This window comes from Oncorhynchus tshawytscha, linkage group LG22 (genome assembly GCF_018296145.1).
Source record: "Oncorhynchus tshawytscha isolate Ot180627B linkage group LG22, Otsh_v2.0, whole genome shotgun sequence".
Taxonomy (NCBI): domain Eukaryota; kingdom Metazoa; phylum Chordata; class Actinopteri; order Salmoniformes; family Salmonidae; genus Oncorhynchus; species Oncorhynchus tshawytscha.
In genome coordinates this window covers 32744604-32816692 of record NC_056450.1, presented here as the reverse complement: position 1 = coordinate 32816692, position 72089 = coordinate 32744604, and the positions used below count along the sequence as shown (strand labels likewise).

Genomic DNA, 72089 nt, shown 5'->3' with positions numbered 1-72089 from the left:
ATGTGTGTGTGTGTGAGTGAGATAAAGATAAAGAAAGAGAGAGAGAGAAAGACAGACTGACAGTGAGAGAACTACAGACATCATGGATCACACTTATGTACTGTCATGGTAACAACTGATCTGCGTGGCTATGGGGGTGGACTAAGGACAGTGTGCGTGTGTCCTTCGTGGCATCTCCCTGTAATAGAACGGATGTGGGCACATCCTGGAAAAGCTTTGTACAGAGCCGCAGGGTTTGGGTCTGTCAGTCAGAAAGCAAACACTTATTATTCTCTCTATAGAAAATATTGTTTTTTTTTTCGTGCTTTGATTATTGGTTATTGCTAATCCATATTTGCCACTGCATTTAGCTCAGCATAAAACATGTTGTTTTGCACTCATATCACTGAGGAGAAAAGTAGTACCATTATTTAAACAGGTAAGTCAATTGAGAACCAATTTTGCCTCAGTAAAGTGGTGTATTTTTTCTACCATTTAATTCTTTGTTGCAGACCCGTGTGTTGCTCTACTGTGATGTACAAACAGACACAGAGGATGACATTGACAGAGAACATCTGTTCAGATGAAGACTTTATATTATCTATTCACCTGTTGATCCACTTACTCCTTTATTCACTTCCTCATTTATCCTACAATATCTTCTAACATGGAGGACTTGGAAACCATGGAAACCTTCAACCATAATTGTTCTAGGTTCGCAACAGATTTCGGTCAGGTTCTCAACATCTCCTTTATGTTACTTCTGTCCGTTGCAATAACGTTGTGTAACGCGGTCAGTCTTACCATCTTCCTGGGCTCCCACCGTTTCCGGACCCCCCAGGGGTACCTGTAGGCCTCTCGGGCTACAGAGGACCTAGCAGTGGGGGTACTGCTCATCCCCTACTCCATCCACACAGAGATACAGGCCCCACTGATGGGAAGAGAAGGTGTGTAGGTCTACTAACATTCTGATTCAGGTCATATCATGTTCTAATGTTCTGATATACTATTGGTCCAACATGCCGATGTTCTATTAACCAGTCTGATGTTCTTTTCTTCATTTGTTCTATCATTCTGTGATCCCCGGCTGGTTCCCGTCCACAGAACCACAGCCACAGGGGTTTGGTCCCTGTTACCTGATAGGACCCATATTCGCTGGGTGTACATTAGTTTCAGTGACCACCATCTTCCTGCTGTCAGTGGAGAGGGGTATAACGGTGCTGAAACCCCTGCATAGGAACCTGGTGGTGACCAGAGAGAGGACTCTGTGGCTGATCGCCCTCTTCTGGCTGTTCTGCTTCCTTCTGCCTGTCTCCCCTCTGATAATATCAGTCTGGAGTACAACCTCTGCAGCAAGATGTGTAACTACGCCCTCTCACCAGGAGGGAGGCAATGTTATCAAGAACATAAGGTTAGTACAGGAGGCTGAGTTGGATTTGTCTTCTGTTTGTTTGTCTGTTTGCTCTCTCTCTTTCTATCTCCCCCTCTCTCCCTCCCTCCAATTCAATTCAATTCAAGGGGCTTTATAGGCATGGGAAACATATGTTAACATTGCCAAAGCAATAAATAATACAAATGAACAGCAAACATAACACTCCAAAAGAATAAAGACATTACAAATGTCATATTATGTCTATATACAGTGTTGTAACGATGTGCAAATGGTTCAAGTACAAAAGGGAAAATGAATCAACATAAATATGGGTTGTATTTACAATGGTGTTTGTCCTTCGCTGGTTACCCTTAACTTGTGGCAACAGGTCACAAATCTTGCTGCTGTGATGGCACACTGTGGTATTTCACCCAGTAGACATGGGAGTTTATCAAAATTGGGTTTGTTTTTCAAATTCTTTGTGGATCTTTGTAATCTGAGGGAAATCTCTAATATGGTCATACATTTGGCAGGAGATTAGGAAGTGCAGCTCAGTTTCCACCTCATTTTGTGGGCAGTGAGCACATAGCCTGTCTTCTCTTGAAAGCCAGGTCTGCCTCCAGTTGCTATGCTCACTGAGTCTGTACATGGTCAAAGCTTTCCTTAAGTTTGGGTCAGTCACACTGGTCAGGTATTCTGCTACTGTGTACTGTCTGTTTAGGGCCAAATAGCATTCTAGTTTGCTCATTTTTTTGGTCATTCTTTCCAATGTGTCAAGTAATTATCTTTTTGTTTGGGTCTAATTGTTTGGGTCTAATTGTGTTGCTGTCCTGTGGCTCTGTGGGGTATGTTTGTGAACAGAGACCCAGGACCAGCTTGCTTAGGGGACTCTTCTCCAGGTTCAACTCTCTGTAGGTGATGGCTTTGTTATGGAAGGTTTGGGAATCGCTGCCTTTTAGGTGGTTGTAGAATTTAACGGCTCTTTTCTGGATTTTGGTCGTTAGCGGGTATCGGCCTAATTATGCTCTGCATTAATTATTTGGTGTTTTACGTTGCACACAGAGGATATTTTTGCATAATTCTGCATGCAGTGTCTCAATTTGGTGTTTGTCCCATTTTGTGAATTCTTGTTTGGTGAGCGGACCCCAGACCTCACAACCATATAGGGCAATGGGTTCTACAGAGACGCTACCTCTGGTAAGACAAGGGAAGGGGGTGTGTGTCTATTTGTCAATAACAGCTGGTGCGCGATGTCTAATATTAAAGAAGGCTCGAGGTATTGCTCACCTGAGGTAGAGTACCTTATGATAAGCTGTAGACTACACTATCTACCAAGAGAGTTCTGATCTATATTATTCATAGCGTCTATTTACCACCACAGACCGATGCTGGCACTAAGACCGCACTCAACGATCACTCAACCATCTCTATAAGGCCATACGCAAAGAAGAAAATGCTCACCCAGATGCTGCACTCCTAGTGGCCGGGGACTTTAATGCAGGCAAACTTAAATCAGTTTTACCAAATTTTTACCAGCATGTCACATGTGCAACCAGAGAAACAAAATCCTAGATCATCTTTACTCCACAAACAGAGATGCATACACAGCTCTCCACGCCCTCCATTTGGCAAAGCTGACCATAATTCTATCCTCCCGATTCCTGATTACAAGCAAAAGCTAAAGCTGAAAATACCAGTAACTCGCTCAATACGGAAGTGGTCAGATGACGCAGATGCTAAACTACAGGACTGTTTTGCTAGCACAGACTGGAATATGTTGCGGGATTCATCCAATGGCTTTGAGTACACCACCTCAGTCATCGGCTTCATCAATAAGTGCATCGACAACGTCATCCCCACAGTGTATGTACATATCCCAACCAGAAGCCATGGAAGACAGGCAACAACCCCATCAAGCTAAAGGCTAGAGTTACCGCTTTTAAGGAGTGGGAGACTAATCCAGACGCTAAAAAGAAGTCCCGCTATGCCCTCAGACGAACCATCAAACAAGCAAAGCGTCAATACAGGATTAAGATTGAATCCTACTACACCGGCTCTGACGCTCGTCGGATGTGGCAGGGCTTGAAAACTATAACAGACTACAAAGGGAAACCCAGACGTGAGCTGCCCAGTGAAGCGAGCCTACCAGATGAGCTAAATGCCTTTTGTGCTCGCTCCGAGGCAAGCAACACTGAAGTATGCACGAGAGCACCAGCTGTTCTGGATGACTGTGTGATAACGCTCTCATTAGCCGATGTGAACAAAACCTTCAAAACAGGTCAACATTCACAACGCTGGGCCAGACAGATTACCAGGACGTGTACTCAAAGCATGCACGGACCAACGTCAAGTGTCTTCACTGATATTTTCAACCTTTCAACGGGGCTGTAGTGGAGCGGGTCGAGAGTTTCAAGTTCCTTGGTGCCTACATCACCAACAAACTATCATGGTTCAAACATACCAAGACAGTCGTGAAGAGGGCACGACAAAACCTTTTCCTCCTCAGGAGACTGAAAAGATTTGGCATGTGTCCCCAGATCCTCACAAGGCTCAACAACTGCACCATCGAGAGCATCCTGACCGGTTGAATCACCGCCTGGTATGGCAACTGTTCAGCATCTGACCGTAAGGTGCTACAGAGGGTAGTGCAAACGGCCCAGTACATCACTGGGCCAAGCTCCCTGCCATCCAGGGCCTATACAATAGGCGGTGTCAGAGGAAAGCCCATAAAATTGTCAGAAACTCCAGTCACCAAGTTATAGATTGTTTTCTCTGCTCCCGCCCGGTACCCGAGCGTCAAGTCTAAGACCAAAAGGCTCCTCAACAGCTTCTACCCCCAGGCCATAAGACTGCTGAACAATTCCTAAAAATCTCCATGGCTTTAGAAGCTTCTGTTAGGCTAATTAACATCATTTGAGTCAACTGGAGGTGTACCTGTGGATGTATTTCAAGGCCTACCTTCAAACTCAGTACCTCTTTGCTTGACATTATGGGAAAATCAAAAGAAATCAGCCAAGTTCTCAGAAAACATTTGTAGACCTCCATAAGTCTGGGTCATCCATGGGAGAAATTTCCAAACGCCTGAAGGTACCACGTTCATCTGTACAAACAATAGTATGCAAGTATAAACACCATGGGACCACGCAGCCGTCATACCGCTCAGGAAGGAGACACGTTCTGTCTCCTAGAGATGAACGTACTTTGGTGCGAAAAGTGCAAATCAATCCCAGAACAACAGCAAATGACCTTGTGAAGATGCTGGAGGAAACAGGTACAAAAGTATCTATATCTACAGTAAAATGAGTTCTATATTGACATAACCTGAAAGGCCACCCAGCAGGAAGAAGCCACTGCTCCAAAACTGCCATAAAAAAGCCAGACTACGATTTGCAACTGCACATGGGGACAAAGATCGTACTTTTTGGAGAAATGTCCTCTGGTCTGATGAAAGAAAAATAGAACTGTTTGGACATAATGACCATCGTTATGTTTGGAGGGAAAGGGGGATGCTTGCAAGCCGAAGAACACCATCCCAACCGTGAAGCATGGGGGTGGCAGCATCATGTTATGGGGGTGCTTTGCTGCAGGAGGGATTTCACAAAATAGATTGCATCATGAGGAGAGGAAATCTATGTGGATATATTGAAGAAAAATCTCAAGAAGTTAAAGCTGGGTTGTAGTAAATGGGTCTTCCAAATGGACAGTGACCCCAAGCATACTTCCAAAGTTGTGTCAAAACGGCTTAAGGACAACAAAGTCAAGGTATTGGAATGGCCATCACAAAGCCCTGACCTCAATCCTCTACAAAATTTGTGGGCAGAACTGAAAAAAGCATGTGTGAGCAAGGAGGTCTACAAACCTGACTCAGTTACACCAGCTCTGTGAGGAGGAATGGACCAAATTCACCCAACTTATTCTGGGGAGCTTGTGGAAGGCTACCCAAAACATTTGACCCAAGTTAAACAATTTAAAGGCAATGCTACCAAATACTCATTGAGTGTATGTAAACTTCTGACCCACTGGGAATGTGATGAAAGAAATAAAAGCTGAAATAAATCCTTCTTTCTGACATTTCACATTCTTAAAATAAAGTGTTGATCCTAACTGACCTAAGACAGGGAATTTTTACTATGATTAAATGTCAGTAATTGTGAAAAACTGAGTTTAAATGTATTTGGCTAAGGTGTATGTAAACTTCCGACTTCAACTGTATGTATAGTTTTTTATTTGCTCCTGTGCAATGGTGTCTAAATGGAATTTGTATTTGTAGTCCTGTCGACTGGGGCTTATTTTGGAACTTACTGAGATTTACTGTCAGGGTTCAGGTCTGGCAGAATCTATGTGGAAGATCTAGATGCTGCTGTAGGCCCACCTTGGTTGGTGACAGAAGCACCAGATCATCAGCAAACAGTAGACGTTTGACTTCAGCTTCTAGTAGGGTGAGGCCGGGTGCTGCAGACTTTTCTAGTACCCTCACCAATCGTTGACATATATGTTGAAGAGGGTGGGGCTTAAGCTGCATCCCTGTCGCACTCCACGGCCCTGTGGGAAGAAATGCGTGTGTCTTTTGCCTATATTAACCGCACACTTGTTCTTTGTGTACATGGATTTTATAATGTCATATGTTTTTCCCCCAACACCACTTTCCATCAATTTGTATAGCAGACCCTCATGCCAAATTGAAGCAAATGCTTTTTTGAAATTGACAAAGCATGAGAAAACTTTGCCTTTGTTTTGGTTTGTTTGTCAATTAGGGTGTGCAGGATGAATACATGGTCTGTCGTATGATAATTTGGTAAAAAGCCAATTTGACATTTGCTCAGTACATTTTTTCCACTGAGGAAATATACGAGTCTGCTGTTAATGATAATGCAGAGGATTTTCCCAAGGTTGCTGTTGACGTATATCCCATGGTAGGTATTGGGGTCAAATTTTTCTCCACTTTTATGGATTGGGGTGATCAGTCCTTGTTTCCAAATATTAGGGAAGATGCCAGAGCTAAGGATGATGTTAAAGAGTTTTAGTGTAGCCAATGGAATTTGTTGTCTGTATATTTTATAATTTCATTGAGGATACCATCAACACCACAGGCCTTTTTGGGTTGGAGGGTTTTTATTTTGTCCTGTAGCTCATTCAAGGTAATTGGAGAATCCAGTGGGTTCTGGGAGTCTTCAATAGTTGATTCTAAGATTTGTATTTGATCATGTATATGTTTTTGCTGTTTTTCTTTATTGGAGAAGTGGTTTACCCATACATTTCCATTTTGGATAGATAATTCTTTGTGTTTTTTTGTGTGTGTTTTCCAATTTTCCTAGAAGTGGTTAGAGTCTATGGATTCTTAAATTACATTGAGCTGATTTCTGACAAGCTGTTCCTTCTTTTTCCATAGTGTATTTCTGTATTGTTTTAGTGATTCACCATAGTGAAGGCGTAGACTCAGGTTTTCTTTTGGTTGGACAGGTTTCTCAAATCCTTTTAGGTTTTTGCATTCTTCATCAAACCATGTCATTGTTGTTAATTTTCTTCGGGTTTCTGTTTGACATTTTTAGATTTGATAGGGAAGCTGAGAGGTTAAATACTGTTAAAATGTTCTGCTGCCACGTTTACACCTTGACTATTACAGTGGAAAGTTTGTCCAGGAAGTTGTCTAAAAGGGATTGAATTTGTTGTTGCCTAATTGTTTTTTGGTAGATTTCCACACTACATTCCTTCCACCTATAGCATTTCTTAATATTACTCAGTTCATAGCACACAGGTGGAATATTTCTCTGTTAAAATCATTTCCTTTTGAATTTCTAGCCAAGTGTTAAATATTCCTGTTTTGATTAATTTAATGGAGTGAGTTAGGTCTGCTCTATACCAAATTATCATACCACTTGAGTTCCTTCCCTGTTTCACACCTGGTAGTCTCTCTCTCTCTCTGTCTCTCAGTGAAATGACTGGGGAGATGATGAGAAACAAACTGATGCCAGCTGGTCCTGTCTATTTTAATTAAACCTCTTCCAGTCAAGTCTAATATACTGTGAAAGACTTCATGTAACAGGTGCTTCAGATTCACTGCTTTTCTCTCTCTCTCTTTATGTCTCTCTCACACACACACTCTCTCTTTTTTATATAAAAATGTATTATCCTAACTTTGCAGAGCAGTCTTGCCTCGTATATTAATATGTATTTTAGTATCTCACCCTGTCTCTCTCCCTTTTCTGCTCCAGAGCACCACTGGGGGAGGGTGGAGTGTGATGCTTCTCTTCCCTGCTTTCAATATCTCTCTCCTGAGGGCCACCTCAGTCACCAACCTGGTCACCTTCTCGGCTGTCCGCAGCTTCTGCCACGCCAGGAAGCAAGTGCTTACTAAAGCTCAACACACACACACACGGGTCCTCTACAGTGCACGGGACCACCGGTTCCGTCAGAGGGTGCAGGAGCTTTTCCTGGGGAAAGTGGGCAGCAGGATGCGGGTACAGGGGGGTGCAGAGCCGGGTCGGACCCCTGCAGTGGCTCACTGGGGTCGAGGCAGGTCGGGAAGCTGTGTGGGAATCATCAGCAATGTCTTGACCCCTGACTTTACACGGACATAAATACGCACCCCCGAGATCACCATCAGACATGAGGTGACCACGGTCACCAGTCTTAGGAGGACAGAAGACAGGTCACCTATATGTTCTAAAAAATAGATATAATTTAAAAAGTAGAGAAGTCGCCATAGCAGTTGGATAGCCAACCGACGTGCAGTGAAAGTCCAAATAAGAAGAAGAAATATGAGGTATAAAATATCTAAAATATTTAAGGCAGATGAATGTCCAAAATAAGGTTGGGCGCTGTATGATAGTGATCAGGGATGTTTTGTGCTTAGAAACTCAACGTTTTGGCTCTAGTGCAATTACACAAAAAAGGTCCTATCTAGAACCTAAAATTGGTCTTACGGCTGTCCCCATAGGAGAACCCTTTGAAGAACCCTTTTAGTTCCAACTAGAACCTTTTCGGATTCCATGTAGGGTTCCCAAAAGGTTTAGAGCTGGAACCAAAAAAATGACTCGTTTATATAGTGTTAAAATACACACACAGGTGTCTGTAATCATGACCGGGTGTGGCCTGATGTCATTGGTTAATTCTCATATATTAAAATAGCATACAACAAAACATAAATGGATAGCATCTGATCATAGATACATCTGGCTACATAAGCCCACAAACATTTACAATGGCAAAATCACAATAATCACAAGAAAGGCTTCAGATCAAAGTATACGTTCAGACCAAAGGGAGCAAGGGTCTTTAAATGTAGGTCATTTGTACATGTAGGTAGGGGTGAAGTGACTATACATAGATAATAAACAGATGGTAGCAGCAGTGGGAAAACAAAGAGGAGTCAATGCAAGTAGTCCAGGTGGCCATTTTATTAATTGTTCAGCAGTCTTATGGCTTGGGGGTAGAAGCTGTTGAGGAGCCTTTTGGACCTCTGTGGTAGCAGAGAAAACAATCTTTGACTTGGGTGACTGGAGTCTTTTCCTATTTTTTTTAGCCTTCCTCTGACACCGCCTAGTATATAGGTCATGGATGGCAAGAAGCTTGGCCCCAGTGATGTAGTGGGCTGTACGCATTACCCTCTGTAGCGCCTTACGATCGGATGCCGAGCGGTTGCCATACCAGGCGGTGATGCAACTGGGCTGGATGTTCTCAATGGTGCAATTGTAACACTTTCTGAGGATCTGGGGACGCATGCCAAATCTTTTGCAAAAAATCTTTTGAAATCTTTCGCATGCCAGTCTCCTGAGGGGGAATAGGCTTTGTCGTGCCCTCTTCACGACTGTCTTGGTGTGCTTGGACCATGATAGTTTGTTGGTGATGTGGACACCAAGGAACTTGAAGCTCTCGACCTGCTTCATACAGATGAGATAGAACTGAATTCTAACTTGATGCTTTCACAAAGCCATGTAAACTCAATGAACTGCTATTTCAATCTCTGTCTCTCTCTCTCTCTCTCTCTCTCTCTCTCTCTCTCTCTCTCTCTGTCTCGCTCTCTCTCTCTCTCTCTCTGTCTCGCTCTCTCTCTCTCTCTCTCTCTCTCTCTCTCTCTGTCTCTCTCTCTGTCTCTCTCTCTCTGTCTCTCTTTCTCTGTCTCTGTCTCTCACTCTCTCTCTGTCTCTGTCTCTCTCTCTCTCTCTCTCTTCTTTCTCTGTCTCTGTCTCTGTCTCTCTCTCTCTCTCTCTGTCTCGCTCTCTCTCTCTCTCACTCTCTCTCTCACTCTCTCTCTGTCTCTGTCTCTGTCTCTCTCTCTCTGTCTCTCTTTCTCTGTCTCTGTCTCTCACTCTCTGTCTCTGTCTCTGTCTCTCTCTCTCTTTCTCTCTCTGTCTCTGTCTCTCTCTCTCTCTCTCTCTCTCTTTCTCTCTCTCTGTCTCCGTCTCTCCCTCTCTCTCTCTCTTTCTCTGTCTCTGTCTCTCTGTCTCTTAATTTTTGCTGCACCCCAGGAAGAGTAGCAGCTGCCTTGGCAGAACCTAATGGGGATCCATAATAAATACAAATACAAAATGAAAGGGATTTATTGGCATTGGAAACATGGTTACATTGCTAAAGTAAGTGAAATAGGTAATACATACAAGTGAAATAAACAATCAGAAATGAACAGTAAATATTACACTCATAAAAGTTTCAAAATAATAGAGACATGTCAAATGTAATATTATGGCTCTGTACAGTGTTGTGAAAATGTGGAGACTTTCTCTCTCTGTCTCTCTCTCTCTTGCTGTCTTACAATCACTCTCTTTCTCCTATTTTTCTCTTTATTTCTTCAAAAAGCATAATTACTTTGGCTTTGCTGAACAGCTTTGACTAGTACCTAGTGTGTGTGTGTGAGCATGTGCGCGTGTGCGAGCATGTGTCTCCTATACATGTGTCCATTCCAGGTTTTGCTTTGGTTATTGCTCCAGGGTAAAGCTCCCGCTATAACACATAGATTTAACTAAATCAAAATGTATTCTAGCATTTCAATAGGATTGCGGACAAGGCCTCATGCTTCAGCAGCTTGTTACAGCTTGATGAGGATTCATTGATTGTTTTGATGCCAAAGAAAAACACCGCTCAAGGAGGAAAGGAGATACACCCTCTAAGGTCTTTGTCCAGTTCTTCTGGCAAAAGAGACTATCTCAACAAGACTTCTGAAGAATCACAGCACCCCATGACGAGCCTGGTTAACACTCGACCCACGTAACTGCACAGCGAGCTGAAGACTTGGAGAGCTGGTGTCAGACAGAATACCCCATGGCAACTTATTTGACAAATATTGTATTACATAACATGCCTATGGATGTTGCTAAAGACAAAGATAAATACATCATTTTCCATGTCTTATGTCCAGTGTTGTTTAGTTCAGAGGTCACCCGACCTGACCTGGTCTCACATGGGTTGTCACACCCTGATCTGTTTCACCTGATCTGTTTCATTGTCTCCACCCCCTCCAGGTGTTGCTTATTTTCCCCAGTGTATTTATCCCTGTGTTTCCTGTCTCTCTGTGCCAGTTTGTCTTGTATGTTTCCAAGTCAACCAGCGGTTTTCCCCGTTCTCCTGCTTTTTGCAGTCTCCTTTTTCTAGTCTTCCCGGGTTTTACCTCTTGCCTGTTTCTGGACTTTGTACCCGCCTGCCTGACCATTCTGCTGCCTTGACCACGAGCCTGTCTGCCTTGACCACGAGCCTGTCTGCCTTGACCATGAGCCTGTCTGCCACTCTGTACCTCCTGGACTCTGATCTGGTTTTGACCTTTATGTCTGTCCACGACCATTCTCTTGCCTACCCCTTTGGATTAATGAACATTGTAAGACTCCAAACATCTGCCCCCTGTGTCTGCATGTGGGTCTTGCCTTGTGCCTTGATATGGGTAGGTTATACAGCCCAAACACATTAACTTCTGCTTTCTGGAGATCTACAGTAACTGAAGATAAGAGAAATGATTACTAAGGGCCATATTCCTAATGGGGGTGAAGTGATATCCATCTGAGGCTGGAGGTTATCTTGACAAGAAGACCACTAACTCCACTTCAAAGTATCTTGATCCATATCTGGGATGCTGTGATGCTGGGAGTGCATGCAGGACATATGCAGCAGGATGTAATGCCGTGTAATGGGGTTCGACAGCAACACAGCAACACAGCAACAGAGAAACAGCAACACAGCAACAGAGAAACAGAGAAACAGAGAAACAGAGAAACAGAGAAACAGAGAAACAGAGAAACAGAGAAACAGAGAAACACAGCAACACAGCAACAGAGAAACACAGCAACACAGCAACAGAGAAACAGAGAAACACAGCAACACAGCAACAGAGAAACAGAGAAACAGCAACACAGCAACAGAGAAACAGAGAAACAGAGAAACAGAGAAACAGAGAAACAGAGAAACAGAGAAACAGAGCAACAGAGAAACAGAGAAACAGAGAAACACCAACAGAGAAACAGCAACAGAGCAACAGAGAAACAGAGAAACAGCAACACAGCAAAGAGCAACAGAGAAACAGAGAAACAGCAACACAGCAACAGAGAAACATAGCAAACAGAACAGAAAACAGCAACAGAGAAACAGAGAAACAGCAACAGCAACAGAGAAACAGAGAAACAAACAGAGAAGAGCAACAGAGAAACAGAGAAACAGCAACACAGCAACAGAGAAACATAGCAACAGAGAAACAGCAACAAAGCAACAGAGAAACATAGCAACAGAGAAACAGCAACAGAGAAACAGAGAAACATAGCAACAGAGAAACAGCAACAGAGCAACAGAGAAACACAGCAACACAGCAACAGAGAAACAGAGAAACAGAGCAACACAGCAACACAGCAACAGAGAAACAGAGAAACAGCAACACAGCAACAGAGAAACAGAGAAACAGCAACACAGCAACAGAGAAACAGAGAAACAGAGAAACAGCAACACAGCAACAGAGAAACAGAGAAACAGCAACACAGCAAAAGAGCAACAGAGAAACAGAGAAACAGCAACACAGCAACAGAGAAACATAGCAACAGAGAAACAGCAACAAAGAAACAGAGAAACATAGCAACAGAGAAACAGCAACAGAGAAACAGAGAAACATAGCAACAGAGAAACAGCAACAGAGCAACACAGCAACAGAGAAACAGCAACAGAGAAACAGAGAAACATAGCAACAGAGAAACAGCAACACAGCAACACAGCAACAGAGAAACATAGCAACAGAGAAACAGCAACAGAGCAACACAGCAACAGAGAAACAGCAACAGAGCAACACAGCAACAGAGAAACATAGCAACATAGCAACAGAGAAACATAGCAACAGAGAAACATAGCAACAGAGAAACAGAGAAACATAGCAACAGAGAAACAGCAACAGAGAAACAGCAACAGAGAAACAGCAACACAGCAACACAGCAACAGAGAAACATAGCAACACAGCAACAGAGAAACATAGCAACACAGCAACAGAGAAACATAGCAACAGAGAAACAGCAACAGAGAAACAGAGAAACATAGCAACAGAGAAACAGCAACAGAGCAACACAGCAACAGAGAAACAGCAACAGAGAAACAGAGAAACATAGCAACAGAGAAACAGCAACACAGCAACAGAGAAACATAGCAACAGAGAAACAGCAACAGAGCAACACAGCAACAGAGAAACAGCAACAGAGCAACACAGCAACAGAGAAACATAGCAACACAGCAACAGAGAAACATAGCAACAGAGAAACAGCAACAGAGAAACAGAGAAACATAGCAACAGAGAAACAGCAACAGAGAAACAGCAACAGAGAAACAGAGAAACATAGCAACAGAGAAACAGCAACACAGCAACACAGCAACAGAGAAACATAGCAACAGAGAAACAGCAACAGAGCAACACAGCAACAGAGAAACATAGCAACAGAGAAACAGAGAAACATAGCAACAGAGAAACAGCAACAGAGCAACACAGCAACAGAGAAACATAGCAACACAGCAACAGAGAAACAGAGAAACAGCAACAGAGCAACAGAGAAACATAGCAACAGAGAAACAGCAACAGAGCAACAGAGAAACATAGCAACAGAGAAACAGCAACAGAGCAACACAGCAACACAGCAACACAGCAACAGAGAAACAGAGAAACAGAGAAACAGAGAAACAGAGAAACATAGCAACAGAGAAACAGAGAAACATAGCAACAGAGAAACAGCAACAGAGAAACAGCAACAGAGAAACAGCAACACAGCAACACAGCAACAGAGAAACATAGCAACACAGCAACAGAGAAACAGAGAAACAGAGAAACAGAGAAACAGCAACACAGCAACAGAGAAACAGAGAAACAGAGAAACAGAGAAACAGCAACAGAGCAACACAGCAACAGAGAAACATAGCAACACAGCAACAGAGAAACAGAGAAACAGCAACAGAGCAACAGAGAAACATAGCAACAGAGAAACAGCAACACAGCAACAGAGAAACAGCAACAGAGCAACACAGCAACAGAGAAACATAGCAACAGAGAAACAGAGAAACATAGCAACAGAGAAACAGCAACAGAGCAACACAGCAACAGAGAAACATAGCAACACAGCAACAGAGAAACAGAGAAACAGCAACAGAGCAACAGAGAAACATAGCAACAGAGAAACAGCAACACAGCAACAGAGAAACAGCAACACAGCAACACAGCAACAGAGAAACATAGCAACACAGCAACAGAGCAACAGAGAAACAGAGAAACAGAGAAACAGCAACACAGCAACAGAGAAACAGAGAAACAGAGAAACAGAGAAACAGCAACACAGCAACAGAGAAACATAGCAACACAGCAACAGAGAAACAGCAACACAGCAACACAGCAACAGAGAAACATAGCAACACAGCAACAGAGAAACAGCAACAGAGCAACACAGCAACAGAGAAACAGCAACAGAGCAACAGAGCAACACAGCACCAAATAAACACAGCAAAAGAGCAACACGGCAACACAGAAACAGAGAAAAATCATCATATCATATTTGTTTTAAGTTCTTGGAAGTGGAAATGACATAGATTAATATGCATCATCATTATTCAGCTTCGCAGAATTTATGAATGTCTAAGAGGGTTAGAATTCTGGTTGCCTGTGTTTCATCATCAATCATTTTAAAGTCTAATTACAGAGAGAACAGGGAGAAAGGAGAGGCCACTTCACATTATTTAGAGATACACTATTGCCCAGAATATAGAGCTCTGTAAAGGGTCTCCATCTATTGGCCAATTGTGTAACTGAATTGAAGTGGGCGTTTTCTGCCATTGAACCACAAGAGGGCGATAGAAGGCTAGTTATGTGACGTCTCAGGCCAGCGGTTGGCCAGGAACATAATCAATCACAAATTAAAATTAAATTAATGAATTCAAACCGAGTATAACACAGATTCATAGTATAGTATAAATCTAAATAATTGTATTAAGTTGATCTGATTCCTTTAACTTGGTGAGTGTTTATTACCTGAGACCTTTCTAGACAACCCAGACAACATACAGGGAGCGGCCTTCCTACAATGGCTCATGATACCACACACACACACACACACACACACACACACACACACACACACACACACACACACACACACACACACACACACACACACACACACACACACACACACACACACACACACACACACACACACACACACACACACACACACACACACACACACACACACACACACACACACACAGGCAAGCACAGTCACACACAGAAAGTACTGAATGCGAATGATGAGGCACTGTGGAATGTGTATGTTGTGCCTTGCCCTAACTTTAAAAGATCAACATTGTGCAATGCTGACCAACAGACTTCAAACAGCAGACAGACTGAATGTTATGACCCTTCCCCTGACGACAGTAGACCTACACCTATCTCTCCTGACGACAGTAGGCCTTCCACACCTATCTCCCCTCACAACATTTTGTTGTGTTACAGCCTGAATTCAAAATTATTTAAAAAAAACTCTCACCCATCTAGCCTGAATGACAAAGTGAAAACATGTCTTTAGAAATGTTTGAAAATGATCAAAAATGTAATACAGAAATATGTCATTTATAACTGAGGGACCTTACAGATAATTGTAACACAACAAAATGTGGAAAAAGTCAATGTGACCATATGAATACTTTGTAAAGGCACTGTACGTCTTCATGTTTGTGTTGGACATTATGTTGGAACCTGCTAGTAGGCTACATGTTGTTTGTATTGCTTTTATCCTGTCTTATAAACGCATCTAGCAGGCATAACTTTGCATTGTAAATGGGTAGTTATTTGATGAAACATTTAATTTAGCCTTTACTACCATAGCCCATAGAAATGCATTGAATAGCACGTGTACAAAACAGACAGTTCAAAATAAATGGTAAGGAATAAGGTTGTGAAGTGTCTGTCCCATATCTGAGAGATGTAAGACAACTTTATCCATGTAATTGGCTGATTGAGCTCTGCTCTGCCTGCTATGTGTCCTCTTCGATATTTATATAAGTCAACAGTCCCCTCTATGTCCCCTCGCTCTTTCTGTTGAATCAGACTGTTGAATCACCCATTCCCACAATGGTCAATTAACCACACACAGAGACAAGAGTAAAGCCCCCCTCCCTCCCTCCCTCCCTCCCCCTCCCTCCCTCCCTCCCTCCCCCTCCCTCCCTCCCTCCCTCCCTCCCTCCCTCCCTCCCTCCCTCCCTCCCTCCCTCCCTCCCTCCCTCCCTCCCTCCCTCCCTCCCTCCCTCCCTCCCTCCCTCCCTCCCTCCCTCCCTCCCCTCCCTCCCTCCCTCCCTCCCCCTCCCTCCCTCCCTCCCTCCCTCCCTCCCTCCCTCCCTCCCTCCCTCCCTCCCTCCCTCCCTCTCCCTCCCTCCCTCCCTCCCTCTCTCTCTCTCTCTCTCTCTCTCTCTCTCTCTCTCTCTGAATTCACAGTAAAAATAGAATAGATACTCATTTACATCTGCATAATTTTCTGTCATGCCTCTGGTGTTCGTTGTCAGAGGATAGAGAGAATCATATGCCCACATCAATCGTCTATATTCTAGAATGGCATTACATTCTACCTACATCTATAACCCAGGGTAGCCTGGGTAGCGGCAGGGTAGCCTAGTGGTTAGTGTGTTGGACTAGTAACAGAAAGGTTGCAAGATTGAATCCCTGAGCTGACAAGGTAAAAACCTGTTGTTCTGCTCCTGAACAAGGAAGTTAACGCACTGTTCTTAGGCTGTCATTGAAAATAACAATTTGTTCATAACTGATTTACCTCGTTAAAAAAACAAGAATGTTATTACAATGTCCCTACAGCTTGAACCCCAAACTGCTGGCAAGTGTCTCTATGTTGACAAGATAACCCCCCTTTGGGTGCTACAATACTGTCTTCATCAATTCCCCACAATCATTACACATTCTGAATGTGAGTATTCCCTTTGTAACACAGCAGATTGCGGCCCGGTTGAGGCTTCATGTTGAAAGCTACGACCTGGTCGAAAGCTTCAAGTGACTTTAAGTGACCAAATGTACTTGGCAAAGTGGGTCAGTCAGTCACAGGAAGGACAGTACGATGATCCCCCAGCATACTCCAGTTCCATGGAGGATAGGATGTCCTGTCCAACTGTCCACACTAAAGCTGGGACACTGATCTACGGTCAGTTGAGCTTTCATCTCTCTAACAGTGAAACTTGGGATTTGGAGAGGGTAAACTGATCCTAAATCTGGGTAAATTCTACCCAGAGCCCAAAAGAACATTGTGTCCTTTTCACAAATGTTTTGCTTGTTTATGTCTCTTCTTCCTGTTCCTTGTTGGGTTGTTGTGTCCTTGTTGAGTTGTTGTGTCCTTGTTGGGTTGTTGTGTCCTTGTTGTGTTGTTGTGTCCTCGTTGGGTAATTGTGTCCTTGTTGGGTTGTCGTGTCCTTGTTGGGTTGTCGTGTCCTTGTTGGGTTGTCGTGTCCTTGTTGGGTTGTCGTGTCCTTGTTGGGTAATTGTGTCCTTGTTGGGTTGTCGTGTCCTTGTTGGGTTGTCGTGTCCTTGTTGGGTTGTCGTGTCCTTGTTGGGTAATTGTGTCCTTGTTGGGTTGTCGTGTCCTTGTTGGGTAATTGTGTCCTTGTTGTGTTGTCGTGTCCTTGTTGGGTAATTGTGTCCTTGTTGGGTTGTCGTGTCCTTGTTGGGTTGTCGTGTCCATGTTGGGTAATTGTGTCCTTGTTGGGTTGTCGTGTCCTTGCTAGGTTGTTGTGGCAGCAGAGCCAGAGGTTGGTGGGTTGTTAGGTTTATCTGATGGTTCCGTGGTTATTGTGGTCATTCCAAAGGAGGGACAGAGAGCATTCAGTTGTAAATTGTCTGGTCACCAAACAAGGAATGCACTGAACGGCATCCCCAAATTGAAAATAAGAGCCAATCATTATTTATTTATTTATATATGAGGATTTAAAAATCTTGCTGAATAAAGGCACTGTTTGATGATGTAATGTATAAAATTAGTTGGGAAAAGTAATACCCTTGTTACTGTTCACATTTCTTTTAAAAATCTTTATCCAATTCCTCCCGTCACAGTCAATTTGAAGATTTGGCTGCAGAGATGATCTTCTCCTTTCATTTAGACAAAAGAAATCCTGGAGATGCCGGGGATTGAACCCGGGGCCTCATACATGCAAAGCATGCGCTCTACCACTGAGCTACATCCCCTCCCATACATGAACTTATGCAACAGGCTTTATGTGCTTTCCCTGCAGGCAGGTGTCAGTCCTTATTGGTCCTGTGAAAGAGGAGCCAATAGACAGCCAGGATATTTCTGTTTGACTGTTATGCAATATGATTTGAGGTGCCCAGTCTTAACCCTTGACCTGTGTGTGTGTGTGTGTGTGTGTGTGTGTGTGTGTGTGTGTGTGTGTGTGTGTGTGTGTGTGTGTGTGTGTGTGTGTGTGTGTGTGTGTGTGTGTGTGTGTGTGTGTGTGTGTGCGTGCGCAATTTGATTGTGTGTGTGTCATGTGGATGTGTGTGTAGTAATTGGCTTTGTATATTTTTTTAATATATTTTTTTGTCATGAATATATTTTACATTAATATTCACTTTGGTTTCTATTTTTGAGGAGACATATACCACAAAGTACATTCCTTTCTTCCATTCATGTTTTCTTCTGTTCTCTTCATAAAAAAATGCACAATAAATGAAAAACAAACATACAGATTATTTATAGATACACATTTCTTTTTGATACAATCCAGGCTATATTTTGGTTCACTGTAATGGGATTGGGGAAACAGCCGATCTTCCCACAGCGCAAATACAGACCCTGGTGTGTGTGTGTGTGTGTGTGTGTGTGAGAGAGAGAGAGAGAGAGAGAGAGTGTATAAATGCATGTGTGCCTCCGTGCCTGCATTCATAATCGGGTGGAGACCAGCATTTTCTCATCAGCTCATCATGATATTCTAATCCAGTGGGAGATTAAAATAGCCCTGTTTCCTAATATCCTCCAGAGGGCCGTGGAAAGGACCATGGCCTCTCCCTAGCTAGCACAGCTTGTTCCCCAGCCACACTCTCCACCCAGAGCCCTGCCAAGGACACCCACCTGCAGCCCTACTTGTCTTAGCCATGTAGGGACAGACCCACAGCATCGGACGCATGGAGTGAGGATTTTAGTAGAGTTAAGGAGAGGAGGAGTGGAAAAGGGGGGAAGGGAAAGAGAGGAGGAGGAGGTTGACTCTCTCCCCCATATCTCTCTTTCTCTCTCTCAATTTCAATTTCAATTTCAATTTAAGGGTTTTTTATTGGCATGGGAAATATATGGAATGGTGCCGGAGGGGATTGGCTGCTGTTTCACAGGCTCCTTATCAACTGTGCTATTTTGTGTGTTTTTCACATTATTTGTAACTTATTTTGTACATAATGTTGGTGCTACTGTCTCGAAAGGTGCTTCTGGATGTCAGAACAGCGATTATTCACATCGAACTGGACAAAGATCTTTTCTTTAATGCGTCCGACGTGAAGGATATACCGTTTCTTCGAGACCAGGCCCAAATCCCCGTCATTCGCGTAAAGAATACATGTAGGTACAGCGGGCGTAGATCGGGGTGCCTTGTGAGAATTCGCCAGGGAGAGGGTAACCCGCCTCTACTATCCGTTCTTGGCCAATGAGCAATCACTGGAGAATAAACTAGATGAGCTCCGTTCGAGACTATCCTACCAACCGGACATTAAAACCTGTACTATCTTATGTTTCACAAGTCGTGGCTGAACGACGACACATATAATATACAGTTGGCTGGGTTTTCCATGCATCGGCAGGACAGAACAGCTACGTCTGGCAAGACGAGGGGTGGTGGTGTGTGTCTGTATGTCAACAGCTGGTGTGCGATGTCTAACATTAAGGAAGTATCGAGGTATTGCTCGCCTGAGATAGAGTATCTCATGATAAGCTGTAGACCACACCATCTATCAAGAGAATTTTCATCTACATTTTTTGGAGCTGTCTATTTATCACAACAAACCGATGCTGGCACTAAGACAGCACTTAACGAGATGTATAAGGCCATAAGCAAATAAGAAAATGTTAATCCAGAAGCGGCGCTCCTAGTGTCCGGAGACTTTAATGCAGGCCAACTTAAATCCATTTTACCTAATTTCTACCAGCATGTGCAACCAGAGAAAAAAAAACCTCTAGAACATCTTTACTCCACACACAGAGACACAAACAAAGCTCTCCCTCGCCCTCCATTTAGCAAATCTGACTGTAATTCTATTCTCCTGATTCCTGCTTACAAGCAAAAACTAAAGCAGGAAGTACCAGTGACTCGCTCAATACGGAAGTGGTCAGATGACATGGATGCTAAGCTACAGGCCTGGTTTGCTAGCACAGACTGGAATATGTTCAAGGATTCATCCAATGGCATTGAGGAGTACACCACATCAGTAACCGGCTTCATCAATAAGTGCATTGACAACGTCATCCCCACAGTGACCGTACGTACAAATCACAACCAGATGCCATGGATTACAGGCAACATCCACACCGAGCTAAAGGCTGTAGCTGCCGCTTTCAAGGAGTGGGAGACTATTCCGGATGCTTATAAGAAATTCCGTTAGGCCCTCAGCCAAACCATCAAACAGGCAAAGCGTCAATACAGGACTAAGATTGAATCCTACTACAACGGCTCTGACACTCGTCGGATGTGCAAACTATTGTGGACCACAAAGGGAAACCCAGCAGCGAGTTGCCCAGTGACACGAGTCTACCAGACGGGCTAAATTCCTTTTATGCCTTCTTCGAGGCAAGCAAAACTGAAGCATGCATGAGAGCACCAGCTGTTCAGGAAGACTGTGTAATCACGCTGTCCGTAGCAGATGTGAGCGAGACCTTTAAACAGGTCAACATTCACAAGGCCGCAGGGCCAGACAGATTACCAGGACATGTTCTTAGAGCAGGCATGGACCAACTGGCAAGTGTCTCACTGACATTTTCAACCTCTCCCTGACCGAGTGTGTAATACCTACATGTTTCAAGCAGCCAACCATAGTCCCTGTGGCTGTCACGCCCTGACCTTAGTTATCTTTGTTTTCTTTATTATTTTGGTTAGGTCAGGGTGTGACGAGGGTGGTATGTGTGTTTTTGTGGTTTTTGTACATCTATGGGGTTTTGGATTTGTCTAGGTAAATGTACGTCTATGGTGGCCTGAATTGGTTCCCAATCAAAGGCAGCTGTTTATCGTTGTCTCTGATTGGGGATCCTATTTAGGTTGGCATTTTCCATTTTGGTTTTGTGGGTTATTGTCTATGTGTAGTTGCCTGTCAGCACTCGGTTTATATAGCTTCACGTTCATTTTGTTAGTTTGTTTAGTGTTCAATCGTTATTAAAATAAGTATGTATTCATATCACGCTTCGCCTTGGTCTCATCAATACAACGAACGTGACAGTGGCCAAAAAACTGAAGGTAGCCTGCCTAAATGACTACTGCCCAGTAGCACTCAATTCGGTAGCCATGAAGTGCTTTGAAAGGCTGGTCATTGCTCACATCAACACCACCATCCCGGAAACGTTAGACTCACTCCAATTGGCATTCCGCCCCAACATAACGCCCCTCGGGAGTGCGTGCTTAGTCACCTCCTGTACTCCCTGTTCACCCATGACTGCATGGCCAGGCACAACTCCAACACCATCATTAAGTTTGCTGATGACACAGCGGTGGTAGGCCTGAAACCTGAGTCCAGACACCTGGCCGTGTGGTGCCTGGACAACAAACTCTCCATCAACATGAGCAAGACAAAGGAGATGACCGTGGACTACAGGAAAAGGAGGGCCGAACATGCCCCCATCGACCGGGCTGTAGTGGAGCGGGTCAAGAGTTTAAAGTTCCTTGGTGTCCACATCACCAACAAACTATCATGGTCCCAACACACCAAGAAAGTCATTCAGAGGGCATGACAATGCCTTTTCCCCCTCAGGAGACTGAAAAGATTTGTCATGGATCCCCAGATCCTCAAAAAGTTCTACAGCTGCACCATCGAGAGCTTCCTGACCGTTTGCATCACCTCCTGTTATGATAACAGCTAGGCATCCGACTGTAAGGTGCTACAGAGAGTGGTGAGTACGGCCCAGTACATCACTGGTGCCAAACTTCCTGCCATCCAGGACCTATATACTAGGCAGTGTCAGAGGAAGGGACAAAAAATTGTCAAAGACTCCAGTCATCCAAGTCATAGACTGTTCTCGCTGCTACCACATGGAAAGCGTTACCGGAGAACCAAGTCTATGTTCAAAAGGCTCCTTAATAGCTTCTACCCCAAAGCCATAACGGTAATGCTTGCCGTCTGGGGAAGTAGAGGAGGACCAAGGTGCAGCGTGGTAAGTGTTCATATTATTTAATGAAATATGCAACACTAGACAAAACAACAAACACGACAAACAAACAGTCCTGAAAGGTGAAACAAAAACACTAAACAGGAAACAACCACCCACAAAACACAATGGAAAACAGGCTACCTAAATATGGTTCACAATCAGGGACAATGATTGACAGCTGCCTCTGATTGAGAACCATACCAGGCCAAACACAGAAATAGAGAATCATAGACAAACTAACATAGACAACCCACCCAACTCACGCCCTGACCATACTAAAACAAAAGACAAAACAAAGGAAATAAGGTCAGAGCGCGACAGTACCCCCAAAGGTGCGGACTCCAGCCGCAAAACCTGAACCTATAGGGGAGGGTCTGGGTGGATGTTTGTCCGCGGTGGCGGCTCTGGCGCGGGACGTGGACTCCACTCCACCATAGTCTTTCTCCGCCTCCTTAACCGCCTCCACGGCCTCTTCAGAGCGGCGACCCTCACCGCCGACCTCAGACTGGGGACCCTAGCCACGGGTCCGGAATGGATGGGAGATTTTGCCAGTGCCGGAGTGAAGGATGACTCCGGCAGCGCCGGACAGGCGGGAGACTCTGGCAGCGCCGGACAGGCGGGAGACTCCGACAGCTCCGGAGTGAAGGGCGATTCCGGCATCGCCGGCGTGACAGACGGCTCTGGCAGCTCCTGGCTGACTGACGTCTCTGGCAGCTCCTGGCTGACTGGGGGCTCAGGACAGATTGGCGGCTCTGGCAGCTCAGGACAGACTGGCGGCTCTGGCGGCTCAGGACAAACTGGCGGCTCTGGCAGCTCAGGACAAACTGCCGGCTCTGGCAGCTCAGGACAGACGGGAGACTCTGGCAGTTCAGCACAGACGGGAGACTCTGGCAGCTCAGGACAGACGGGAGACTCTGGCAGCGCTGGGCAGGAGGAAGGTTCTGGCAGAGCTGGACAGGCGGAAGCACCTGTAGGGAGAAGACGGAGAGACAGCCTGGTGCGGGGGGCTGCCACCGGAGGGCTGGTGCATGGAGGTGGCACCGGATAGACCGGACCGTGAAGGCACACAGGAGCTCTTGAGCACCGAGCCTGCCCAACCTTACCTGGTTGAATGCTCCCCGTAGCCAGGCCAGTGTGGCGAGGTGGAATAGCCCGCACTGGGCTGTGCTGGCGAACCGGGGACACCATGCGTAAGGCTGGTGCCATGTACACCGGCCCGAGGAGACGCACTGTAGACCAGATGCGCTGAGCCGGCTTCATGGCACCTGGCTCGATGCCCACTCTAGCCCGGCCGATACGAGGCACTGCAATGTACCGCACCGGGCTATGCACACGCACCGGGGACACCTTGCGCCTCACGGCATAACACGGTGCCTGCCCGGTACCACTCGCTCTCCGGTAAGCACGGGGAGTTGGCTCAGGTCTCCTACCTGACTTAGCCACACTCCCCGTGTGCACCCGCCCAAGAAAGTTTTGGGGCTGCCTCCTCATATCGCCGCCTCTCAGCTTTCGCTGCCTCCAGCTCTGCCTTGGGGCGGCGATATTCCCCAGCCTGTGCCCAGGGTCCTTTGCCGTCCAGGATCTCCTCCCATGTCCAGGAGTCCTGAGATTGCTGCTGCTGCTGCTGCCCGTTACCAGGCTGCTTGGTCCTTGTTGGTGGGTGGTTCTGTAACGGCTGTTGTCGGGAGAAAGAGAGGACCAAGGTGCAGCATGGTAAGTGTTCATATTATTTAATGAAATATGCAACACTAGACAAAACAACAAACACGACAAACAAACAGTCCTGAAAGGTGAAACAAAAACACTAAACAGGAAACAACCACCCACAAAACACAATGGAAAACAGGCTACCTAAATATGGTTCACAATCAGGGACAACGATTGACAGCTGCCTCTGATTGAGAACCATACCAGGCCAAACACAGAAATAGAGAATCATAGACAAACTAACATAGACAACCCACCCAACTCACGCCCTGACCATACTAAAACAAAAGACAAAACAAAGGAACTAAGGTCAGAACGTGACAATAACACTGCTGAACAATTGATCAAATGGCCACCTGGACTAAATAGTCCCTCACCTTTGTTTTTACACTGCTGCTCGCTGTTTATTATCTATGCATAGTCACTTTACCCCTACCTACATGTACAAATTACATCAACTAACCTGTACCCCTCCACATTGACTCGGTAACGGTACCTCCTGTATATAGCCTCATCACTGTTATTTTATTAACTTTTTATTTGATTTTTTACTTCAGGTTATTTAGTAAATATTTTCTTAACTCTATTTCTTGAACTGCATTGTTGGTTAAGGGCTTGTAAGAAAGCATTTCACGGTAAGGTCTACACCTGTGGTATTCGGCGGATGTGACAAATAGATAATAAACAAAAGTGAAATAAACAATAAAATGAACAGTAAACATTACACTCACAAAAGTTCCCACAATGTTGTAACGATGTGCAAATAGTTAAAGAACAAAATAGAAAATAAATCAACATAAATAAGGGTTGTATTTACAATGTTGTTTGTTCTTTACTGGTTGCCATTTTCTCGTGGCAACAGGTCACAAATCTTGGTATTTCACCCAATAGATATGGGAGTTTATCAAAATTGGGTTTGTTTTCGAATTATTTGTGGGTCTTTGTAATCTCAGGGAAATATGTGTCTCTAATATGGTCATACATTTGGCAGGAGGTTAGGAAGTGCAGCTCAGGTTCCACCTCATTTTGTGGGCAGTGCGCACATAGCCTGTCTTCTCTTGAGAGCCAGGTCTGCCTACGGTGGCCTTTCTCAATAGCAAGGCTATGCTCACTGAGTCTGTACAAAGTCAAAGCTTTCCTTAATTGTAGGTCAGTCACAGTGGTCAGGTATTCTGTTTGCTCTGTTTTTTTGTTAATTCTTTCCAATGTGTCAAGTAATTATCTTTTTGTTTTCTCATGGTTTGGTTGGGTCTAATTGTGTTGCTGTCCTGGAGGTCTAATTGTGTTGCTGTCCTGGAAATCTGTGGGGTATGTTTGTGTTTGTGAAAAGAGCCCCAGGACCAGCTTGCTTAGGGTCTCTTCTCCAGGTTCAACTCTCTGTAGGTGATGGCTTTGTTATGGAAGGTTTGGGAATCGCTGCCTTTTAGGTGGTTGTAGAATTTAACGGCTCTTTTCTGGATTTTGATAGTTAGCGGGTATCAGCCTAATTCTGCTCCGCATGCATTATTTGGTGTTTTACGTTGTACACAGAGGATATTTTTTGTACAGTTCTGCATGCACAGTCTCAATTTGGTGTTTGTCCCATTATGTGAATTCTTGTTTGGTGAGCAGACCCCAGACCTCACAACCATATAGGGCAATGGGTTCTATAACTGATTCAATTTGATGTTCCTTTTGATGTCATTGAATGCCCTTCCTGCCTTGTTTCTCAGATCGTTCACAGCTTTGTGAACGATCTGAACTTACTCTAAAGAACTTCTCCTCTGCAGCAGAGATAACTCTGGGTCTTCCTTTCCTGTGGCGGTCCTCAAGAGAGACAGTTTCAACATAGCGCTTGATGGTTTTCACGACTGCACTTAAAAATAAATTTTGAGTCATTAAAATTTTCCGGATTGACTGACCTTCATGTCTTCAAGTAATGATGGACTGTCATTTCTCTTTGCTTATTTCAGCTGTTCTTGCCATAATATGGAGAATGCCAAGAGTGTGCAGAGCCGCCATCAAGGCAAAGTGCCGCTGATATTTAGCCAAAGGTATATATAGTTTTTTGTGTGCTCTAGGGCAACGGTGTCTAGAATGGAATTTGTATTTGTTGTCCTGACCTTTTTGGAACACCATTATTTTTGTCTTACTGAGGTTTACTGTCAGGGCCTTGGTTGGGGACAGAAGAACCAGGTCATCAGTAGACATTTGACTTCAGATTCTATTTGGGTGAGGCCGGATGCTGCAGACTGTTCTTGTGCCCTCGCCAATTCGTTGATATATATTTTGAAGAGGGTGGGGCTTAAGCTGCATCCTTGTCTCACCCCACGACCCTGTGGAAAGAAATGTGTGTGTTTTTTGCCCATTTTAACCACACACATTTTGTTTGTGTACATGGATTTTATAATGTGGTATGTTTTTCACCCAACACCACTGTCCATCAGTTTGTATAGCAGACACTCATGCCAAATTGCATCAAAAGCTTTTTTGAAATCGACAAAGCATGATGCTCTCGATGGCTAAAGAGAAATGTTCCTGCACGTGTTCAAAGGGGCCCATGTCTTTGTCTCCCTGCTGTGAAAACTGTTATGTGACTTCCTTGGAGTCCAAAGGTATGAACACTGAGCATTATGATGGAAGCCTATCCAGTCGAGGAAGGGAATCTATATTTTGGAGAGGCAGCAGGGTGCACTGCAACTGTCTACACTGTCCCCTGGTTCCTGGTTATTTTCCTTCCTAACAGGCAGAGGATTGGGGCCTCAGAGGCATTGGACACAGCTGAGTAGACTGGACAGGAAACAGTCGGCCTTACAAGGGATTGATCAAGTCAGCCCAGAGAGAGAACACACACATGCACATACACACACACCGCAGACTATGATTAAAAACCAGTTGTTCCTGATCCAATAAGCCAGGCTGAAAGAGAACTCTAATTAAACATAGGTGGCATGGCAACGCTACACATGTTGGGTTGTGTTATGCCCTATGACGAGCCATGAACTATGAACTGTTCTGTATGTTTTGTTGCTGTAATGAATACCACTGCAAGGCCTGTGTGTTAGTGCTGTGTTACTGCTGTGTGTTCATTTGCCTGAATTTGTTTCTAGTCGGCCTATAAACAGGCCATGGCCACTGGCATGTCTCTGGTGATACTGATAGAAAGAGTTATCCTGACCTCTCTGCTGTGGCTGTACACTTATCATGAGCCAGGACACTCACACTGAGGAGAGGGTAGAGAGGGAGATAAGGGAGAGAGAAGGGGGGGTGAGTCTGAGAGGGGGCAGGGCAGAGAGGGAGAGAGATACATGGTGGAGAGGGAGAGAGATACATGGTAGACAGGGAGGGTGAGACATGGTAGACAGGGAGGGTGAGACAGCAACATGGTAGAGAGGGAGAGAGAGACATGGTAGAGAGGGAGAGAGAGAGACATGGTAGAGAAGGAGAGAGAGACATGGTAGAGAAGGAGAGAGAGACATGGTAGAGAGGGAGAGAGAGACATGGTATAGAGGGAGAGAGAGACATGGTATAGAGGGAGAGAGAGACATGGTAGAGAGGGAGAGAGAGACATGGTGGACAGGGAGAGAGAGACATGGTGGAGAGGGAGAGAGAGACATGGTGGAGAGGGAGAGAGAGACATGGTGGAGAGGGAGAGAGAGACATGGTGGAGAGGGAGAGAGAGACATGGTATAGAGGGAGAGAGAGACATGGTAGAGAGGGAGAGAGAGACATGGTAGAGAGGGAGAGAGAGACATGGTAGAGAGGTAGAGAGAGACATGGTAGAGAGGGAGAGAGAGACATGGTAGAGAGGGAGAGAGAGACATGGTAGAGAGGGAGAGAGAGACATGGTAGAGAGGGAGAGAGAGACATGGTAGAGAGGGAGAGAGAGACATGGTAGAGAGGTAGAGAGAGACATGGTAGAGGTAGGGAGGTAGAGAGAGAGACATGGTAGAGAGGGAGAGAGAGACATGGTGGACAGGGAGAGAGAGACATGGTAGAGAGGGAGAGAGAGAGAGACATGGTAGAGAGGGAGAGAGAGACATGGTGGACAGGGAGAGAGAGACATGGTATAGAGGGAGAGAGAGAGAGACATGGTATAGAGGGAGAGAGAGACATGGTGGACAGGGAGAGAGAGACATGGTGGACAGGGAGAGAGAGACATGGTGGAGAGGGAGAGAGAGACATGGTGGACAGGGAGAGAGAGACATGGTAGAGAAGGAGAGAGAGAGACATGGTAGAGAGGGAGAGAGAGACATGGTGGACAGGGAAAGAGAGACATGGTGGACAGGGAGAGAGAGACATGGTGGACAGGGAGAGAGAGACATGGTAGAGAGGGAGAGAGAGACATGGTGGACAGGGAAAGAGAGACATGGTGGACAGGGAAAGAGAGACATGGTGGACAGGGAGAGAGAGACATGGTGGACAGGGAGAGAGAGACATGGTGGACAGGGAGAGAGAGACATGGTAGATAGGGAGAGAGAGACATGGTAGAGAGGGAGAGAGAGACATGGGAGAGAGAGACATGGTGGACAGGGAGAGAGAGGGGCTGACAGGAGAGAGAGAGAGACATGGTGGAGAGGGAGAGAGAGACATGGTGGAGAGGGAGAGAGAGACATGGTGGACAGGGAGAGAGAGACATGGTAGAGAGGGAGAGAGAGACATGGTAGAGAGGGAGAGAGAGACATGGTGGACAGGGAGAGAGAGACATTGTGGACAGGGAGAGAGAGACATGGTGGACAGGGAGAGAGAGACATGGTAGAGAGGGAGAGAGAGACATGGTAGAGAGGGAGAGAGAGACATGGTAGAGAGGGAGAGAGAGACATGGTAGAGAGGGAGAGAGAGAGACATGGTGGAGAGGTCTGACAAGAGGGAGAAGGGCTCAGAGGGCTGAGACTGGGGCAGGGTTAGCGAGGGGGAGTTACTTAGACTAGGTAGGGTTGTCACATTCCAGTGTAAATATGGAATAGGTGAAAAGAGAGGTCGTCCTAAAAGTAATCTGAGAAGAGACTGAGGTTCAGTGAACTGCAGGTCATACATTAAATAATGGGCTATATTTACTCAATGATTTCACCAGCACACATACTGCAAACATAAACACTTGGTAAATGTATAGATAAACACTTGGTAAATGTATAGATAAACACTTGGTAAATGTATAGATAAACATAATGCTACAACATGAATCTGCACATTATGAATTCCTTTTCTTGTCCTTAAACCCTCCTCCAACTCCGCCTCCTCCCCTCCCTGTACCATAGACTCCTCCCCCTTCCTCCTCCTCCACCCATCACATGAGAGTGTGTTATGTCATCAGGTTTCCCCTGTTTGTGCTTCCCTCCGTATAGGCAACCCTGCAGATCCATCTCTCTATCCATCACTCCATCCATCTCTATCTATCTTTCTATCTACCTCCCACCTTACCTTATGACAAATACCTCTGTTCCTCAGGCATATTCTTCTGCAGGGTGCTTTGTCTGACCTGTTAGGGCTTGGCTTGAACAAAAGCCTGAACACTGCGGCCCTGGAGGACCAGAGTTGCCCATATATGTCTTAAAAGGTCAAATGTGGGCAAAACCTCCACAGACACAATGAGGGACACTGAGCCTTTGAGTTTTGCTCTGTCGGCTGTTCTATTTCTCGTTCCTGTGAGTCCATCTCTTATCAAAAGCACACATAGCTCTGTGATCCCTCTTGTTCCTAAAGCTGAGTACAGAAAACAGGTCTTGGGTGATATAGTATAGCAATAAGGTCAGAGGGGGTGTGGTATATGGCCAATATACCACGACGAAGGTACCTGGATACAGCCCTTAGCCGTGGTATATTGTCCACATAAAACAAACCCCAGAGATGCCTTACCGCTATTATAAACAGGTTCCGAATGTAATTAGAACAGTACAAATAAATGTTTTGTCATATATGGTCTCATATACCACGGCTTTCAGCCAATCAGCATTCAGGGCTGGAACCACCCAATTTATAATGAAGCATAGTAGGCAGATGTATGTGAGCATAACCTCAGTCTCATCAGTAGCTGTGTGCTCCCTTTGTACCTTCTAACAAATGTTTAATGCAATAAGTAAACAGTACACATATATAACATACGCCCCCTTTTCTGCATTGTTTTCCTTGCTGAATAAATATACTACCTATCCACTAACACACCCAACCTATCGCTTACAAACTTAAGTTTGTCCTCATGTGCCATTGCGGGGTAAGGAAGGGTAGGGTCAGGCGTGATAGCAAAGAGCAACTGTGCTAACTGTGCACACAACACACACACACACACACACACACACACACACACACACACACAGCAGCCCAGTGACCTTTCCCCTACTTCCTCTACCAGCCCCTAGGTGCTTACTGGGAGAAGTGTAGGAATCCAGTCAGTATTCTGTAAAAACAGTAATTGTAGTTCAGAAGGAGAGGAGGGAACGAGTGAGGAAGTCTATCACTTCTCTGTGTTCTTGATGACAGTTTTGAAGTCCAGCTGACAACATAAGACTCTCTGGTCTGGGTTATTGTGAGAACATTTATGAATCACATTTCACAAGATGTTATTTTGGGGTTTCAGTCCCAAGAACCCAGCTTTTCATTCAGGGATGGATTTAATTTTCTATAATGGGTACCTGGAGGAAAATGGGGGAGGGTCATGCTTTCTCCAATTCAGTCAAGGGAGGGTTTAGTATCTTTTAAATCTAGTCTAGGGGAGGGTCATTTTAATTTGGAATTGATGACATTTCTATATTTCTCAGTGTTTTAGAATTAGTTGCTTATTAGGCTATATATGGATGTGTGCCTGATGCCCCCCCTGATCTCTGATTGTCTGCTGGGTGTGAAATATCAAGTGCACCTATAGCCTATTAGGTGTCGTCTCAATCACATGATCCATAGCATATAAGCTATGAAGTGCATGCACGGAGAAGCACATGGCACAGTTCTGTTTCTAAGATAGCTGTTGGGATGGTGTAAATTAAAACAAGGCTGTTCAACACACTCCACACAGTTGTCACTGACTAGTTGGATACTAGTTGGATGTTCCAACCCTGAGCCCCCGGCATGCTCTGCTCTTGCTGATCAAAAACAAAGTAATGGCTGTACTGTTTGCTCAGTGATAAATTAGTATCCAACTAGTCAGTGACAACTGTGTGGAGTTTGATACAGCAACTATGTGAGCTTATTACAATATTATAGAAACTATGTCCTGGGATTTCCTGTGATCTATGTAGAAGAACCCCTTACCTTCTAGCGACTCTTGTTTAGAGCAAACCGTGTGTGTGTTCGTGAGAGTCTCAGCTTTTCATGGATATATTTGAATAGTTTATAGCTCAAACCCTTTAGGACTCTACAGACGTTTTTGTAAAAATACCCGACCCTGTGCCCCTTCAGGATCCACCCTCGTCTCACAAACACCGCTCTAGGTCAGCCCCCCATAATCACAGACTAATCACACAGGTTTCAATGGATGCAGAAGAAATCTATTGAATCCAATGGTGCTGTCACACCCTGATCTGTTTCCCCTGTCTTGTGATTGTCTCCACCCCCTCCAGGTGTCGCTTATTATTCCTGGTGGATATATCCCTGTGTTTCCTGTCTCTCTGTGCCAGTTCGTCTTGTATGCTTTTCAAGTCAACCAGCGTTTTTCCCCGTACTCCTGCTTCTATTCTCTTTTGCCTGTCCTCCCGGTTCTTGACCCTTGCCTGTTTTCAGGACTCTGTACCCGCCTGCCTGACCATTCTGTCTGCCCTGACCTCGAGGCTGCCTGACCATTCTGTCTGCCCTGACCTCGAGGCTGCCTGACCATTCTCTTGCCTACCCTTTTGGATTGTTTAATAAATATCAAGACTCAAACCATCTGCCTCCCGTGTCTGCATCTGGGTCTCGCCTTGTGCCCTTATAGGTACAACCCAAATATACAATGCTTTAAAGGGACTAGAAGTCCAAAACATGCTGGGACTGTAGGAGTTAAGAGGACTGAAATAAAATAATTTGATTATGTTTGGAATAGCTTTTGTCTCAGGCTGGTAATCAATAGGGCTTATACAGTAACTGAGCTGTAACAAACACCAGGGTCAAAGATAGCAGACAGACAGTCTATCTGCTCCATGTTTGTGTACATGGTGTTATCACAGTGCAGGTATCAGGGAGAGGTGATGTGTGTGTGTGTGTGTGTGTGTGTGTGTGTGTGTGTGTGTGTGTGTGTGTGTGTGTGTGTGTGTGTGTGTGTGTGTGTGTGTGTGTGTGTGTGTGTGTGTGCGTGCGTGCGTGCGTGTGCGTGCGTGCGTGTGCGTGTGTGCGTGCCGTTGTATACCTGTGAAAGAGTGTTGCTTAGCACTTGGTAACTGTACAGGCCTGTAGCCTTATCATCTTGCCTTTAGTTTAGTCCACTAAAGCTCACATTGCCATGGGGCTGGTCTCTCCTGTCATCCTTCAGTTTAGTCCACTAAAGCTTACATTGCCATGGGGCTGGTCTCTCCTGTCATCCTTCAGTTTAGTCCACTAAAGCTCACATAGCCATGGGGCTGGTCTCTCCTATCATCCTTCAGTTTAGACCACTAACGCTCACATTGCCATGGGGCTGGTCTCTCCTATCATCCTTCAGTTTAGACCACTAACGCTCACATTGCCATGGGGCTGGTCTCTCCTATCATCCTTCAGTTTAGACCACTAACGCTCACATTGCCATGGGGCTGGTCTCTCCTATCATCCTTCAGTTTAGACCACTAACGCTCACATTGCCATGGGGCTGGTCTCTCCTATCATCCTTCAGTTTAGACCACTAACGCTCACATTGCCATGGGGCTGGTCTCTCCTATCATCCTTCAGTTTAGACCACTAACGCTCACATTGCCATGGGGCTGGTCTCTCCTATCATCCTTCAGTTTAGACCACTAACGCTCACATTGCCATGGGGCTGGTCTCTCCTGTAGTCCTTCAGTGGTACAGTCAGAGAGAGCGAGGCTTACTGGAGAGCATGTAGCCTACAGGACACTGACACAACCTGTTCTGTTAGCTTTGATCTGGGTCTGTGTTCAAAACACACACACACACACACACACACACACACTGTCTCCCCTGCCCACGTCTGTACTCACAGTACAGTATGCACACTAGTCAGTATGTACACTACTCAGTATGCACACTAGTCAGTATGTACACTAGCCAGTATGCACACTAGTCAGTATGTACACTACTCAGTATGCACACTTGTCAGTACGTACACTAGTCAGTGTTTCTCTCTCCCTCACTCTCTCTGCCTCGCTCTCTCTCTCTCTCACTATCTCTCTCTCTATTTCAATACCTCCCTTTTGCTCTCTCTCTCTCGCTCTCCCTCCCTCCCTCACTCTCTCTTTCTCAATTTCAATTCAATTCAATTTAAGGGCTTTATTGGCATGGAAAACATGTTTACATTCTCAAAACAGGTGAAATAGATCATAAACAAAATGGAAAATTAATAAACATAGGTTGTAATTTACAATGGTGTTTGTTCTTCACTGGTTGCCCTTTTCTAGTGGCAGCAGGTCACAAATCTTGCTGCTGTTATGGCACACTATGGTATTTCAACCAGTAGATATGGGAGTTTATCGAAATTGGGTTGGTTTTCAAATTCTTTGTGGGTCTGTGTAATCTGAGGGAAATATGTGTCTCTAATATGGTCATACATTTGGCAGGAGGTTAGGAAGTGCAGCTTAGTTTCTCGCTCTCTCTCACTCTCTTGGTCTCACTCTCTCTCTCCCTCTCTCTCTCTCTCTCTGTCTCTCTCCCTATGTCTCTCTACACTAACTCACATTTGTATCATAGTGATTCAGTTCAGAGTCTCTGTGGAGGACATTGAGTCCTGTCTGACCTGTCCTGTCTGATCTAGAAGAATGTGAATATCTGCTCATAACCCAGATTGACTACTGACCATTACACCCATGCTTAACAATAAACCTTTGTCTCAGATTCTGTAAGAGATACTGGCTAATCCTGTGGGCACTGAGTAACACTAACATGTAGGCCTGCTGTTAAGCCTTTGCTATAGCAACCAAAAAACCTTACTGAAAGGTTCCTGATGGTCCAAACTTCAATGTATTAATTTCTTGGTCAGGTAAATATGACCTCTGGTCCTCACAGCAAGCCAATAAGACAGTGTATCTCAACACTGACAAGCCCAACCCCATTGGGGTTGTGTGGATGTTTGTGTGAGGTATGTGTATGTGCGTGTATGTATGTGTGTGTGTGTGTGTTTGAGTGTGTGTGTGTGTGAACAGGATTTCAGACCCTCGGGAACCTTGGCCTGCTTCCAATATGGAGGGTAATGTTATGGTGTTAGGTGTCATCTGTGAAAGGCATCCTCCCTGACATAACAACAAACTTTCGCTCCATGTTGCAACAAGCAACAAAACACAGCACGCAGGGCATACACACATTGAAGTGTAGATTCAGGAAAACTAGCACAAGACATAGCTTAAACAAACAGACAGTTCAGTTCTTCACAAAACATAGCCGTAGGTCTGTACATTAGCACAAATGTACTGGACATTCAAGACAAGTGCACACATCATTAAACACCTGTTGAAGTCACATACGGTATGCAAAACACCAGTCTCAACATCACCGGTGAAGAGGTGACTCCGGGATGATGGCCTTCAAGGCAGATTTCCTCTGTCCAGTGTCTGTGTTCTTTTGCCCATCTTAATCTTTTCTTTTTATTGGCCAGTCTGAGATATGGCTTTTTCTTTGCAAGTCTGCCGAGAAGGCCAAAAACCCGGAGTCTCCTCTTCACTGTTGACGGTGAGACTGGTGTTTTGCGGGTACTATTTAATGAAGCTGCCAGTTGAGGACTTGTGAGGTGTCTGTTTCTCAAACTAGACACTCTAATGTACTTGTCCTCTTGCGCAGTTGTGCACTGGGGCCTCACACTCCTCTTTCTATTCTGGTTAGAGACAGTTTGCGCTGTTCTGTGAAGGGAGTAGTACACAGCGTTGTACGAGATCTTTAGTTTCTTGGCAATTTCTCGCATGGAATAGCCATCATTTCTCAGAACAAGAATAGACTGATGAGTTTTAGAAGAAAGTTCTTTGTTTCTGGCCATTTTGAGCCTGTAATCGAACAGGCTCAATGTTAGTGTACACCTGTTGTTTACCAAGCATGGGACAAATAATATCTGATTGATTTGATTTACAGTGCATTCGGAAAGTATTCAGACCCCTTGACTTATTCCACATTTTGTTACATTTTAGAATAAGGCTGTAATGTATTAAAAATGTTGTGTTTTTTCCCCGCTCATCAATCTACACACAAATACCCCATAATGACAAAGCAAAAGCAGGTTTTTACATTATTTTTTGGAGAGAAAAAAATAAAATAACTGAAAGATCACATTTGCATAAGTATTCAGACCCTTTACTCAGTGCTTTGATAAAAAGCACCTTTGGCAGTGGTTACAGCCCCAATGGTATGGCTTTACAAGCTTGGCACCTGTATTTAGGGAGTTTCTCCCATTCTTCTCTGCAGATCTTCTCAAGCTCTGTCAGGTTGGATGGGAAGCGTCGCTGCACAGCTATTTCCAGGTCTCTCCAGAGACGTTTGATAGGGTTCAAGTCCGGGCTCTGGCTGGGCCACTCTAGGACATTCAAAGACTTGTCCTGAAGCCACACCTGCATTGTCTTGGCTGTGTGCTTAGGGTCATTGTCCTGTTGGAAGGGGAACCTTCGCCCCAGTCTGAGGTCCAGAGTCCTCTAGAGCTTGGTTTTCATCAAGGATCTCTGTGTACTTTGCTCCATTCATTTTTGCCTCGATCCTGACTAGTCTCCCAGTCCCTGCTGCTGAAAAACACTCCCTCAGCATATTGCTGCCACCACCATGCTTCACCGTAGGGATGGTGCCAGGTTTCCTCCAGACGTGACAATTGGCATTCTGGCCAAATAGTTATTAGTTTCAACAGACCAGAGAATCTTGTTTCTCATGTTCTGAGATTCTTTAGGTGCCTTTTGGCAAACTTCAAGCTGTCATGTGCCTTTTACTGAGGAGTGGCCACTCTACCATAAAGGCCTGATTGGTGGAGAGCTGCAAAGATGGTTGTCCTTCTGAAAGGTTCTCCCATCTCCACAGAGGCACTCTAGAGCTCTGTCAGAGTGACCATCGGGTTTTTTGTCACCTCTCTGACCAAGGCCCTTCTCCCCCGATTGCTCAGTTTGGCCAGGCTGCCAGCTCTAGGAAGAGTCTTGGTGGTTCCAAACTTCTTTCATTTAAGTATGATGGAGGCCTTTGTGTTCTTGGAGACCTTCAATGCTGCAGAATTGTTTTGGTACCCTTCCCCAGATCTGTGCCTCGACACAATCCTGTCTCTGAGCTTTACGGACATTCCCTCGACCTCATGGCTTGGTTTTTGCTCTGACATGCACTTTCGACTGTGGGACCTTATATAGACAGGTGTGTGCCTTTCCAAATCATGTCCAATCAATTGAATTTACCTCAGGTGGACTCCAATCAAGTTGTAGAAACATCTCAAGGATGATCAATGGAAACAGAATGCACCTGAGCTCAATTTTGAGTCTCATAGCGAAGGGTCTGAATACTATATATCTGTTTTTAATTTTTAATACATTTGCAAAAAAAAATTAAAAATGATTTGCTTTATCATTATGGAGTATTTTGTGTAGATTGCAGAGGGTAAAAAATAAATTTAGAATAAGGTTATAGGGTAACAAAATGATAAGTCAAGGGGTCTGAATAATTTCCGAAGGCACTGTACATGTAGGCTACGCACAAATGTATAAACTCAACACACTCATAGTGTTCACATAATTAAAGCCTGGTACAACATATACTGTACATAGGCAAACACACACACATAAAACAAACACTCAGTCAAGGGCCATGGTCACCAGCTTGCATAACTTGTCAGGAGTGGGAGCAAGGGTAGAGGAGGGGAGTGCAGTGGGCGCTGACAGAGATTACTTGTCCCTGGCACAGATCACTGAGTCTGGAGTCACTAGCTGAGGCTTTCAAAAACATTCACTGCCCATTGGCTGCTCAAATGCTGCATTCAGACTGAACCCATTTGATTGGCCAGTTTGGGTCGAGTGGCGTTCAAAGCCACTCCCACTGAAGGAAGAATGAATAAAATATAGGGAGGGGGAGGGGAGAGTGGGGGACTATGACATTTAAAGTGACAGTACTCTTAATGATGTGATGGAATATTACCAATGGACAATCAAGTTATTACTGTTGTGTCATTAAACATATATAACATTTATTTTGTGTACGTTCCTTATTCATGTGTTATTCAATTAATATAGGCCTCGAGAGGAAGGCAGATTGAAAACTTTTAGGGTTAAGATTATATTTTGTTTTAACTGTTTCATCGCTGGACTGAAGCTTGCTGGTTGACATTTAGGCCGACTGTAAAGAATTTTTCACACATGAGAGATTGATCAAGAATTTAGTTGCAATTCAATGTTTTAAATGCAAAAATGTTGGTATCTTCAGGGGGAAGAAGAAGAGTCAAAACAATTTTCTCAGATTTTTTATATAACCAGAGAGATATTTTATTTGTCCTGCTATCTCTTAGTAATTAGTAATGATGACAGTGGATTTCCTGTTATGCTGTCAAACAGCTTTCATCACATTATTGGTCTCACCCATCCTTACACACAGTCACTCTATAGGCCATTCATAGTTCTAGGACCAGTTTTTCCTCCCTGCCACGGGCGCCACCAGTCGTAAACAGTTGGAGGGGAAACAAAACACTGACCTTAGATCAGCTTCTAAGGGCAACTTTATTCTACTCCACCAGAGCATGTTGACAGCTTTGAGTCGGACTACCCAAAAACCATACCCAACCCCCACTGTGTTACCAAGAGGCCCGGCTTGGATCTTGTGTAATATTCCGATTGGCCGTCGGTTCTTGAGGGCGTGGTAATGGGCGTCACTGGAAGTATTGTGATATCACAATCAGCTGTTTTGTACGTTCTACATTCTGATCCGAGGATCAGCTGGAGGAAGCAATAACAGAGGGAAAATCTGCAGGGGAAAAAATCGAGCAAGAGGGAAAAAACTGCAGATGTTATACTCTGAACATCAGGTGTAAATTCAAGTTTTACACGAAGCCCCTTCTTCTACGAAGAAAGCCTTTTTTTTATTTTGTATTATGGTGTTTTAACTACCTCACTTAAAAGGCAACCTAAAGCTATGCTTTAAGAATTATTGTCGTTTCTACTTTGTGTGAGATCATCACGTTTACAATTTGAAATATATTGCTAATACAGGTAAGCTATTAAATCTACTTTGCTGTTGTTTTTTGTGCTTTCTGAAAGGCAAACTGTGTAAGCTTGCAGGGTATCAGGCTACCTCTGCCACTGACGCCTGTATAGCTATCTCTGATGATGCATAGCCTATCTCATAACAGCAGATGAAGAAAATGCGAATTAGGTTGTGTTATAAACAGAATCATTCTGAAACAAAACAATCTACATTACGACGGAATTAATCCATTGTAGTAGTGGCTGTCACCGAGGAAAATACATTAGTTCTGCGTGAAATTAATTATCGACTGTTATGCATCCTAGACATCCGTTTATAGGTCATGGACGTTTTGATGGCTTCCATAAATTGATGCTTTTACGGAAACCTCGACGTCCGGTTTATGATCTCTCAGAATATGAAAATTATGTTTACATAAAACCTGTCCTTGTTTTTCACCAAACGCTGGGGTGTTGTGTCGAATGAAGACGATGGGGGGTATTTTTGAACTGTGCCTTTCTCTCTTCCTCAGTGCTTATGTAGGCCTATGTATGGATTTTAAACGACCTCGATATTATAATTGATTCCTTCGCATCAGTCCTATACTGGTGAGCCTATCTGTCATTGCCATGACCCTTCAGCTATATCCATAGCCGTGTCACAGACTCGGAGCTTACACGGATAATTCATGTTTAACCTGACCGCTATCGACAATGACTTATTCTGGGCCCTATTTTTCTCGTCGTCGGTGACATTGGGAAGGTTTTTGTAATCCAAATTAATTTATATCTGGCTTTAAATCAAATGTACACTGCTTGCTGTCGGACCCATAAAAGAATAAAACAAACGTTTTTCTTTCTTTTTCTCTCTCTCTCATCGGCATCTGTCAATGTGGTTGTTTAACTCGAAACAAAGCAGTTAAGGATGTTGAATCATTCCTTTATTTATTAACAATGCTTGGGGTTTATTCTTTCTTTTGCATCCGAACAATTGCAGTTGAAATACATAAATAAATACATAAATAATTATTTGATGGCACCAGAATTGTTCCTTTTCCTCGACTGAAGTCGGCTGAACCAGCAGCATCAGTGACGTAAGAGTCCTTCGTCATGCAAGCGCATAGGAGGTATTTATGTTGTTTTCGCGAAGCCACGCCCATCTCCCTCAGCTCCTCCCTCTGGTTAAACGGCCTTCTGACTGCCATGAGCAGAGAAATTATGAGCGCATCTGGGAATAGCAGAGCAACAGAGCGCTTTTGTTTTGTAGAATTAGGAAGAAAAAATGAAATATATAATTGTCTATATCTGGTCTTTACCTATTTGCTATGAGCTTACCAGTTTATAACCAGTGGATCAGGGTGAAAAACACAAAAAGCATAAAAGTAATATGCATTTGTACACTGTTTTAACACGTATTATTATATCAAATCAAAGTTTATTTGTCACGTGCGCCGAATACAACAGACCTTACAGTGAAATGCTTACTTACAGGCTCTAACCAATAGTGCAGAGAAGGGGGGGAGTATGTGTGTGTGTGTAGGTAAGTAAAGAAATAAAACAACAGTAAAAAGACATTTGAACATTTTGGCTATGTAGAATAAATGATTAACTCAACAGGTACCTGGCAGGGCTGTAATTACCATACCATATGCCATTAGTTTTGAATAACACATTTTTGCACATGGGTTCAATCGCCATTCTACACCATTTACTGTAAGGTTATGTTTCCTTTTAGAATGAATTAAACCAGTCACCAGTGCTGTCACAATGGAATCTTTATAACCACAAGTAATAATTCAATAGGTACAGTAAACATTGTGATGTCATCCAGAAGATAAATGCCTTGTGTTGGTCTATCATATTTCCCCCTTAGTTTATACAGGGCAAAAATATGGGAAATCTCGCGACATTTTCCTTGGATACATTTCCAATGTATTTTTTTCCTGTTTTCCCCAAACATCAGTCCTTATATGGACCACCTGAGGCATGAGAGACCACTGCTGGCTGTTTAATAATGTTTCCAATATGTTCCAGTGCTGTTCTTATCCCTGGTGTCGTCTGTCTGTCCCAGTAGACAGAATGGTATATTTATACACCAGGCAGATAATACTGAATTAGCATCACAGCTGACTGATAGCATTTGCTTATCAAGGATACTGAATGGTGCTTCACACAGTGCCTTCAAAGGAAGTGTGTTTGTGTGTGTTAATGACTTGGGAACTCATAAAAAAAAGTGTCCCTGGGACAGTTTAATATTCTTAGAAAGATTCAAAGTGGGTAAACTCACGTAAATACATTTTTTTAATAAATGTTTTATCTCGCATCATCCTGTGACTTCAGTAAGCCTTAAGGAATGCATGAAAAACAGTCAAGAAAGGAGCTGATCAACAGACTCCTCTATGTCCTCTGCAACATCTCTCATATCTCCACCTAAACCATCAACATTCATTTCATTAGTAGCCTATCGCTTTATTTTACGAGCCTTCTTATGACGTTTTATATTTGCCTTATAAACATATGTAGCCACAGATAAACCATTACAAAACTGTATAATGCAATGATAAGACAGAAGCTAGAAGTCAGAATGAACTTTCTTAGCAGTAGGTTTTTATTGAAATAGAATAAGGCTTTGTTTTATCCTCTCTACAAGCACATCACACTGGTTAAATCAACGTTGTTTCCACGTCATTTTATTAAAATGACATTGAACCATAGACTTTAAATTGACGTCTGTTTACATCCCTGTTTTGAGAAAGGCAGCATTACTTTCTTCTTGGCTGCTTTCCTGACAGGATCGTTTCTGAAAAAAATGTCTAGTAAATGTGATCATTTCTGTGTGTGTGTTTCTCTTCTTAGCGTGAGACTCCTGTGTCCTCCTGTCGGCTCCTGGTGTCAGTGTCACCATGGCAACCGTCCAAATAAGCAGGAAGTGTCGCTTTCCACCCATGCGTAACATATGTCCCTATCCTTCTTCATCACGCTTCTTTCCTTTCATTTATCTTCCTCACCTCATTGTACACCTTTCTCCCTCTCTCGACCTCCTCTGTTTTTATCCATACCTGTAGCCTAATTGCTATCTCTCTCCTTTCCTCTTCTCCCCTTACATTAATCTCTCACACTTTTCATTTGTCTCTCTTCCTCCTTCCTCTTTATAACCCCCCCCCCTCTCCCCCATATTATCTAATTTTAGAAAGTACACCCTGTCAGATCAGAGAGATCAGTGTTCCGTCATACCGTCCAGTAGCCTCTGCAGGAATGATATGTCTCTCTGATATCCAATATCTCCCTCCATGGTTAAATACAGGGACAGAAAAGTGCAGGCTCCAGTGGCTCAGTTGGTTAGAGTATGAGGCTTGCAATATCAGGGATGTAGGTTCGATCCCCAGATGACCTATGAAGTGTCTAAACTTTTTGTATATTATATTATACTGTATTTGTTATTTTTTTACTGTCTTTGTGTTACTCCTTCCCCCTAGACTCCAGGCCCTGATTACGACCCGAGTTAAGCGTGCGTAAATTGAACTTTACTCTCTATGCATATTCTGACCTTGAACTTAAGCATGGGTCTAGCGAACCTGCCAGTTCCAGGTGGAAAAAACGTGTACTTTATTTTTTTCATATAGAAATAACAGCATTCTCCATGCACTGTAATTTCTGAATGGATAAGAGCTATGTAAATGCATAATCCGTTTGGAGAAGGGGATTGTAAATACACACATCAATTGTTTTAAGTGATTTTTACTTATGATCCCTGGAGACGAATGTGAAACCAGTGATATGGAAGCTAACTGAAAAGCATGACAACATGACATGTCTTGCTGCCTCTTTCCCACAGTGAAATAGGTTACAAACACACCAAGACAGCCTTGAAGAGGGCACGAAAATGCCTTTCCCCCTCAGGAGATTGAAAAGAATAGGCATGGGTCCCCAGATCCTCAAAAAGTTTTACAGCTGATCCATTGAGAGCATCCTGACTGGTTGCATCATTGCCTGGTATGACAACTGCTCGGCATCCGACCGTAAGGCGCAACAGAGGGTAGTGCGTACGGCCCAGTACATCACTGGGGCCAAGCTTCCTGCCATCCAGGACCTTTATACTAGGCGGTGTCAGAGGAAGGCCCAAAACATTGTCAAAGACTCCAGTCACCCAACTCATAGCCTGCTCTCTACGGCAAGCGTTACCGAAGCGCCAAGTCTAGGTCCAAAAGGCTCCTTAACTGCTTCTACCCCCAAGCCTTAAGACTGCTGAACAATTAATCAAATGCCCCCTCCCCCCCTTTGTTTTGACACTGCTGCTACTCGTGGTTTATTATCTATGCATAGTCACATTACCCCTACCTACATGTACAAATTACCTCGACTAACCTATATCCTCACACATTGACTCGGTACCGGTAGGCCCCTGTATGTAGCCTCGTTATTGTTATCTTACTGTGTAACTTTTACATTTTTTACTATAGTGTATTTAGTAAAAAATTTTTTTACTCTACATTCTTAAAACGACATTGTTGGTTAAGGGCTTGTAAGTAAGCTTTTTACGGTAAGGTCTACACCTGTTGTATTCAGCATTTTATGGTAAGGTCTACACCTGTTGTATTCGACACGTGACCTTTTTTGTGTGATTTGATAAATAGCTGTGCCATCGTTCTGAATTTTAATTGTGTGCCCTCATAATTTGCATGGATGAAAGTTGGACACCCAAGCTATAGGCTTCTGTAGGGCTGAACCTAGGCTTCTTTAGGGCTGAACCTAGGCTTCTGTAGGGATGAATCTAGGCTTCTGTAGGGCTGAACCTAACGAATTTACAGTTGAAGTTGGAGGTTTACATACACTTAGGTTGGAGTCATTAAAACTAATTTTTCAACCACTCCACAAATGTCTTGTTAACAAATTATAGTTTTGGCAAGTTGGTTAGGACATCTACTTTGTGCATGACACAAGTAATTTTTCCAACAATTGTTTAGAGACAGATTATTTCACTTATAATTCATTGTATCACATTACCAGAGGCTCAGAAGTTTACATACACAAAGCTGACTGTGCCTTTAAACAGCTTGGAAAATTCCAGAAAATTATGTCATGGCTTCAGAAGCTTCTGATAGGCTTATTGACATCATTTGAGTCAATTGGAGGTGTACCTGTGGATGTATTTCAAGGCCTACCTTCAAACTCAGTGCCTCTTTGCTTGACATCATGGGAAAATCAAAAGAAATTAGCCAAGATCTCAGAAAAAAGTTGTAGACCTCCACAAATCTGGTTCATCCTTGGGAGAATTTTCCAAACGCCTGAAGGTACCACGTTCATCTGTACAAACAATAGTAAGCAAGTATAAACACCATGGGACCACATATCCGCCATAACGTTCAGGAAGGAGATGCGTTCTGTCTCCTAGAGATGAACGTACTTTGGTGCGAAAAGTGCAAATCAATCCCAGAACAACAGCAAAGGACCTTGTGAAGATGCTGGAGGAAACGGGTACAGAAGTATATATATCCACAGTAAAACAAGTCCTATATTGACATAACCTGAAAGTCCGCTCTGCAAGGAAGAAGCCACTGCTCCAAAACCGCCATAAAAAATCCAAACTACGGTTTGGAACTGCACATGGGGACAAAGATCGTATTTTTTAGAGAAATGTCCTCTGGTCTGATGAAAGGAAAATAGAACTGTTTGGCCATAATGACCATCGTTATGTTTGGAGGAAAAAGGGGTAGGCTTGCAAGCCGAAAAACACCCTCCCAACCGTGAAGCATGGGGGTGGCAGCATCATGTTGTGGGGGTGCTTTGCTGCAGGAGGGACTGGTGCACTTCTCAAAATAGATGGCGTCATGAGGAAAGGAAAATGATGTGGATATATTGAAGAAACATCTCAAGACATCAGTTAAAGCTTGGTCACAAATTAGCCTTCCAAATGAAAAATGACCCAAGCATACTTCCAAAGTTGTTACAAAATGACTTAAGGACAACAAAGTCAAGGTATTGGAGTGGCCAACACAAAGCCCTGACCTCACCCTATAGAAGATTTGTGGGCAGAACTGAAAAAGCGTGTGCGAGCAAGGAGGCCTACAAACCTGACTCAGTTACACCACCTCTGTCAGGAGGAATGGGCCAAAATTCACCCAACTGATTGTGGGAAGCTCGTGGAAGGCTACTCGAAACGTTTGACCCAAGTTAAACAATTTTAAAGGCAATGCTACCAAATACTAATTGAGTGTGTACACTTCTGACCCACTGGGAATGTGATGAAAGAAATAAAAGCTGAAATAAATAATTATCTCTACTATTATTCTGATATTTCACATTCTTAAAATAAAGTGGTGATCCTAACTGAGCTAAGAGAGATAATTTGTATTGGGATTAAATTACAGGAATTGTGAAAAACTGAGTTTAAATGTATTTGGCTAAGGTGCATGTAAACTTCCGACTTCAACTGTATGTATGCACTTTAGAATGTTTTAATTATAGCCTATGGCCGGGCTTTTCTTAGCTTTATTTGACCATTTGTATCATGTAAAATATTAGCCATTATTGGAGCCACCATCAGTAATACCCACATACATTTATAACTGTCACTTGCACTGTTCGTTTTCTTACATTTTGTACCATTCCGTTCCGTTTACCGTTCATTCCTCTGTCACATCCGTGCAAGTTGTTCCTGAGGGTCGCGAGCATTAGTGGATCATATTAGGCTAACGTTCAATAATTTGGGACATGTTGCCTATTCTAATCATTGTGTAACTCAGACCACACATAGCAGGTTAAACCTAGAGCCTTGCGCACGGTTCACGACGACTGGATCGTTGTCATACAGTTTCATGATTAGTGAGAATTGGGGTAGATTTGTAGACTCTTTTCAACACCTATTGTACACTTTTTTCCACATTCTGTCACGCCCTGGTCAAAGTATTTTGTGTTTATCTTTATGTATTTGGTCAGGCCAGGGTGTGGCATGGGGTTTTTGTAATTGTGGTGTGTTTGTCTTGGGGTTTTGGTGGTGGTATTGGGATTGTAGCTTAGTGGGTTGTCTAGCAAGGTCTATGGCTGTCTGGAGTGGTTCTCAATCAGAGGCAGGTGCTTATCGTTGTCTCTGATTGGGAACCATATTTAGGCAGCCATATTCTTTGAGTTTGTCGTGGGTGATTGTCCTTAGTGTCTTACTTGTACTCTCTGTTAGTTTGCACTAGATAGGCTGTTTTCGGTTTTCATTACGTTTATTGTTTTGTAGTGTTTAGTGTTTAGTCGTGTTTACGTTTTGTTTAATAAATATGGATCGCAATCGACACGCTGCAGTTTGGTCCGACTCTCCTTCATCACCACTAGAAAACCGTTACAGAATCACCCACCACCAACGGACCAAGCAGCGTGTTAACAGGCAGGAACCACAGGAGAGGCAACAGAGGCAGCAGCAGCAGGAGCAGCAGCAGCTGCAGTGGGAGAGGCTGCACCACCTGGAGAAATGGACATGGGAGGAAGAACTGGACGGTAAAGGACCCTGGGCTCAGCCTGGAGAATATCGCCGCCCCAAGGAAGAACTGGAGGCGGCGAAAGCTGAGAGGCGCAGATATGAGGAGGCAGCACGGCGTAGCGGATGGAAGCCTGAGAATCAGCCCCAAAAATTTCTTGGGGGGCTCAGGGAGAGTGTGGCAGAGTCAGGAGTCAGACCTGAGCCAACTCTCCCTGTTTATCGTGAGGAGCCAAGGAGGAGACCAGAACCAGAGACTGTGAAGGAGTTAATGGGGAAATTGGAGGAGAGAGAAATGAGGGAGTTGCTGTGTTGGTGCTTTTTGCATGGAATTCGCCCGACGGAACGTGTTGGGGATTTGATGGCACCTGGGTTAGCGCTCCATACTCGTCCTGAGGTGCGTGTTAGTCGGCTGGTGAAGTTGGTGCCAGCCTCACGCACCAGGCCTCCTGTGCACATCCCTAGCCTTGCACATCCTGTGCCAACACTGCTCTCAAGATCTCCAGTACGCCTTCACGGTCTAGCCCATCCTGTGCTACCTCCACACTCCAGTCCTCCGGTAGCAGCTCCCCGCTCCAGGCTTCCTGTGCGTGTCCTCGATCCAGTACCACCAGTTCCAGCACCATGCACCAGGCCTTCAGTGTGCCTTGCCTGTTCAGCGCAGCCAGCGCTTTTCTCCTCTCCTGCGCTGCTGGAGTCTCCCGCCTGTTTAGCGCAGCCAGAGCCTTTCTCCTCTACAGCGCTGCCGGATCCTCCCGCCTGTTCAGCGCAGCCAGAGCCTTCCTCCTCTACAGCGCTGCCGGAGCCTCCCGCCTGTTTAGCGCAGCCAGAGCCTTTCTCCTCTCCTACGCTGCCGGAGTCTCCCGCCTGTTCAGCGCAGCCAGAGCTGCCAGCCTGCATGGAGAAGCCAGAGCTGCCAGCCTGCATGGAGCAGCCAGAGCTGTCAGTCCGCATAGAGCAGCCAGAGCTGTCAGTCCGCATAGAGCAGCCAGAGATGTCAGTCTACATGAAGCAGCCCGAGCTGCCAGTCTGCATGAAGCAGCCAGTCTACATGGAGCAGCCAGAGCTGCCAGTCTGCATGGAGCTGCCAGTCTGCAAGGAGCAGCCAGAGCTGTCAGTCTACATGAAGCAGCCCGAGCTGCCAGTCTGCATGAAGCAGCCAGTCTACATGGAGCAGCCAGAGCTGCCAGTCTGCATGAAGCAGCCAGAGCTGTCAGTCTGCATGGAACAGTCAGAGCTGTCAGTCTGCATGGAGCAGCCAGAGCTGTCAGTCTACATGAAGCAGCCCGAGCTGCCAGTCTGCATGAAGCAGTCAGTCTACATGGAGCAGCCAGAGCTGTCAGTCCGCATGGAGCAGCCAGAGCTGTCAGTCTACATGAAGCAGCCCGAGCTGCCAGTCTGCATGAAGCAGCCAGTCTACATGGAGCAGCCAGAGATGTCAGTCTGCATGAAGCAGCCAGAGCTGTCAGTCTGCATGGAGCAGCCAGTCTGCATGGAGCAGCCAGTCTGCATGGAGCTGCCAGTCTGCATGGAGCTGCCAGTCTGCATGGAGCTGCCAGTCTGCAAGGAGCTGTCAGTCTGCACGGAGCTGTCAGTCTGCACGGAGCTGCCAGTCTGTAAGGAGCTGCCAGTCTGCAAGGAGCTGCCAGTCAGCACGGAGCCGCCAGAGCGGTCAGTCTGTAAGAAGCCGCCAGAGCTGTCAGCCTATATGGAGCAGCTAGTGCCGCCAGTCTGCCCAGCGCCGCCAGTGCCCCCAGTCTGCCCAGCGTCGCCAGTCTGCCCAGCGCCGTCAGTCTGCCCAGCATCGCCAGTCTGCCCAGCGTCGCCAGTCTGCCCAGCGTCGCCAGTCTGCCCAGCGCCGTCAGTCTGCCCAGCATCGCCAGTCTGCCCAGCATCGCCAGTCTGCCCAGCGTCGTCAGTCTGCCCAGCGTCGTCAGTCTGCCCAGCGTCGTCAGTCTGCCCAGCGTCGTCAGTCTGCCCAGCACCGCCAGTATGCCCAGCGCCGCCAGTCTGCCCAGCGCCGCCAGTCTGCCCAGCATCGCCAGTCTGCCCAGCGCCGCCAGTCTGCCCAGCGCCGCCAGTCTGCCCAGCGCCGCCAGATCTGCCAGTCAACCAGACTCTTCCAGATCTGCCAGTCAACCAGACTCTTCCAGATCTGCCAGTCAACCAGACTCTTCCAGATCTGCCAGTCAACCAGACTCTTCCAGATCTGCCAGTCAGCCAGGATCTGCCAGTCAGCCAGGATCTGCCAGTCAGCCAGGATCTGCTGAAACCACCAGCCAGCCAGGAGCTGGTAGATCTATCTACCTGCCTGAGCTTCCTCTCACTCCTGAGCTTCCTCTCACTCCTGAGCTTCCTCTCACTCCTGAGCTTCCTCTCACTCCTGAGCTTCCTCTCACTCCTGAGCTTCCTCTCACTCCTGAGCTTCCTCTCACTCCTGAGCTTCCTCTCACTCCTGAGCTTTCTCTCACTCCTGAGCTTTCTCTCACTCCTGAGCTTTCTCTCACTCCTGAGCTTTCTCTCACTCCCGAGCTTCCCCTCAGTCCCGAGCTGCCTCGGTCCCGAGCTGTCCTTCAGTCCCGATCTGCTCCTCAGTCCAGTGGGGTTCTGGGTGGGGACTACTAGGCCATGGTCGGCGGCGAGGGTGGACTATCCAGGGACGAAGGGAGAGGGGACTAAGACATTAAAGGAGTGGGGTCCACGTCCCCGCGCCGGAGCCGCCACCATGGACAGACGCCCACCCGGACCCTCCCTATTGTTTTGAGGTGCGTTCGGGAGTCCGCACCTTAGGGGGGTTCTGTCACGCCCTGGTCAAAGTATTTTGTGTTTATCTTTATGTATTTGGTCAGGCCAGGGTGTGGCATGGGGTTTTTGTAATTGTGGTGTGTTTGTCTTGGGGTTTTGGTGGTGGTATTGGGATTGTAGCTTAGTGGGTTGTCTAGCAAGGTCTATGGCTGTCTGGAGTGGTTCTCAATCAGAGGCAGGTGCTTATCGTTGTCTCTGATTGGGAACCATATTTAGGCAGCCATATTCTTTGAGTTTGTCGTGGGTGATTGTCCTTAGTGTCTTACTTGTACTCTCTGTTAGTTTGCACTAGATAGGCTGTTTTCGGTTTTCATTACGTTTATTGTTTTGTAGTGTTTAGTGTTTAGTCGTGTTTACGTTTTGTTTAATAAATATGGATCGCAATCGACACGCTGCAGTTTGGTCCGACTCTCCTTCATCACCACTAGAAAACCGTTACACATTCCAACATTTCATGGTTTGAACTTGAATGTGACCATTTTCAGGGTGAATCAAACCCCTGTATTTTTTGTGCGTAAAGGCTCTCCAAACCTGTCTTTTTTAATGATTCATGCATACTTTCCTAACCCTAAAATGTGACAAAATAATCTACAAAATCAGAGTATTTTTAAATCTACCAGTTGGTGCTGAAATGGAAACGAAGATGGATAGATGGGTTGGTTGTTTAGCAACAAAAACCACCCGCTCACAACCATCGGGCAAAACAGATGAGGTTGGCTTAGATTGTTGACAACATTTAAACTGTATTTCTTCTCCAATGTTTATTGAAAACATAAATACATTTGCACAATGACCACTTGTTGTCTCTCAAATATATAGTTGAAGTTGTTGGCTAGCTAGCTAGCAATCAATAACAAGATTAAACAAGCTGAAACGAGCCACTTGCGATTCTCCACATGGCAGTTTGTTGTCATTCTTGCTAGTAATCTGGCCACCCAGAATCACAACGACAGGCGCGCTGAATTACATGCATTCAACGCGCGCAATGGAAGCACCGTTATATGCACCTTCATAAGGTAAGTCTGAAAACCAACTACTGAGAAGTGTGTAAGAAAGAAAGGCGTACTTTTCCTTAATCGGAATCGGGTCCCTCGTGTCTTCTCTCGGTAGTCCATCAGGCCTAAACCCATTCTGTTGTTCACTATAGCAGTAGCACAGGGGGGAGGGTGTAACGCCATTGTTCCTCAGGAACAGCCTGGCTGCGTCTCCTTAGCCTGCAATAGCTTCCTTTCCCTTAATCAAATTTCCTTCATTACAACCCAATTCAAAGAACTCATCTGAAAGAAGCAATTGATCTGTTTGCATTTGTGTCTGAGTGTCTGACAGATTCTAACAGCATGCATACATTTTATGATCCTATTGAGAAAAGACTATTGTGATTGTTTACGATTTGTTGCGCTTATTAAGCTATTTACTTGTTATTCATTTCGGAATTACATTACAATTACCCAATAGCTCCACATTTTCCAACTTTAGTTGAATTCTTTGAAGTACAGTAAGCACCACAATGTGCACTGTTGTTACTGCATAATTTGCTAGTAGATTGAAGACAAATTGACCAGCTGAAACAGGACCGTAAAACGGTTACTGTCTCCAGTCAGCCAGTATGACCCAGACAAACCTTCTCCCTCTGTCTACCTCAGAAGTAGACAGAGATAACTGCATCTCAATACTCTAGTGCCTTCCTCATCTCCTTCCCTTCATATGCACTGATCTGAGGACAGAACAGGTGAAAGCATTATAAGTGGATGCCTACTGTGCATTTGCTTTCAGTTTACTGGTCAATTTCTTTCAGATTAGTGCAGGTGAAGGGAAGGAGATGAGGATGAGGTGAGGAAAACACGTGAGACTGTTGAGATGCAGCCAACCTATCACACTTTCTAATCTTCTCCTCATAAATGGTTCCTTGACCAACATGATTAAAGTAGCCCTGGAACAGAAAGGCTCTTTTTGTTCAGTTCTGCTCACGTGATTTCGCCACATACACTTCATGGCCAAAAGTATGTGGAAACCTGCTCGTCGAACATCTCATTCCAAAATCATGGGTATTAATATGGAGTTGGTCCCCCCTTTGCTGCTACAACTGCCTCCACTCTTCCTGGAAGGCTTTCCACTAGATGATGGAACATTGCTGCAGGGACATGCTTTCATTCAACCACAAGAACATTAGTGAGGTCGAGCACTGATGTTAGGCGATTAGGCCTTGCTCGCAGTTGGCATTCCAATTCATTCAAAAGGTGTTCGTTGGGGTTGAGATCAGGAGTCTGTGCAGGCCAGTCAAGTTCTTCCACACCGATCTTGACAAACTATTTCTGTGTGGACCTCGCTTTGTACACGGGGCCATTGTCATGCTGAAACAGGAAGGGGCCCTCCCCAAATTGTTGCCACAAAATTGGAAGCACAGAATCGTCTAGAATGTCATTGAATGCTGTAGTGTTAAGATTTCCCTTCACTGGAACTAAGAGCCCTAGCCCGTATCAAGAAAAACAGCCCCAGACCATTATTCCTCCTCCACCAAACTTTACAGTTGGCACTATGCATTCGGACAGGTAGTGTTTTCCTGGCATCCGCCAAACCCAGATTCGTCCGTCGGACTCCAATGGAGGCAAGCTTTGCACCACTCCAGCCAATGCTTGGCATTGCGCATGGTGATCTTAGGCGTGTGTGATGCTGCTTGGCCATGGAAACCCATTTCTGATGCTCCCGACGAACAGTTCTTGTGCTGACGTTGCTTCCAGAGGCAGTTTGGAACTCGGCATTGAGTGTTGCACCCGAGAACAGACGATTTTTACGCACTACGCGCTTCAGCACTCAGCGGTTCCGTTCTGTGAGCTTGTGTGGCCTACCACTTCACGGCTGAACTGTTGTTGCTCCTAGACATTTCCACTTCACAATAACAGCACTTACAATTGACGGGGGCAGCTCTAACAGGGCAGAAATTTGACGAACTGACTTGGAAAGATGCCACGTTGAAAGTCACTGAGCTCTTCAGTAGGGGCCATTCTACTGCATGTGTGTTTGTCTATGGAGATTGCATGGCGGTGTGCTCAATTGTATACACCTGTCAGCAACAGCTGTTGCTGAAATAGTCAAGTCCACAATTTTTGGCCATATCTCCTTCATCTCGCTTTTTACTCATTTGTGATTCGCAACGCTGCTTTCTAATGTTCCTCTCCACTTGTTCCCATTGTCTTTGGATTTGTAATCTAAATATTTTCTTGCTGTTATTAATAGTCTGTCCTGTCTTTCTTTTGTCTCCCCACAGGCCTTTGCAGCGATACCAAGTAAAACCTTACATTTGCACTAAGGAAGCCTGTCGAGTCCTGTAAGAAAATCAACCTACGAGATCAAGACAAGAAAAGGGTTGAAGCAAAGAGAGGCCAAGAAAACCGTGCTCACTTTCCTGACCTGGCAACTGTTTGACAAAGCGAAAAGCGAAATAACTAACTAAATAAGAGAAACAAAAATACTTAATAAGTAGCAAAAACACACAAAGGCAGCTAGCTATACCTTGAGAACTACAACTATACACAGAACCTGACTTCCGCGATCCCTGACCCTTGACTTTTTACCCATTGACGTGTACCCGACCAACCGGCCTAGCCATGTTCCAAGCTCTGAGCAGCCTGTTCTTCGGAGAGGTGGAGGAGGTGGCCGCAGAGATCAAGGGGCCCAACCCCTGTGTGACCGACGCTGATGAGGAAGGATGGATGCTGGTCAACCTGCCCGGTGAGTCCTCCCTTAGGGATAGTTGGAAGGGGTTGGAAGTGGAGAGGGAGATGGTAGTCACTATATGGCCAGAATGGACAGGAGTGAGGATATTGATGGTACTGTTGAGCATGTATATCAGCTGTTCGTTTTCTAAGGTCAAAGGTTTTGGTGATTTGTGGTCAGCACTTCAGTCCTCTCTAGTGTGGCCATATAGTGATGGGGGTGTGGGGGCTAATATATTGTTTAAAATCTCCATAAAAGGGAATCTGAATAGTTTAGAGGCCACATCTCAAACTAAATATATAAGCCCCAATGAAACACATCACAAAACAGTCAGTACAACAATACTGTCACTGACATGACCAAGCGGTTAGAGGGTCGAAGTAACTAATTATATTATTCCTATTTTTATGTTTTGTGTTTCTTTACCCTTTCTTCTCCCCCCTCTCCAATTTTATTTAAATATCCTGACATTTCTCACTGGTGTGTGTGTGTGCGTGTGTGTGTGTGTGTGTGTGTGTGTGTGTGTGCGTGCGTGTGTGTGTGTGCATGTGCTCCCCTTCTAATGACCCCACAACCTGCATGGCTTCTTCCTCTTTGCCTTCACCTTTCCCCCTAACCTACACCACCCTAAACATACACCCTACCTCAATTGGCCAACTCCTCCATGGTCCCACCTTTACTCTGTTCTCAGGGGAAGATGATTGTGCGATGCTATTAGAGGGAGGGATAGAGGCGCCATCGATAGCACAGGCGCAAGCACAAAACAACCAATCAAATCACCCAGACACACCCACCAGAACTGAGTGCCCCGTCCCATCTCCAACCCCTCCCCCCCAATATCAGAATCGCCGCAGAACACACAAAGCTTGTTCACGAGTGGCAACAGTGGCGCCATCAGACCCCCTCTCCACTCTCCCTTCTGCTAGCCCGTTAGCCACGGGCATCGTTACGCCCATATCCCTAAAAAGGCGGGCCAGGCTCTCCACCCCATCTGTGTCCCCTGGCAGTAGTGGGTCGGAGAGAGGCTGCATGGACGAGAGCTGGTTCGTTACCCCTCCCCCCTGTTTCACTGCAGAGGGAGCCACGGCCGAGACCAGCCCCATGGAGGATCTGCTTATAGAACACCCCAGCATGTCCGTCTACGTCTCCCCTAGCAACCTGTCCATGATCTCCAACGGCAACCTGTCCATCGTCGGAGAGGAGAGCATCACCAGCCTGACAGGCAGCATGAGGTGAGGACCGACCGACCAACACCTTATTATATCTTTGTCACCATGTAATAGATCTGGCACATAGCCACCGTTCTATGAGAGAGCTACATAACTGCTTGACTAATGTTCTATACCCCCACTTCCTCCTATTCCTCCCCTCCTCTAGCAGGGTGGCAGAACCAGCCGCTACCTCTGCCGTCCATAATACCATGCCCACCAGGGTGACCCGAGGAGCCGCTGCCCAGGCCGGTACCCTGGCCAAGGTGACCCAGGTGGCCAGGGTTCAGAGGGGCAAGGCCCGCACTGAGAGGCGCCACCTTGGACGCAACCGCATCCAGCGCCAGAACCGCACTAGGGAGCAGGTTCCCCGCCACGCAGCCCACGCTAGAAACACCTACCTGCACCAGCCCTGCCAGCGTAACATCTGCCACTGAGCTCCCAGGTGGAGCCATTTACTCTGAGGGCATTAGTGGTTATACTCCCCCTTACATACATACAGGTAGATTTATATGGACACACACACATATATACTCATGTAGACAAATATGTAAATACATATGCACACAACGTACACGCATCATTTACACATGCACACACAGCACATAGACACTCTCTCTTTCACTAAATCACTCTCCCACACACACACACACACACACACACACTAATTGATTTACGTAGGCTACTGTGCCATGTTAGGCCCTAAACCCCAACCAAGCCCTCTAATAACTTAAGTCTATTGTTGTTAGCTGTCACATATAAACATTTTTGAAAAACTTGCAAAAAAATATTACTTAGCAACTAATATGTGTGTAAAACTATAAAACGTTCCATCTACTCTCTCCATTTCAGTTAAAACACTCATCTCCTCTGTCTCTTCCTAGTGGAAGTCCACCTATTTACTGTCATGGAATACATGGCCCTCTCTCCTTTGCAGCTGTCCTAATGCTTTTAATCAGGTTGGGGGACAGGCAGGCAAAGGAGGAGAAATTAAAGATGCTCACTCTCTTTCTGCGGGAACAAGCTTTTATAGGGAATCTTTATTAGATAGTACACCTGTGGACATGTAATCATTTTAGCCGTTGAGTATCTACGTAGCTGGTTATAAATGAAGACGGGGAAAGGCTGCCCACAGGAAAAACATCTCATCTGGACCTTTAGTTGCCGTGTTTGAGTTACCAAACATTTTTTAATTAAAAAAAGGAAGAGTATACCGTGTACATTACAGTGAGAGAGGAGAAAAACCAGAAGAGGTGTTTGTCCTCTTGTCCCAATGTGAGGGATGGAAGCAGGTAGAGGAAGGTGAAAGAGAGGAAGACGAAAACAGACTAAAGAGTAAAAAGAAGTCAAAAACGACGAATTGGAGAGTTTTAGATAGGATGACAGAGGAACCAGAGTAGATGTAGTTGACTGTGTAGTGTAGCTTTCTGGGCAACCAATAGTTAATTTTTAGAATGCCTAACTGGCTACTTTTACATATTTGGCTTGCCGTCTGTGACTAAGACAAGTTTGCCAATGCAGAAACAAACAGGCACTCTTATCTCAAGTCAGGCAGACTTGCAAAGCAGGAAGCTGATTCCCTAATTTCCTAAACGTTTTTGTTCAACAACTACAACACGATCAGGAAAGTAATTCAGAGCTGTCTGGTCATAAGAAGTCTAGTATAACTAGCTTCAATGACTGTGCATAGTTAACTGTGTATGTCCTGTGCAAATGACTTTGTTGGGACGTACCATAATGATATATGTAGGGAAACTAGCCAAGGGTTGCCTGTAGGTTACAAGGTATGACAGGCTAAAGTAGGTGCAAGGCGGTAGAGATGGCAACTCTTTATTTTGGTTTGTTTGTTTGTCTGCTACTGTTATTAAAGTTATGGAGAAGCTAGGCCTAACCAATGCTCTCTGAATGATGTCTGTGACAGGAAAAGCCTGTTCCCTGCAGCCCCATAATGAGAGCACATCGTTTCATCCAAATAGCTGACAACCTAAAAACTTGGCCTAGTTTGACAGAATGACTGTGAAAGATTCACACTTTGAGGAGAATAGTATAAAAAAATATATATATATACATTTGCTCAGAACACACATTGGGCTCCAACTGATGTTGTTGTGCTGTGATGCTTCTGCATTAAGACACCTCCCCCTAACTAAATATTAATCAAGTGACAACCTTACCCATGAAAAGACAAACAGGGAAATAGATAACATCGACCAATCCCTTTTCACTTCACGTCATTCAGTGACAACAGGGTAATCATGGTAGGAGACTCGGGGTGAACACACACACACACACACACACACACACACCCACACACACAATGTCCACTGGGCTGATACTGCTCAGTCTTGCTAGTAAAGACTAGCTCAAGGACAGAGAATTAGTTATGAGTGACCCTTTACCTTCTACACCCACTCCCTGGCCTCCTAATAGCACATCCAGCCGTAACAGTGTCCCCCACCTTAAGATCTAGCTTACTGAGATGTATTCAACTACAATAGTAAACTATGGTGCTGAAGTGTATATGACTATACACTAAAGTTTGTAAATGATTTGAGACATGGATGTAAGTTTGCACTGTCATACATTTTGGTGAGTCAAAGTTTTAGCTGTGTGATGTCTTTTATTCTCCTTTGGGATGTTTACTTTTTCTTTTTGTTTTGTATCAACCATCAAAGGTCTGTGAGAGTGAGAGGATGTGTGTTAAAAAAATACTTCAAAAGACTAATAATGATCAATTATTTTTCTTGTACATATTAGAATACAGGTTGTAATGCTCCTTGCCGTTAGGTGTCAAAGCGACTCAGGATTAGAGTCCTTAAAGTAGCTACCATCTTGACTGAGGACAAGACTGTCCCTGCCTCTTTCCTGAATAGGACAGTAAGGATGCATCTCAATAATCTAAAGTGGCATCCTATCCACTTATCCTTTCCTTAATCTACACTGAGATGTGACCAATTGAGATGTACCCTATTGGAGCTTTTGGGTTAGATGTGTTAACGTTCCAATTAGACACTGCCCTCTAGGGGGATAAAAGTGTAATAACTTGTAACGACACAGGATCATTTCATGCTGGCATCATCATAACACAACACATATTTCAAAGTATAAAGATGTATTTGTGGGAGCAGTGGAATTGTTCTCTAGATACAGTGAGAGTGAGGTGAGAAATTGTTCTTATTGTTTAGAAGGTTCTGAACTAGAAACATGTATTTGTCCCTTCAATCACAAACCACCATGTTCCACTCAACGTAGCGCCAACTATCTTGTAAATTACTATATTTTATTTGAATTATCTACTAATATGATATAATTATTAATATTATGTATATTTATTTTCTGTTGCTGTTTTAAATGATGACTGTATGTAACTCTGTTTGATCCTATGAATGACGCAGTGTGTGGATTGCAGTAACGACTCACTCACACACACAGATACACACACATCTGGTCTCCATACTTCCTTAACCCCTAGGGTTTTCTGAACCTTATACTACAGTATCTCTGTGGTCACACTTCTTACTCACATGATGAAGACATTTTACAAAGAGAGAGGGGAGGGGGCCTATACATGAGAGACCATAGCTGTGTGTGTGTGTGTGTGTGTGTAACTCAACACCTCTAACAAGGCCTTGTTGGTCCTCACTGCGAGACTGTTTTTCTCTTTTTCTTGTTGTTCTTTTCCTTCTTTCCATCACCCTCTCACCTTTACGTCCATGTTATCTCCAAGTTGTTGTTTTCTGAGTATGTAGTGTGGGACTAATGAAAGGTGTGAGTTTAGGGTGGCAACCTGCCAATCACAGAGAGAGGGCGGGGCCACCAGGTGCACGTGTGTCTAGTGTGATGTGAGAGTTGTGGGGGAGGGAGGGAGGAAGAAAGAGGGGATGTGACAGAGGATGGAGTAAGCAGATAGATTGAAAAAATAATCTGAAATGAAATGTATCAACAAAAAAAAATATGCTTGTATTTTTCCCCGTTTAGTTATTAGAACAGTTGTTCAGCTGGTATGTTAATGTTTTAAAAGAAAGGGGGTTGATTGTGTGTGGATTATTTTTGTTCTGCTTTGCGCCCTAAAATGATGGCAGCTTTAAGATACTTTGGGGTTCACCCACGTACCATCTCAATGAGTGCACCCCTCCCCCGTCAAAACAACTATTTATAGACATATAAAAAAGATTGGTGTATCTGATATCTATGGTGATCGTGCCTTTCACTATTTCTGCATGGTTTTTGTGATGTACTGAATTGTTCCATCCCTGAGTGGACAGTCAAGTCCATAGACAGTCAAGCCCATAGACAGTCAAGCCCATAGACAGTGAAGACCATAGACAGTCAAGCCCATAGACAGTGAAGACCATAGACAGTGAAGACCATAGACAGTGAAGACCATAGACAGTCAAGTCCATAGACAGTCAAGTCCATAGACAGTCAAGTCCATAGACAGTCAAGTCCATAGACAGTCAAGTCCATAGACAGTGAAGACCATAGACAGTGAAGACCATAGACAGTGAAGACCATAGACAGTGAAGACCATAGACAGTGAAGACCTATGCAACCACCAACGGATGGGTTAATACAACATCCATTCAGAAAAACGCAGGTACCACACAACAACAACAACAACAACAACAACAACAATAAACACTCAGGTTGACAACCTGAATCTCGTCTCGTCATTTACACCTGAAGGACTGGTTGGTCGGTGTGAGGACTGGAGGGAAAGGAGGGGGGCAGGGTAGTTTGGGTGGGGGTTGGGATGAGGACTGGGGGAAGGGGGCAGGGTCACATGGGTGGGAAAGACAAATGGGTGGGCAATGGGGAAGACAGTACAGGAATACACACAGAAACAACAGCCACTCCAAGAACGTCCCAGTTTTAAATCTTGTGGGGGGAAAAATAAGTATGGGTTTTTGAGCAGCTGACACATTGTATGACCTAGCAGGGTTAAAATACACATACACACTCACATACACACACACAAACACTTGCACATAAACACACAGACCCACAAGCATACCGTAAGTACCATAGTATATAGACTAACAAAATAAGGATAGCAATTTAAATTATACAAGAGCTTCTCATCTAAACCATATTGCACATAGTTTGCACACTTGATTAATGCTATAATTCACACGTGTGGATATTTTAAAAGCCTTTCATTTTCAATTTGGCAAAGAGAGCAAAAATGCTGACTACTGGTATTAAGGTAATTTTTCAGGAGCCTTTGTCTTTACACTGTACCACTCAGAGGAGGGTATGTGATGTTGATGTCTCTTAAAGAGATATTTGATACTTGTGTCTTTACACAAGTATCTCTCCTGGGCCTAGTTTGTGTCATCAAAGTAGTGTAGTGGAAAGTGGCCCTAATTCTATTTCCTTGAGCTGCAGGGTGGTGTAGCCTATAAACAGAGAGAGAGAGAGAGAGAGGCGGTCTGTCCAACCTCAGGTTTCCTATCCTTTCAGTAATCTGCTACAGCACGCCCTACTAAAACTTGTTCTGCAACTCCAGTAATGAGACAACACCACTTCCCCTTCAGGAAGCACAGTCTCAGGTAAATGCTAAACCAGATACCTATTTATGTTTTTTATGGGGTGTTGTAGGCTACATGTAAATATACCTACATGTTACGTTTTCAACGAGATCTGTGTTTGTTCACCGACTGTAAGATTCCAACAGTTTGATTGCAGGTGAGTCCTGCCGTCTCAAGGTGAGACCATATTGTATTTTAGGATCAACAACTGTGGGCTACCACATCTCATTGTGTGACCTGTAGGCTTACCTTCAGTGGTGACCATGTGACCATTTCCTATCGTTATGTCACTGATTTTACATATCACCGAAGATCATCTATTATAGTGACAAGATAACTGAGTGACCGATTTTATTTAACATTGGAAATACACGTCCTCAAAGATGGAAGGCAGGTAGGAGAAGGCGAGATCAGGTGGGACCATTCTAGCCAATGAGAGGGCAGATGAGCATGGTAACGATTGGCACAACTCTGATATAAAGTAGTATTTTTCAAAGTTGCTAAAATGTCATGTGCGTCAATTTAGGCTATATCAGTACATTTGTAACAAATAAGCCTCACATATCAATTGAGCAATTACATTTTTGTTGACCAAATTTAACACTCAATAACTACGTTTCCATCCAGTTTTTATGTGAGTAAAAAAATATATACTGTAGCCTATTAAAAAATGACAGCTGTGATCGAAACAGCAAGTTACCGTACAATTTTATAATTGCAGACAGATCATTTGTTCGTTTGACATGTGGGAGATCTTTGGTAAAATTAATTATGTGAGAAAGGATGGTGGAAACGCCATTAGGCTCAAATATTGATATAATAACTATCATGTGAAGCTGGGGCGCAACTTTCTCTGGGGACAGTTCTGAAATGGCATTTCTGTCCCCCCCAGTTTTATCATTGGAATGTGATACAAAACGATGCAACGGTCTGCTTTAGGACCAATGCGGATGCCTCAGAGCGGTGGGGTAGGCTGTTTAGAGTGTTTATCCTGCTGGATACATTTTAAAATAATAATAATAATAAATTATGCCCCCCACCCCCACTTCTTAAACGCAAGTTGCGAGTTGCGCCTCTGATCAGTAAACTTGGAGACCCACCATGACATAGTTTGTGGTCCACTCACTAAGACTCGTCAAACCTTGCCGTTTATTAGGCTACATATGAAATAAATATGATAAACTTCACATGGTGGTGAAAGTGCACGGTGATGAGCTTGATGCTCCTTTCCCAAAAATATCGAGGGTCTTATTCTGGTGACATGTTTATTAATGCTGTTTGACAATTACTGCCGTTTGACAATTACAAATATTCTTGCTCTTACCCATAGTAATCACATCATGTAGACTAGCCTACCTGCAGAGCCTACAGTATCTGCAAGGTGCTAACTCGAAAATGTGTCGCCAATTCAAATCACAATTTATTTGATTGGACGGAAACCTGACTAGTGACCTCCACAAAAAATGCCTCACTCCATAGTCTTATTTTCGTGAACAGATTTTAGGCGAAGTAAACCCATCTCGCTTCTTCCTCTCTGATAGCACATATTGGGTGTAATGATTAGTCCAAACAGTTGCAACGTTTTGCAACAAAAATGAGAGTTTCTATTGGACGAATTCAGGTAGTTCCCGCCCCGTTTCGTTCGCTTCCGTTTAAAAAAAAACGTTTAGGAAACGTATTGCAACATAACGTTTGTATAACGTTTTTATATTGACTGCGTAATGAATACGCCCCTGCTCTCTATCTGGAGATGGCTACAGGAAAGCCCTAATGTTCTTCCTTCCTTCCATTATAAATTCTACAAGAACGTCCTATCTGAATTGGTTGATGCTTGAATACAGTTGTCTGTCTCAAATGGTAAGAATTTCACAATTTTGTTTTACTGCAAAGAATATTCCGTCGCAAAGGGGGGCAACCTTAGCGATGCGTCAATTTATGGAAGCCAGCCGTGTAGGCTGTAGCCTATGTAGGTTGCATCTCGAAGAGTAGCCTGGAAAATCAACAAGGAGATAACAACAACCCTCTCAGGGAGCAGCTGACGCGATCAATTCTGACACATTTGATCTAATAACCACATTACGCGGGTTTTGTGGTTGTAGGCCTAGGTAGATATTTGCCGCATATAGCTGATGTGTTTCACGACCACTTTCACGGTGGAAGCAAAGACTATTGGTAGCCTAATATTCATAGGGAGCTATGTATGTGGCCTACTGTTTTAATACTCAATCTATTAAGTTATGCATGTGGTGTTGGCTTTATTTTCAACTATGAATGATATTCGATGCGTTTGATCTTTCCACAGGTCTTACGAATGGAATCGGATAGGCTATGAATAATTGCCGCATCACCTCCTAGACCTAGAGGGAGCCAGACAACAATGTTACGGATCAAGTGCAACATTGTTACAACGGACCAATAACAAGTGTATTATTGCAGACCAATAGCATAACTAATTGCAACATTTTAACACACCAGGTTAAGGCTACATGGCTACCTCATGTGAAGTCAAAAGGCAAAACTGAAGACAATTCATCCAGAAGTCTGCTAAACAACATCATCAGTGGATGCTGTAAGTTAACAAGAGAGAAGAGCTCAGGTTGCGCTGACTCCTCTATTCATTAGTTGTCTTAACTGAACCATCGCCATGTATAACCCTGCCAACGATGCCGTGGCTGGGTACTCCAGCGGCACCATGACGGAGAAAGACCCGAGCCTGGAGACGACCCTGGGAAGTGCCTACTCACCGGTGGACTACATGAGCATTACCAGCTTCCCCCGGTTACCCGAGGATGATGTGGTTTCCGGGGAAAACACTATCAAATCACGAAAAGATGACGACAACTTCCTTAGCGAGCAAGACACAGGTAAGAGATCGGTGGATACATAGCAGACAATAAGGTGGTGATTAACCAAACCATCAGTTATAAGGTCTAGATAACACTGTCATAGCAGTGACATCTCCTTTACCTTCCTTGTCTGCCAGACAGTCATGTATGATGTTCAATATGTTGTTGTACTCAGAGCCATATACAGTATTTAGATATAAATATATGGGTCTGGTTGTACTTATTCTGGCAACTGCTGCCTGCCTATTTCCCTTCATGCCCATTAAACACTTCCTGAATTGCATTGACCTCTGACCTCAATGTTCCAGACCCAGACCTGTTTCTGAAGTCAGCCCGTCTACAGCGTCTCCCGTCCTCCGCCTCTGACCTGGCCAGCCATGACATCACACCCCTGCGGGAGACCACCAGAGACCCCTTAGCGGAGGGCTGTGCCTGCCAGAGAGATGGCCTCACTGTCATCATCACAGCCTGCCTCACCTTTGCCACAGGAGTCACTATTGCTCTCATCATGCAGATCTACTTCGGAGACCCACAGGTGTGTATGTGTGTGTGTGTGTGTGTCTGCCTTCCGCCCATCTTCCTCTCTTTACCCTCGACCCATCTCTCTGTCTCTCCATCCTCTCCCATCCTCTCTCCACCCTCATTCCCTCCCCCAATCTAAGTGTATTCCCTCTCCTCTTCCCTGTGTGTCAGATCTTTAACCAGGGGGCGGTGGTGACTGACGTGGCCCAGTGTACATCTCTGGGCTTCGAGGCCCTGGAGAAGCAAGGCTCCAGTGTGGATGCTGCCATCGCTGCTGCTCTCTGCCTGGGCATCATACACCCACACACCTCCGGCATCGGCGGGTGAGTCTTCCCACGTCACACCAGCAGGTCATCACCAGCAATAGATAGTCAATGGGATTAGGTGGATCCTAATCAAAGTGTGAGTTATGTCCCCCTAGATCTGCAAGAAGAGGATGTGCTTATTGCTGTTGAACAACACTGGTCTTTGTTATTTGCAGTGGAGGCGTGATGCTAGTGCATGACATCCGTAGGAACGAGAGCAGGGTCATAGACTTCAGTGAGACAGCGCCCTCTGCCATCCTGGAGGACATGTTACAGACCAACCTGGAGCTCAAGGTAAGAGTCTCATCATAACCTCAGGCCATGCTTGAGAGCATCTAAACCGTAATGTACCATGGGTAAATTGTGACTGACATGTCTGATCTACAAAAAATATTGAGTCGTTACTTATGATGCAAGGTGATTTGTAGATCAGTCAGTCGGCAGTCGCCGGCAGTCTTTATGATGCTCTCGAACACGGCCTTAGTCTACAGCTAAAGGTCAAGTGTTGTGTCGGCCTGGAGTTCTGGTATTTGTAGTCACGGGAAATGTTCACTATCTCTGTTCCAGCCTGGCCTGATGGTTGGAGTTCCGGGCATGCTCAGTGGTATGCACCAGGCCCACCAGCTTTACGGAAGGTAAAGTGAAGTCTCCATGGCTTTTTATCACTGATGAAGTCACTTTGTCTTAGAGCATTGAAGCTCACTAGCCCCAGTTAAATTCCACAAGGTTTAATAGGCTCTGGATGTCTGCTTGCTCCAGTTTAGCGCACACAGACAGTCCAGAGTCTTTGATTGGGTTAATCAGGAGTAGAGTGTTATTCTCTGTATCAGCCTTGAACAAGGGGACTCTTAGTCCATCTCCTGTACAGTGGAGCTATAATTACTCCAGTGATACATGGTCATTATCGTGGCTCAGTTGGAGGAGTGGGGTGCAGCATTGAACAAAGCTGTGGGTTTGATTACAATGTTGTCTTCATACACTAAATATAGCTATGCACAAATGTTGGAACTTAATTTGATCACTTTTTTTGCTGATCATTTTTGTACACAGCAGGAAATGCAAACGTATAGTGTATTTGAGTCTTAAAAACGCTTCTAAAGTTTGTCATTTCCACTTTGAAATTTCAGAGTTGATTTGTTCTAGCAAAAAATTAATCACCCGCTACAGAAATGTCCATTTAATTATCATTCACATAATAATTCACATTTCTTGTTCCTGTAGAATAATTTTTCTGCCGTAGCAAAATGGCTCAAATTAAGATCCTACCTCTGTAAGTGGCTTTGGATACAAATGTCTGTTAAACCATATTTGATTACAGATTTAGTGTAACGGTTTTCTAGGTGTGAAGGAGAGTCGGACCAAAATGCAGCGTGTAGATTGCGATCCATGTTTAATGAATGAACGTAAAACACGAATCAATAACAAACACTACAAAATAAAGAAGTTAACGAAAACAGCCTATACTTGTATAAACTAACACTGAGACAGGAACAACGACACATAGGACAATCACCCACAAAAACCAACACCAAACAGGCTACCTAAATATGGTTCCCAATCAGAGACAATGACGAACACCTGCCTCTGATTGAGAACCATATCAGGCCAAACATAGAACTAGACAAACTAGACATGTAACATAGAATGCCCACCCAGCTCACACCCTGACCAACCAAAACATAGAAACATACAAAGCAAACTATAGTCAGGGTGTGACATTTAGGACATAAAATGTAATGATAACACAATCCAAATGGATATTTTTGCATTTTTTCACAGAATGCCTTGGAAGGATGTAGTCACCATGGCAGCAGATGTGGCCAGAAGTGGTTTCAATGTTACACATGACCTGGGTAAGCATGAGGAATTGATATTATGCTAAACATATGCATCGGTGCTCCTTAGATCAGTGTCTAGGGGCAACTTCATCCTACTCTGTATCCCCCCTTCTCTCTAGCTGAGGCCCTGGCCAAGGTCAAGGACAAGAATGTGTCGGAGGCTTTCCGTGCCCTGTTTCTCCCCAATGGTCAGCCTCCCCTCTCCGGCCTGTTCTCCCGACGACCCGACCTGGCCGCCATCTTGGACGCTGTGGCAGCCAATGGGATTGCAGAGTTCTACAGTGGAAACCTGACCCAGGAAATGGCAGCCGCAGTAAGCAGCTCCTCTGTCTCCCAGGCGTCAGCCTCTGGCATTGTATAAGCACTCATAAATACTGTATTGGCTCCACTTTAAAATATATGCTCTGGGTAGACGTAGCACTTAGGGACATCTCTAGGATCAGCTTACCTTCTCTAAATCCTAACCTTAACCATTAGGAGGGGTAAGCGTAACACTGTCCTTGGATCAGTGTACAGGGGTAACTTCATCCTGCTCCAAAAGATACGGCTTCTTGTGACGTCTCTTGGTTATTCCTTATTCATAGGGATCTAGTCAGCTTTACTCCATCAGCACAACTCTTGCCAGAATGGAAAGGTATTATCATGTGTTTCATGTATTTAAGCGATAAGGCCCAAGGGGGTGTGGTATATGGCCAATATACCACGTCTAAGGGCTGTTCTTAAGCACGATGCATCGCGGAGTACCTGAAAACAGCCATTAGCCACGGTATTTTGGCCATATACCTCAAACCCCTGATGTGCCTTATTGCTATTATAAGGTGATTACCAACATAATTAGAGCAGTACAAATAAATGAGAGCAGTAAAAATACATGTTTTGTCATACCCTTGGTATACGGTCTGATATACCACGTCTGTCAGCCAATCAGCATTCAAGGCTCGAACCACCCAGTTTATAATCAGGTTTTTAATCATGTATTTTCTAACAGGTGCAAGCCAGAGGAGGAGTTCTCTCTGAGGAGGACTTTGGGAATTACACCACTGTCCTACAGCAGCCAGCCGAGAGTTTCTATCAGGGTAAATATAAGGTTCCCTTTGAACAAATATCTTTTCACGATTATATTGCGATGATGCATCCTCGCTCCCAATTCTTGCCAGATGTGATATTTGAACCTGCAACCTTGCGGCTAAATGCATCCATTTCTCTGTTGTTGATGTTGTGTAGGGCACCATGTGATGGCAGCCCCAGCCCCCAGTGCAGGAGCAGCTCTGATCACAGCTCTGAACATTCTGGAAGGCTACAACATCACCAGCCAGGTCCCGCGCAACAGCACCTACCACTGGATTGCTGAGGTACTTCGCCCGATTTCATTTACATGACTGATGAAAATACTTGGTTGTCAACCCGATCATTGAGTTAATCCGTAATGGTTGTTGATTACTACATGCATCCTATAGTAAATGTTAACCCTGTATACTGTGGTGTCTACAGCATGTACAGTCATGGCCAAAAGTTTTGAGAATGATACAAATATTAATATTCACAAAGTCTGCTGCCTCAGTTTGTATAATGGCAATTTGCATATACTCCAGAATGTTATGAAGAGTGATCAGATGAATTGCAATTAATTGCAAAGTCCCTCTTTGCCATGCAAATGAACTGAATCCCCCCCAAAAAATTCCACTGCATTTCAGCCCTGCCACAAACGGACCAGCTGACATCATGTCAGTGATTCTCTCGTTAACACAGGTGTGAGTGTTGACGAGGACAAGGCTGGAGATCACTCTGTCATGCTGATTGAGTTTGAATAACAGACTGGAAGCTTTAAAAGGAGGGTGGTGCTTGGAATCATTGTTCTTCCTCTGTCAAATATGGTTACCTGCAAGGAAACACGTGCCGTCATCATTGCTTTGCACAAAAAGGGCTTCACAGGCAAGGATATTGCTGCCAGTAAGATTGAACCTAAATCGGATCATCAAGAACTTCAAGGAGAGCGGTTCAATTGTTGTGAAGAAGGCTTCAGTGCGCCCAAGAAAGTCCAGCAAGCGCCAGGACCGTCTCCTAAAGTTGATTCAGCTGCGGGATCGGGGCACCACCAGTACAGAGCCTGCTCAGGAATGGCAGCAGGCAGGTGTGAGTGCATCTGCATGCACCGTGAGGCGAAGACTTTTGGAGGATGGCCTGGTGTCAAGAAGGGCAGCAAAGAAGCCACTTCTCTCCAGGAAAAACATCAGGGACAGACTGATATTCTGCAAAAGGTACAGGGATTGGACTGCTGAGGACTGGGGTAAAGTCATTTTCTCTGATGAATCCCCTTTCCGATTGTTTGGGGCATCCGTAAAAAAGCTTGTCTGTCTGGAGAAGACAAGGTGAGCGCTACCATCAGTCCTGTGTCATGCAAACAGTAAAGCATCCTGAGATCATTCATGTGTGGGGTTGCTTCTCGGCCAAGAGATTGAGCTCACTCACAATTTTGCCTAAGAACACAGCCATGAATAAAGAATGGCACCAACACATCCTCCGAGAGCAACTTCTCCCAACCATCCAGGAACAGTTTGGTGACGAACAATGCCTTTTCCAGCATGATGGAGCCCCTTGCCGCAAGGCAAAAGTGATAACTAAGTAGCTCGGGGAACAAAATATAGATATTTTGGGTCCATGGCCAGGAATCTCCCCAGACCTTAATCCCATTGAGAACTTGTGGTAAATCCTCAAGAGGCGGGTGGACAAACAAAAACCCACAAATTCTGACAAACTCCAAGCATTGATTATGCAAGAATGGGCTGCCATCAGTCAGGATGTGGCCCTGAAGTTAATTGACAGCATGCCAGGGCGGATTGCAGAAGTCTTGAAAGAGAAGGGTCAACACTGCAAATATTGACTCTTTGCATCAACTTCATGTAATTGTCAATAAAAGCCTTTGATATTTATGAAATGCTTGTAATTATACTTCATTATTCCATAGTAACATCTGACAAAAATATCTAAAGACACTGAAGCAGCAAACTGTGGAAATTAATATGTCATTCTCAAAACTTTTGGCCACAACTGTACTGTATCTGTAAAGCATGGCTACTTCTGTCATTGTCACTTACCAATGTCTCTGTCCAGTCTCTGAAGATTGCTGTGGCCCTGGCCAGTGGGCTGGGAGACCCTATGTATGACTCTTCCATCTCAGACATGGTCACACAGATGCTCAGGTAGGTTCTTCTTGATCAACACAATACATCATTAGACACTTTGATCAAACAAAATAAGATGATTGAGACATGAATCAGTGTGAAGCGTGAACATCAGACCCGTGTGCCATTTTGAACCATCATAAAGCTGGCTAACCTGTTGATTCCTTGACCCCCCCCTGTCCTGCTACCTGTGGTCCTCCAGTAAGTCCCAGGCAGTGCTGCTCCGCCAGATGATCAATGATTCCCAGGCATTCCCCCCGGGTCACTACACACCCTCGTACGCCCTGGAGGAGGGTGCCGTGGCCAGTCAGGTCATGGTTATGGGGCCTGACGACTTCATTGTCTCCGTCATGAGGTATGCTAGCAGATACCATAGACTTCCAGTCATTGCGTCAATGCTAGTTAGCGTTGGCTCTCAAAACTACCTCTAACTTCCTTCATACTGCACACAGAGACATAAAAATGATATCGATGAGTTCATCTGACTCTGGGGAAGTAGATAAAGGGCTTCATCTGACTCTGGGGAAGTAGATAAAGGGCTTCATCTGACTCTGGGGAAGTAGATAAAGGGCTTCATCTGACTCTGGGGAAGTAGATAAAGGGCTTCATCTGACTCTGGGGAAGTAGATAAAGGGCTTCATCTGACTCTGGGTCAGTAGATAAAGGGCTTCATCTGACTCTGGGTCAGTAGATAAAGGGCTTCATCTGACTCTGGGTCAGTAGATAAAGGGCCTCGTTGCCAAAATCCCAAAGTATCCCTTGGAGTGAAGTACTTAAGTAAAAATACTTTAAAGTACCTCTTAAGTAGTTTTTTGGGGTATCTGTACTTTACTATTTATATTTTTGATTACTTTTACTTTTACTCCACGACATTACTAAAGAAAATAATGTACTTTTTACTCCATACATTTTCCCTGACTTCCAAAAGATCTGCTAAGCATTCAAAATGTAAATAGTACATGTCTAATGACATCCCTGGTCATCCCTACTGCCTCTGATCTGGCAGACTCACTTAACACAAATGCTTAGTTTGTAAATGATGTCTGAGTGTTAAAGTGTCCCCCTGGCTTTCCGTAAATTAAAAAAACAGGAAAACCGTGCCGTCTGGTTTGCAAAATATAAAGAATTTGAGATGATTTATACTTTTGATACTTAAGTATATTTTAGTGATTACATGTACTTGTAATACTTAAATACATTTAAAACCAGATACTTTTACTCAAGTAGTATTTTACTGTGTGACTTTCACTTTTACTTGAGTCATTTTCTATTAAGGTATCTTTACTTTTACTCAAGTATGAGAATTGGGTACTTTTTCCACCATTGGGTTTGAGTCAAGTTGCTTATCTGTCACTCGGGTTAGGATTCGGTCCAATATCAGCCAAATAGTCATGATTGTATTCAGATGCTTTGTTCAGAAAAGGAGGACTGTGTAATATGTTTGATCTATTACTGTAAATGTTATTGCAGTTGTTGACTATACATATTTGATGATTGTAAGACGGTTGGTGTTATCTCTGCAATCTCCCTTTAGCTCCTTGAACCGTCCGTTTGGCAGTAGGATAGTGACACCGTCTGGGATCCTGTTGAACAGCCAGATCCTGGACTTCTCATGGTCCAACAAGACCCAGACATCTCAGCCTCCGAACCCGGTACCACTGCCTGTCATATAATGGACTGGTTTTTATCTTTGACTTGGATTTAATCAATCAATACCAGGGTTTCCCAAACTTGGTCCTGCCCCCCTCATGATGGGTTGATTATTTGAATCAGCTGTGTAGTGCTAGGGCAAAAACCAAAACGTGCACCCAGGCCAGGACTGAGTTTGGGAAACCTAGATCTAAACCACCAGTTATTGGGGATATGAATAACCCTCTCTCTGCTGTCTGTCTGCAGCATAATGTCATCCAGCCTGGTAAGAGGCCCCTGTCCTTCCTGGTGCCCACGGCAGTGAGGCCTCGCCTGGGTTTGTGTGGCACCTATGTGGCCCTGGGATCCTCCAACGGGGACCGGGCCCTCAGTGGCATCACCCAGGTGTTGATGAATGTCCTGTCCTCTCGTAAAAACCTGAGTGATAGTTTGGCGTATGGTAGACTCCACCCACAGTTGCAACCCGACACTCTCTTGGTGGACTGTGAGTATGGCCTTCAGAAATAGTTTCTAACTTTGTCTCTGTTTCACCCACAAATAATCACATATCCATTCATATACTGTATGTCTAAACACTAAACTTGTTTTTCATCTTTATTCCTTCCCTCACTTCTTTCCCTCTTTCAGCTGAGTTCCTGGAGGAGGATGTGGAGGTGCTGCAGTTCAAAGGTCACCAGGTGCAGAGGGTAGACGTCCTCTCATTGGTGGAGGGCACCAGGAGGACCAATGACCTCATCATCGGGGTGAAGGACCCGCGTAGTGCAGACGCCTCGGCCCTCACCATGTCCATGAACATGCCCTAGCCTTCCTTTATGACAGGGTTGGGTGAGTGACAGGAGGGGGTGTAGGGGTGAGGGATCCAAAAGGGAAGCAGAGGGTTTTGAGGAGTATGAAGGACAAATGTCTATATATGAGGCCAGTATTTTGGAGGAAAATGATGCTCGAAAGGGCTGATATTCCACCAAAGGGCTGATATTCCCAAAGGGACTGATACAAACAGAATTATTATGGATAGGTATGAAGGAGGGATACTAAGGGATATTAAGAAGAGGAGTAGAGGTGTAGGAAATGGAGGGGCGTGGAGCAGTCTTTGGGTGTCCTGGAGAAATATGTAATGAGTCTTTGAAACGGGTTATACCCTCCTACTCACACGGGGTGTAGCATGCTGTGTGTTTTCGGTTGTCTTTTGCCAGGCACATTTCACTGTAAATCCACTGGGATATGGCTATGCTCACACACACTTGAGAGGACGGAAACTGAAATGGCTCCTTCCACCACACACACACACACACAATCCTACATACGCACACATTCATTCCTTTGCATACATAACACACACAGATGGCATGCTTACATCTAGATTCTCCTCAGTGGCCCATTTAACTTAGCTGAGCATCCCCCTGCCTGTCGTTATACTTCCACTCATTCAAAATGCCGGCGAATGCCAGTGCATATAAAATCATATGGGTTTGATCTGCTCAGTTCCATTATCTTCCCTTGTGAACACTCAGGAGTTGTCTGGTCACATACTGACACACCTTGATTTATGCTTAGACCACCTGTTTACTGTGTGTGCATTTGTACGGGCAGTGAGTCAGTGACTGAGTCAGTGACTGTCCTCAATCGGATTCTTGTGGCTTGAGTCTAAAGGTGTAGTAGCTTGTAGATATCTAACCTGTTACGAACAATCACTAGGTTACTAGATGCCATTTTGTAAAGAATAGAGATCATATTCTTATCTCAAAAAAGAGTGGATACCGCACACTACTCTTCACGTGAATGTCGTCCGTCCTCACTTCAATATTGAATGTTATTTATTGCTAGTACTAATGGGTTTAAATAATGTATTATTATTTAAGGTGTTCAGGGGTAATGACTGGAAAGGGAGTAGTTTAAAAGCTTATTGCAAACATTTTTTTAGAAAGGATATTTTTAGAATGAATGGTCAGAGTGACCAGGTTATGAACAATTGCTCGTACAATGGTTTTGTCTATTTATATTAGCATATTTTGCTTATACTTTGTCATTTGCACAGATGTTTTTTTCGCTTGAGACAACACTTGCGCTATCTGATTTACTTTTTAATATATTGAATGATTATTGTATTTTAGTGAAACAGTAGACGTCTTTGTGCCCATATTGCTGTGTCAATGGGCTATTTATTATAGCACGTATGAAAAGACTCTCCCTTTGTATTCCACAGGCCAATTCTTCTCCAGAGCCTCAGTTGATTAACTGACCATTGTGCTAATACCTCAATAGATGTGGCTGTTTTCAATCTAATTTCAAAATGCCAATAACCATGATAAAACACTGCTTGGTTACATAAGTAGTCATTGATGCCATTATGAAGCATTAAATAAAAAGCATATTTTATTTTCTCTTTTGTTGAGCGATGACTGGCCTATACATGGGCTCTGTTTTCTGTGATGCTATTTCCCTTTCCTTCTCCTTTGTCTTAAATTTTAACGTCCACTTGTTTGCACAGTAACAAGGTTGTTTGTATACGCTACGCATTATGTACTTTGTATTGAAAAGTAAGAATTCACACTGGAAGAAACACTGTATAGGAGGGCCCAGTTATGGAATAAATATGTTTACACAGAAATGTGTATATAAGGATGGAGTTACTGTTACTATGTTTTTTTTAAATGAATTATATTTTTAGACATACTGAACTGTCATTAAATGTATTATCAAAATATAAACTATAAAGGTAATCAAATGGGTGTACCAATATCACATTTAAACATGTGGTTCAGATTATTTAAAACTTTGAACAAATGTGAGAAGTCATAAACTGGGAACCCAGTGAAAATCTTTTAAGTTCAGGATGTATTTGTCACATGCACAAGTACAGTGAAATGCTTAACTTGCAAGCCCTACACAAGTGCTGAATTCAATATAAAAAAGTATAAGTAATAAGGGAGCTGTACTGA

The 72089-nt window shown here is 44.4% G+C and overlaps 2 protein-coding genes and 1 non-coding gene across 8 annotated transcripts; 2 read left to right on the top strand and 1 right to left on the bottom strand.

Annotated features, from left to right (window-relative positions):
• Positions 1–17951: 17951 nt before the first annotated feature.
• trnaa-ugc lies at positions 17952–18023 on the bottom strand. The gene has a single exon. It is a non-coding gene; the product is annotated as a tRNA-Ala (tRNA).
• Positions 18024–37808: 19785 nt separating this feature from the next.
• LOC112222323 (tumor protein p53-inducible nuclear protein 2) lies at positions 37809–57936 on the top strand. Of its 4 annotated transcripts, XM_042304086.1 has the most exons (5): positions 37809–38114; positions 40944–41036; positions 51620–52083; positions 52760–53300; positions 53446–57936. In XM_042304086.1, the coding sequence occupies exons 3-5, from the start codon at positions 51960–51962 to the stop codon at positions 53711–53713; spliced, it is 933 nt and encodes a 310-aa protein (XP_042160020.1). In that variant the 5' UTR covers positions 37809–38114; positions 40944–41036; positions 51620–51959; the 3' UTR covers positions 53714–57936. The 4 variants fall into 4 exon arrangements, with proteins under 4 accessions (XP_042160020.1, XP_024240871.1, XP_024240869.1 ...); XM_024385103.2 differs by lacking the exon at positions 40944–41036 and having other exon boundaries at positions 53449–57936; XM_024385101.2 differs by lacking the exon at positions 40944–41036.
• A 744-nt stretch (positions 57937–58680) lies between these two features.
• LOC112222321 (glutathione hydrolase 7) lies at positions 58681–71776 on the top strand. 3 transcript variants are annotated; one of them, XM_024385099.2, is made up of 15 exons: positions 58681–58828; positions 61110–61671; positions 61962–62188; positions 62347–62498; positions 62657–62774; positions 63048–63115; positions 64260–64333; positions 64438–64631; positions 65307–65394; positions 65543–65670; positions 67430–67518; positions 67703–67855; positions 69035–69152; positions 69397–69634; positions 69778–71776. In XM_024385099.2, exons 2-15 carry the CDS (start codon positions 61452–61454, stop codon positions 69951–69953), a joined length of 2043 nt encoding a protein of 680 aa, XP_024240867.1. In that variant the 5' UTR covers positions 58681–58828; positions 61110–61451; the 3' UTR covers positions 69954–71776. The 3 variants fall into 3 exon arrangements, with proteins under 3 accessions (XP_024240867.1, XP_024240868.1, XP_024240866.1); XM_024385100.2 differs by lacking the exon at positions 58681–58828 and adding an exon at positions 58829–58964; XM_024385098.2 differs by lacking the exon at positions 58681–58828 and adding an exon at positions 60522–60664.
• The last annotated feature ends 313 nt before the right edge of the window (positions 71777–72089 follow it).

Coding starts and splice junctions, on each gene's coding strand:
- LOC112222323 (XM_024385101.2), top strand. CDS start 51,960: ATGTTCCAAGCTCTGAGCAGCCTGTTCTTCGGAGAGGTGGAGGAGGTG. Junction 52,084..52,759: donor GATGCTGGTCAACCTGCCCG/GTGAGTCCTCCC, acceptor CTCTGTTCTCAG/GGGAAGATGATTGTGCGATG. Junction 53,301..53,445: donor AGCCTGACAGGCAGCATGAG/GTGAGGACCGAC, acceptor CCCCTCCTCTAG/CAGGGTGGCAGAACCAGCCG.
- LOC112222321 (XM_024385099.2), top strand. CDS start 61,452: ATGTATAACCCTGCCAACGATGCCGTGGCTGGGTACTCCAGCGGCACC. Junction 62,775..63,047: donor AGACCAACCTGGAGCTCAAG/GTAAGAGTCTCA, acceptor TCTCTGTTCCAG/CCTGGCCTGATGGTTGGAGT. Junction 64,632..65,306: donor CCCAGGAAATGGCAGCCGCA/GTAAGCAGCTCC, acceptor ATTTTCTAACAG/GTGCAAGCCAGAGGAGGAGT.